Genomic DNA, 72,089 nt, shown 5'->3' with positions numbered 1-72,089 from the left:
AACCGCATTTTTGTTTTATTTATGAATTAAACAAAAAAAGAGAATCTGAGATATTTAAATAAGATTTAAATATCTTAATCAATTATGTGTCGAAATTGATTGGGATTGACATTTGAATTAATATTAAATATTAATTAAATAGTTTAATTAATCATTTAATGTTACTTTCATTTTGTTGAATTAAAATGAAGAAAGTCAAAATGTTGACTTCATTTAATGGAAAAATCCATGTTAGTGGAATTTTAAGGTGTCAAAATTGTGTTTAACCAAACTTGCATGAGTTTGAGTAGAATTTTGAGTGTCAAAATTTTGTTAACTCAAACATGCATGCTTGCCACATGATCCCAAACATTTCAGTGGAATTTTAAATGTCAAAATTTGGTGATCTCAAATTTGCATGAACATGGAAACATAACTCTTTAAATAAAGTGATCATGGTACATGGAAGGGCTTCTTCTTCACAAACACTCTCTTCACATATACAAAATCCTTCCCAAGTTTAGTCACTCACCGGATTCCACAATCCCGTTCTCAGGCCGGAGGATAGTGTTGAAATCACTAGTGGTGGTTCGAAACCGGTTCGTGAGGAAAAAGGAGTTTGAACTACAAAAAGTTAGTATCTAAACTCATTAAGTTTTAATACTTATGAACATGCTAGTTATTTACTATAATTGATGTTCTAAAAGTGCCTAAAGTCCAAATTGCTTCCGCATGTGTTATATTAATAACACATCAACAGATTCGAACCTATGGCTCTCTGAAACTACGGATAGACTACGGGGCTTTGCACTTGGGCCCCTGAGAATAACACATCAAGGTGACAGGATTCGAACCTATGGCTCTCTGAAACTACGGATAGACTACGGGGCTTTGCACTTGGGCCCCTGAGAATAACACATCAAGGTGACAGGATTCGAACCTATGGCTCTCTGAAACTTCTTCATCGGTTATTTCGGCGCATCTTTCTTAAAAGAATTGTGACGACAGATGACCTATTTGACGACAGTGGACAACTTGCCTGCCTTTGTTGGGTTATATGTCCTAAAACTCATAGTTTGTAAACAAAAACATGTTCTATTTTCAATGAAGTTATTATTATTGTTTATTCAGTAAAGATTGTTATTGAATAAAGTGAACTTTACGATCATTAATCTAAATCCAATAAAATAAGAACACTCTGGCTATAGTATGATTACTTGAACTATATGTAGAGACATAAGAGTGGATCAAGTTCAAGTATATATAGTCAAAATGATCTATAGTATAAGGATAAGGCTGAGTACTTTATTCTGGGGACACTATGGATGCGGCCCACTTTTGTATATGATATAAACAATGTCATCACTAAATTGTACATGTGGAGACATGTGAGTGGGGGTGTCCTATGCAATGAGTATTGCATAAGATCGGACCATGAAGAAAACCACTCTCACTTTATAATGTCGTTCACTGTTGAGACTGATTTTCTTTTCATTTGATAACCTAGGTAACTCGGTTTTAATCCTAAGCTAACCATGAACTCCTGTTTATTCAGAATTATCCTTAGATTTTCATGGGTGAGAGTGGCTCTAGTTCGCCGACTCAATAGGCCTCCCATTTCAGGGGTAAGACTGGGTGAATGGCTGGGGACGTGGGGTGCAAGATGGAATTCACTCCTACCCACTTTTAGGGATAGAAGAGAGGTAGTTCCCTTAAGCACGGACTCCAGGTCTTGAACAAGGGGCCCCACCCTCTCATTGGCCTGAGAGGGATTCGGTTTACTGGTTGGACCACAAACCAATTGTTCATTAGAGAATCAGTGAGACATAAGGAACAAGAAGTAACTTTAGGGGTAGAACGGTAAATTGACCCAGGTCTAATTACGAACAACCTGTGAAGGATCGACTTACTAATCATGGTTATATCAAATGGACAGAAATATATCTATAGTGGAGGAGTGCAACTACTAGGCTATAGTGGAGTGTCCTAGTAGTTAACGAATGTTGGTTAACAAGGTTAATGAGTTTAACCGATTAATCTTAGATCATTGAAGCCCATGATCTATAGGTCCATTAGATCCCTATGCTAGCTCATATCGGACTAAACCATAGAACAGTGTGACGAGTGAGTTCGAAGTGTTTGAATTCAAATTAGGGAATTGTGCTACATATATATGATATATTTAACCGCATTTTTGTTTTATTTACGAATTAAACAAAAAAATAGAATTTGAGATATTTAAATAAGATTTAAATATCTTAATCAATTATGTGTCGGAATTGATTGGGATTGACATTTGAATTAATATTAAATATTAATTAAATAGTTTAATTAATCATTTAATGTTACTTTAATTTGAAATTCATTATTCAAATGAATTGTTGAATTAAAATGAAGAAAGTCAAAATGTTGACTTCATTTAATGGAAAAATCCATGTTAGTGGAATTTTGAGGTGTCAAAATTTGGTTTACCAAACTTGCATGCTTTCCAAATAAATCCCACAAGTTTGAGTAGAATTTTGAGTGTTAAAATTTTGTTAACTCAAACATGCATGCTTGCCACATGATCCCAAACATTTGAGTGGAATTTTAAATGTCAAAATTTGGTGATCTCAAATTTGCATGAATATGGAAACATAACTCTTTAAATAAAGTGATCATGGTACATGGAAGGGCTTCTTCTTCACAAACACTCTCTTCACATATACAAAATCCTTCCCAAGTTTAGTCACTCACCGGATTCCACAATCCTGTTCTAAGGCCAGAGGATAGTGTTGAAATCACTAGTGGTGGTTCGAAACCGGTTCGTGAGGAAAAAGGAGTTTGAACTAAAAAAAGTTAGTATCTAAACTCATTAAGTTTTAATACTTATGAACATGCTAGTTATTTACTATAATTGATGTTCTAAAAGTGCCTAAAGTCCAAATTGCTTCCGCATGTGTTATATTAATAACACATCAACAGATTCGAACCTATGGCTCTCTGAAACTACGGATAGACTACGGGGCTTTGCACTTGGGCCCCTGAGAATAACACATCAAGGTGACAGGATTCGAACCTATGGCTCTCTAAAACTTCTTCATCGGTTATTTCGGCGCATCTTCCTTAAAAGAATTGTGACAACAGATGACCTATTTGACTGAAAAGTTCCTAGAAAGAATACAATAGAACAATTTGTGTAATGCTCTTTTTGAAGAGCGGCTCGAGACGATCTTTATTCTTCCTAGAATATGTTTCATTCTCTATTCTCATATTCTTGGTTCAATGTTTAAAAACCACATTTTAAATCATATTATCTGGCATAATTATGAGTGTCAAAATTTGGTGACTCAAATTTGCATTAACATGCAAACATGACTCTTTAAATAGAGTGATCATGGTACATGGAAGGTCTTCTTCTTCTTCTTGGTGAAAAACCTTGAGAAAAAACCTCTCACAAACACTCTCTTCATATATACAAAATCCCTTCCAAGTTTAGTCACTCACCGGATTCCACAATCCCGTTCTAAGGCCGGAGGATAGTGGAGAAGACACTAGTGGTGGTTTGAAACCGGTTCGTGAGGAAAAAGGAGTTTGAACTACAAAAGGTTAGTATCTAAACTCATTAAGTTTTAATACTTATGAACATGCTAGTTATTTACTATAATTGATGTTCTAAAAGTGCCTAAGATCCAAATTGCTTCCGCATGTGTTATATTAACACCATCAATTGGTATCAGAGCAAGTTTTAGGCACTTTATTTACACTAATTTGATCATGGTGGGTACATTTCATGAATGAAATTTGTGGTTGCTAAAGTGGATGGTTTTGGTTTTGGTTTTAGAATTTTTTTTATGCTTCCATTTGATACAATTATTGTAATAAGCCTAATGTGTATGGGCTTTAATGAATGAAGAAAGGTCTGTAATTTTTATGGAGTCATTAGAGTCCATTTTAGGTTGTAATTGATCAAAAATGGAAGAGATAGCAAGCTGAACCGAAGAAGATGGAAGAGGCGGTTCGGGTGTTTTTTCTGCCGTTGGGGTCCAATTCAACGTTTTTAAGGGTTGGTTTGCCCAGTTCGTGATCCTCGGGAGTGGCTCAAGTTATTTTTAATTATTAATGAAATAATTTAGTTAACTTTAAAGTGCCAAAACCAACCCACTTTAATGTGTTTAATTAATTATGCATTATGAATGTATGTTTTAATTAAATAGAAAATTTATATGCATAAAGTATGTCATATAGATTTAAAATCCCACCATAGGCTAAGCATGTTTCATGCATTCCAAGTATGTTTTAAGTGTTATAATGTATAGTATGCATGTTTAGGGTTCGATGAGTGATAGATATAAATTGTTATATTATTGCATGGAATGGATGATTATATAATTGTTATATAAAGCATGTTAGATGCATGTTATAGGTTATTTTCAACGTCATAAAACGAGATAGACATTAAAATCTATAATAAAGATAAGTGCATGCTCACTTAGGGTTAAGAACCGAGCACGATCAATTTTAATAGTTAAAATAGGTCGATGTCTTACAAAATTGCGGTTACGAGAAAGCTCACCTTGCACGATCTTGTCTAAGGCTGGAGGTACTTAAGTTGACGGTTTACGGAACACCTACTACCTGGAGATCGGACCAGTACTTGAGCTTAGTTAGCCCAGTTTTATGAGCATGCTTAAGTGATGTAAAATTTAGAAAAATCACCTAGACTTAAGTTATATTTAATTAGCCAGAATATACTTAAGTAATGAGTATACCCAACCATCTAAAATACTTAGTGGGAGGAAAAAGGTGTATAAGATACATCGTTTTCTTTTTACGCTCTCTGTAAAATTCACACAGTGAGATTCATGCTCGGCCTCGTGTCGCCCTGGGAGCGTCCTCCATTCCGAAGGTATTTGCATGAGTCAATAACAAGGTGAATAGAGAAAGTATTTATAGTAAGTGGGAGAAGGAAGTATATCAAATACGTCCTATGGTCTCCACCACTAGGTTGCACCGTGAGATTCCCATGTTCCATCTGCATGTTGCCCTAGAGCAACTACCCATTCGGAGGGTCGTAACATGGGAGTCGAAACAACGCAAACTCCAGAAATGGATAGGATTTCTTAGGTCCGTTCCCAACTTTGGCTTTTTCATTCGATAGCATTGTTGGGACCGATCTATGAGGTCTGAAAATGGCGGGTCACACTTACGAAGAAATACTAAGAGTTGGTATATTCTTGACCAAAACAGCGATAACTAAGAACGCTATAGGAACAAGAGTTATTCTGGGATTAGTGTTTAAGTCAAGAATGTCTTGGTTTAATGAATGAGTGATTGACTGCCCCTCGATAGCAGCTCTAACTCACTAAAGTATCGTTGCAAATTAATAATGATTTGGGTACATTATTACATTTGCTAAAACTAATTGGATTAAACAGGATTAAGTCAAATCACTAATAGAATTTTCTTTATATCACAGCATGACAAACTCAATAGTATGATTACTCGCTTCTGAGAAATTAAACGGCGACAATTACACAACTTGATGATTTAAAGTTTGATTAAACTGAGGAGTGTCCTCCAAACCCCAGCTCAAATGCAAACCGAACAGTTCGGGATGCATATGGCAGATGGATATAGGCAAATGACAAAAGCCCGAGTGTACATTCTAGCCAGCATATCTGATGTTTTGGCTAAGAAACACGATGTTATGGGTACTGCTAAAGAGATTATGGAATCTCTAAAAGGGATGTTTGGACAACCGTCCTTCTCCCTTAGACATGAAGCCATAAAATACATTTACAACTGTCGTACGAAAGAAGGGACCTCTTCCAAAGAGCTTCTTCCAGTTCCGCACCAATGTGGTAATGAATAAAATAGAATATAACTTGACTGCTCTTCTCAATGAGCTACAGACTTATCAGTCCCTCTTAACGAACAAGGGACAAACAGGAGAAGCAAATGTTGCTATCTCCAAGAAATTACTACGAGGATCGTCCCCCAAAAATAAGTCTGGACCTTCAACTTCTAAAAGTGTTTTGATGAAGAAGAAGGGTAAAGGGAAAAATAAGATTCCTACTGACCGCAAACACAAGGTTCAAAAAGCAGATAAAGGAAAATGTTTCCATTGCAACGAAAACGGGCACTGGAAAAGAAACTGCCCAAAATACCTTGCAGAGAAGAAAGCCAAAAAGACACAACAAGGTAAATATGATTTACTCGTTGTAGACATATGTTTAGTAGAGTATGACAACTCAACTTGGATACTAGATTCAGGGGCGACTAATCATATTTGTTCTTTTTACCAGGAAACTAGCTCCTGGAGAATGCTTGCGGACGGCGAGATAACACTCCGGGTTGGAACAGGAGAGGTTGTCTCAGCAAGATCAGTAGGAAATTTAAAGTTGTTTTTTGTGGATAGATTCATTATATTAGATAATGTACTTTTTGTTCCTGAAATGAAAAGAAATCTAATATCTATCTCTTGTTTATTAGAACAATTGTATAAAGTATCTTTTGAAATCAATGAATTGTTCATTTGCAACAGAGGTATTCATATTTGTTCTGCAAAACTAGAAAACAACTTATATATGTTAAAACCGAGCGAAACAAAAGCTATTTTCAATACCGAGATGTTTAAAACAGCTGAAACTCAAAATAAACGACAAAAGATTTCTCATAATACCTATCTTTGGCACTTAAGACTAGGCCACATTAATCTCAATAGGAGTGAGAGATTGGTTAAAAGAGGACTTCTAAATGAGTTAGAAGACAACTCTTTACCTCCATGTGAGTCTTGTCTTGAGGGTAAAATGACTAAACGATCATTTTCCGAAAAAGGTTATAGAGCCAAAAAAACCTTAGAACTCGTGCATACAGATCTCTGTGGTCCAATGAATGTCAAAGCACGAGGAGGGTATGAATATTTCATCAGTTTTATTGATGATTATTCAAGGTATGAGACTATCTTTACCTAATGCATCACAAGTTCGAAACTCTTGAAAAATTTAGAGAGTATAAGACTGAGTTGAGAATCTATTAGGTAAAACTATTAAAACACTTCGATCAGATCGAGAAGGAGAGTACATGGACTTAAGATTTCAGGACTATATGATAGAACATGGAATAAGATCTCAACTCTCAACCCCTGGTATGCCTCAACAAAATGGTGTATCAGAAAGGAGAAATAGAACTCTATTAGACATGGTTCGGTCTATGATGAGTTTCGCTCAATTACCCGATCCGTTTTGGGGATATGCAGTGGAGACTGCTACATACATTTTGAACATGGTTCCTACTAAGAGTTTTTCAGAAACACCTTATGAGTTATGGAAAGGGCGTAAAGGTAGTTTACTTCACCTCAGAATTTGGGGATGTCCAGCACATGTGTTGTTGCAAAACCCCAAGAAATTAGAACATCGTTCAAAATTATGTCTATTCGTAGGATACCCCAAAGAGACGAAAAGTGGTTTGTTTTATGACCCTCAAGAAAATAGAGTGTTTGTATCAACAAACGCTACATTCTTAGAGGAAGACCACGTAAGAAATCATCAACCTCGTAGCAAACTAGTATTAAGTGAGATTTCTAAAGAAGCTACTGATAAAAGAACAAGAGTTGTTGATCAAGCTGGTCCTTCAACTAGAGTTGTTGATGGAGCTGACACTTCTGGTCAATCACATCCTTCTCAAGAGTGGAGAATGCCTCGACGTAGTGGGAGGGTTATAACTCAACCCGATCGTTACTTGGGTTTAGTAGAAACTCAAGTCATCATACCTGATGATGGCGTTGAGGATCCATTGACCTATAAACAGGCAATGAATGATGAAGATAGAGATCAGTGGATTAAAGCCATGAATCTTGAAATGGAGTCAATGTACTTCAATTCAGTCTGGGAACTTGTAGATCAACCAGATGGGGTAAAATCTATTGGTTGCAAATGGATCTATAAGAAGAAACGAGACCAAACCGGTAAGGTACAGACCTTTAAAGCTCGACTAGTAGCAAAGGGTTATACCCAAAGAGAGGGGGTGGACTATGAAGAAACCTTCTCTCCTGTTGCTAGGCTTAAATCGATTAGAATACTCTTGTCTATTGCCACATTTTATGATTATGAAATTTGGCAAATGGATGTTAAGACAGCCTTTCTAAACGGAAATCTTGAAGAGAGTATCTATATGGCTCAACCAGAGGGGTTCATTGAACAGGATCACAAGCAAAGATTTTGCAAGCTTAAAAGATCCATTTATGAGTTGAAGCAAGCATCTCGATCCTTGAATATAAAGTTTGATACTGCGATCAAATCTTATGGCTTTAAATAGAATGTTGACGAACCTCGTGTTTATAAAAGGATAGTCAACTCTACAGTAGCTTTCCTGGTGTTGTACGTGTTGGTGTTAATATAACACATGCGGAAGCAATTTGGATCTTAGGCACTTTTAGAACATCAATCATTGTAAATAACTAGCATGGTCATAAGTATTAAAACTTAATGAGTTTAAATACTAACCTTTTGTAGTTCAAACTCCTTTTGCCTCACGAACCGGTTTCGAACCACCACTAGTGTCTTCTCCACTATCCTCCGGCCTTAGAACGGGATTGTGGAATCCGGTGAGCGACTAAACTTGGGAGGGATTTTGTATATGTGAAAGAGAGTGTTTGTTTCAAGGTTTTTTCATCAAGATGAAGAAGAATTACTTCCAAGTATCATGATCACTCTATTTAAAGAGTCAAGTTTGCATGTTCATGCAAACTTGAGATCACCAAATTTTGACACTTAAAATTCCACTCAAATGTTTGGAATTATGTGGCAAGCATGCATGTTTGAGTTAACCAAATTTTGACACTCAAAATTCCACTCAAACGTGTGGGGTTTATTTGGCAAACATGCAAGTTTGGTTAAACCAAATTTTGACACCTCAAAATTCCACTAACATGGATTTTTCCATTAGTTGAAAGTCAACATTTTGACTTTCTTCATTTTAATTCAACAATTAATTTGAATAATGAATTTCAAATTAAAGTAACATTAAATGATTAATTAAACTATTTAATTAATATTTAATATTAATTCAAATGCCAATCCCAATCAATTCCGACACATAATTGATTTAAGATATTTAAATCTTATTTAAATATCTCAGATTCTCTCTTTTCGTTTAATTCGTAAATAAAACAAAATTGCGGTTAAATATATCGTATATATGTAACGCATATTCCCTAATTTGAATTCGAACACTTCGAACTCACTCGTCACACTGTTCTATGGTTTAGTCCGATATGAGCTAGCAGAGGGACCTAATGGACCTATAGATCATGGGCTCCAACGATCCAAGATTAACCGATTAAACTCATTAACCTGGTTAACCAACATTCGTTAACTACTAGGACACTCCACTATAGCCTAGTAGTTGCACTCCCCTCACTATAGATATATTTCTGTCCATCTGATATAACCATGATTAGTAAGTCGATCATTCACAGGTTGTTCGTAACTAGAGCTGGGTCAATTTACCGTTTTACCCCTGAAGTTATTTCTTGTTCCTTATGTCTCACTGATCCTCTAATGAACAATTGGTTTGTGGTCCAACCAGTAAACCGAATCCCTCTCAGGCCAATGAGAGGGTGGGGCCCCTTGTTCAAGACCTGGAGTCAGTGCTTAAGGGAACTACCTTTCTTCTATCCCTAAAAGTGGGTAGGAGTGAATTCCATCTTGCACCCCACGTCCCCAGCCATTCACCCAGTCTTACCCCTGAAATGGGAGGCCTGTTGAGTCGGCGAACTAGAGCCACTCTCACCCATGCAAATCTAAGGATAATTCCGAATAAACAGGAGTTCATGGTTAGCTCAGGATTAAAACCGAGTTACCTAGGTTATCGAATGAAAAGAAAATCAGTCTCAACAGTAAACGACTTTATAAAGTGAGAGTGGTTTTCTTCATGGTCCGATCTTATGCAATACTCATTGCATAGGACGCCTCCACTCACATGTCTCCACATGCACAATTTAGTGATCACATTGTTTATATCATATACAAAAGTGGGCCACATCCATAGTGTCCCCAGAATAAGGTACTCAGCCTTATCCTTATACTATAGATCATTTTGACTATATACTTGAACTTGATCCACTCTTATGTCTCTACATATAGTTCAAGTAATCATACTATAGCCAGAGTGTTCTTAGTTTATTGGATTTAGATTAATGATCGTAAAGTTCACTTTATTCAATAACAATTTTTACTGAATAAACATCAATAATAACTTTATTGAAAATAGAATATATCTTTGTTTACAAACTATGAGTTTTAGGACATAAAACCCAACAAAACTCCCACTTGGACTAAAACTCTAGTGGGGTTTTATAACGTTGAGTAGAGAGAAATACAATAAAATAGGGCATCACATACTCATGCCTTTTCTCCCACTTGCCCTAGATTACATAACTCGTAGTCCTAGACTCACTAGGTGCCCTTCAAACACTTTAGCCGTGAGGGGCTTTGTAAATGGATCAGCAATGTTGTGTTCTGAAGCTATCTGTGTGACGATCACATCTCCTCGTTGCACAATCTCCCTTATGAGATGATATTTGCGCTCAGTATGTTTTCCTCGCTTATGGCTTCTTGGTTCTTTTGAATTTGCAACTGCTCCACTGTTATCACAATAAAGAGTGACGGGAAGATGCATATTTGGAACGACTTCCAAATCAGTTAAGAACTTCCTAAGCCATACAGATTCTTTCGCTGCTTCACAAGCAGCAACATACTCAGCTTCCATGGTGGAATCAGCAATGCAACCTTGCTTTATGCTTCTCCATATTATTGCTCCTCCGTTCAGAGTGAAGACAGATCCTGATGTCGATTTCCTCGAATCTACATCGGTCTGAAAATCTGAGTCAGTGTACCCTGTAAGGATCAGATCCTTAGCACCGTACATTAGCATATAGTCCCTCGTTCTCCTAAGATACTTGAGGATATTCTTAAAGGCAGTCCAATGAGAACGTCCCGGATTGGACTGATATCTGCTGACAATTCCCACAGCATAGCATATGTCGGGTCGGGTACATAGCATGGCATACATCAAACTACCGACTGCTGATGCATAGGGAATGTGTTTCATATCCTCAACTTCTTGAGGTGTCTTAGGACTTTGTTCCTTCGACAAATGAACTCCATGCCTGAAAGGTAATAATCCTTTGTTGGAGTCCTGCATCTTATATCGAATCAACATTTTGTCGATGTACGATGCTTGAGACAATGCTAGTGTTTTGTTCTTGCGATTCCGAACAATTTGGATTCCAAGAACAAACTGAGCCTCTCCCAAATCTTTCATTTGGAATTGTGTTGCCAGCCAATGCTTAATGTCAGTCAGAATTCCCACATCATTTCCAATGAGTAGGATATCGTCAACGTACAACACCAGGAAAGCTACTGTAGAGTTGACTATCCTTTTATAAACACAAGGTTCGTCAACATTCTGTTTAAAGCCATAAGATTTGATCGCAGTATCAAACTTTATGTTCCAGGATCGAGATGCTTGCTTCAACCCATAAATGGATCTTTTAAGCTTGCAAACCCTTTGCTCGTGAACCTGTTCAATGAACCCCTCTGGTTGAGCCATATAGATACTCTCTTCAAGATGGCCGTTTAGAAAAGCTGTCTTAACATCCATTTGCCAAATTTCATAATCATAAAATGTGGCAATAGACAAGAGTATTCTAATTGATTTAAGCATAGCAACAGGTGAGAAGGTTTCTTCATAGTCCACCCCCTCTCTTTGGGTATAACCCTTTGCTACTAGTCGTGCTTTAAAGGTCTGTACCTTACCGAATATTTTAGGAGAAGGTTTCTTCTAGGGGTATTTTGGTAATTTTTCACTTTCCGAATATTTTATTATTATTTTTCTCGAAAAATCCATAATTTTTCTACAAATTCCTCATCGCTTTTTGATCATTTTTCGCTTATTTTGAATCTTGAGATTCCTTCTAGATAAGGAATTACAAATCCGGAAAGATTCTTGATAATTGATAAAATGACTTTTTTGCCCTTTTCATTTACTTTTTCCTCTCCAATCCTTTTCAAAAGGCCTTTAACTCCTTGAAATCACTTGATAGGGTACACGAATGACTTGACTAAGTCCTTTGTAATTACTTAATCAAGTTTTTTTCCTTTCTATCCTTTGGGTCTTTCATGAGTGACTTATTCTTATGGGAGCTAATTTCCTTCATTTTTGGGGTGTTACATATACATATTCGTTCCAAACACAAAATAAGAAGCAGACTCAAAAGAAGAACAAAAAATACTAGATTAAAAATAGAAGTTAGTCCATAGCCCACACTCCAAAGTCCACTCATCCACGACCAACTCTTAGTTACTTGAAAAAAAATGATAAACATGGAGTGAGTAAAACTTAGTAAGTAGCCTACTAGAAGGTTTTTAATCGCGACCTTAAGCTAGGATATTACTTCTTGTTATGTTTTCAGGATCTTAGAACTTAGAGGTCATCGTGTTATGTATCATATACTGATCCTGAAAACCTTCCCCTAAAATAACCTTCAATTTTCTCCCCATGAACACATGAGTGGTGTCGTCATAATCATGTAATCCTACTGGTAAATCGTTGTGCAGGACATCTTGTTTAGCTGATGGGAAAGGTAGGTCTATCATAACATCCAGCTCATGATACATATTGCCGGACATCCTACCTAAAGAGGAATAGGGGTCTTTTAGTACACATCGTAATGCAGATAATGGTTACTTATGGGTATGGATCCTAGCAACTTATTTAGCATGTTATTCACATAGTTCTCGGTACTTGGTACATGGATTATTGATGAACCTAAGTTTATACATAATGTCATCGGTTAGGCTTTAGGAGTTGAGGTTTTTGCTTAGGAAAACATTAGAGGGTAACCTACCGTGGACTAATTCGTGTGAAAACCTACTAGCACTTTGAGGACCTCTTTCCTTCACCAAACTTATGGGTAAACTTATTTAGAAGGTCAGGAACAAGTTTGGAAATGAATAGTGGACTATAGTTCTCAAATTGGAGGTAAACCCATGAACACGATACCCCAAAACAAAAAACTTGTATCTCTCGATTGGGTACTCGATTAAGCTTGCTTCTTGCCCCTAATAGTCTACTCTAATTCATAATTTATAGATGGATTTTCCACTACCATTGAAAGGTCTAGAATTTCTATAATTTCATTCTTTATTTTTCTGAATCTTCTGCCAGAAAAGTCTTCTCCGATCAGAGCCTTCCTTTTTTAAGCACCTTGTAGTTCTTATTCTATAAAAAATTTAATGATTCGGGAAGTTTATAAAAATTAGAAAAAGTACCATTTTCTTAATGTTTTTTCAATTTTACTTGTTCTTTGCTTCTAGATACAACCTAGTAGGGATTATACACTGTCTCTTATTGGAGACCTTGAGTGTTGCAAATTCTCCTCTCCTTTGAAAACTTTCGGTCATCGAAAGTGCTTATTCTAAAATAGGTCAGGGGACAAGGTTCTTATTTTCCTTTTGTTTCCCAAGTGGATTCTTCTACTCTATGATTCTTCCATAGGACCTTAACGAGAGAGATTTCCTTGTTTCTCAATCATTTGACTTTCTTGTCTATTATTTGAATCGGGTCTTCTTTATAGTTAGGTCATCTCTCAAGAAGAGAGTTTCATGAGCCAGTACGTGCGAACGATCTAGGGTATACTTCCGTAGTATGGATACATGAAAGATATTATGTACTGCAGACAAGTTTGGGCATTGCCCGATTCTATAGGCCACAGATCCAATCCTTTCTAATATCTCAAAGGGACGGATAAACCTAGGGCTTAGCTTCCCCTTTTCACCCTACCTGAGCACCCCTCTCATGGGGTGCTACCTTTAGGAATATATGATCCCCTACCTACAATTCCATGTCCTTGCACCTTAGGTCTGCATAGCTTTTCTCTCGGCTTTGTGCGGTCTGTATCCTAGCTTTAATCTTCTGGACTGCGGCGTTGGTAATTTGCACCAGCTCTGGCCCAATAGTTGTCGTTTGCCCCCCTTCTTCCGAAAAGATAGGGGATCAAAATCTTCGTCCATAAAGAACCTCGTATGTGGCCATTTTTATGGTGGCTTGGCAAGTATTATTATAAGCGAATTTCATAAGGGGTAGGTACTTATCCCAGCTTCCTGCAAAATCCATCACATATACCCTCAACATGTCTTCCAATATTTGCTTGAGCATTTCTGTTTGACCATCTATTTATGGGTGGAATGTCATACTATAACTGCATACCCAATGCCTTTTGTTGAATTTTCCAGAAGCGAGATTTAAATCTGGCATCTCGGTCTAATACTATTGCCTTTTGTTGAATTTCCAGAAGTGTACCCAATACCTTTACTGATGAATATTCATTTTTAATGTTAGCAAGAGTAGCTTAGTTGGGAGATTGTTAGACTGAAGATTTGAAGGTCACACGTGTTTTATCAACGTTCAACGCACCTAATACAAGTTTATTACCTGACTATACAATCTAAAAACATAACTTGCTTATTCAATCTAAAATTAGTGATTATTTCTTTTTTAAACATAATGAATTAGCGGAAATACCTTTACTTATGAATTTTCATTTTTAATATTAGCGGGGATAGCTCTGTTGGGAGAGCGTCAGACTGAAGATTTGAAGGTCGTGTTTGATCTCCACGTTCACCGCAACTGATTCTAGTTGCATAACCCGACTATTCAATCTAAAATTAGTCATTGTTCCTTTCTGAAATCTCAATGAATTATCGGAAATACCTAACGTGTTCTAGTTCACCGCACCTTATACAAGTTGGATAACTTGAATATCTTATTAAAAATTAGTGATTATTTCTATTTAAAATTTCAATGAAGTAGCGAAAATACCTTTACTGATGAATTTTCATTTTTAACAGTAGTGTGGATAGTTCAGTTGAGAGAGCGTTAGATTGAAGATTTGAAGATCTCGTGTTCGATCCACGTTCACCACACATGGTTCACGTTGCACAATTTGACTATTCAATCTAAAATTAGTGATCATTTCTTTCTAAAATTTAAATTAATTAGCGGAAATATCTTTACTTAAAAACTTTCATTTTTAATGTTCGACTATAAGTGATCATTTCTTTCTAAAATTTCAATTAATTAGCGGAAATACCTTTACTTAAAAACTTTCATTTTTAATGTTAGCAGGGATAGCTCAGTTTGGAGAGCGTCAGATTTAAGATTTGAAGGTCACGTGTTCGATCTCCACGTTCACTGCACCTGTTTCTATTTGCATAACCTAACTATTCAATAAAAAAATTAGTCATTATTTCTTTTGAAATCTCAATGAATCAGCGAAAATATCTTTACTGATGAATTTTCATATCTAATGATTGTGGGGATAGCTCAGTTGGGAGAGCGTCAGACTGAAGATCTGAAGGTCACGTGTTCGATCCACGTTCTTCACCGCACTTGGTTCACATTGCATGACTATTCAATCTAAAACTTGTGATTATTAATTTAGGTTGACTAAGTTGCATAACTTGCCTATTCAATCTAAAACTTGTGATTATTAATTTTTTATGTTATCTGGGTGGCTTAGTTGGGAGAGCATTAGATTGAATATTGGAAGGTCTTGGTTCGATTGCATTCATTGCACCTTATAGTTTAGTTGATTATTATTTCTTTTTAAAATATAATGAATTATTGGAAATAGCTTTACTTATGAATTTTTATTTTTAATGTTAGCAGGGATAGCTAAGTTGGGAGAGTGTCAAACTAAAGATTTGAAGGTCACGTGTTTAATCTCCACGTTCACCGCACCTGTAACTATTCAACTGGATTATCACATTAACAATTTGAATCAAATAAAGTGACATTAACCATTTGAATCACCTCAACCCCACTTGTTGAACTTGACCAAATGTCTATAACATAACACTAACAAAGTCTTTTTAATCTAAAATACCATCGAACTTACCATTATAGTGCCTCTCAAACGTAGGTAAAGTTTAAATTCGAGTCTCCTTGTCAAACTCACTCGGGTGCTCATCTCAACCATGATGGCGTTCAACAAGAGAGACCTCGAAAATAGCCGGATTATCACATTAACCATTTGAATCACCTCAACCCCACTTGTTGAAATTGAAACAAATATCTAGAGCATAACACTAACATAGGTACGATGTTCATAAAAGTCTTTAATCTAAGATACTATCGAACTTGACCATTAAAGTGCCTCTCAAAATGAGGTAAAGTTTAAATATAATTGGTGACAAAAGATGAAACTATAAAATAAAAAGAAATAAGAAAATAATATTCAATTTCAGAGAATCAAACCAGAATCTCCTAGGTGAAAGCCAAATATCCAAACCGTTGGACAACAATGAATTTTTGGTGTAGTTGTCCTAAAGTCTTTTGTCTAATCGCTCAAGAGTTTTACTATGATGTTTTGGGTAATTTCTAACTCTTCGACACGTCCTTTCATGTGTGTGATAGAGTTCTCAGAATTACCGCGACGTTTCTAGCTGTTCGATCGTGTGGCTCTTTCTTCAAAACGGTAAACATCAAACATCAAACATCAGGTCTTTGATTGGCAACCCATCCAAAGGATTGTCGATTGCATCGATTGGATTAATAGTCTTCCCATGAGTTTATGGTGCATGACCCATTTTTTATAGCATTCACCTTCGAGCGCCACCATAGTTTTGCATCGTCCATGAGATGCATTGCGACCAACGTAACTCTTAGGTCCTATGAGCAAGTAACAGTAACCTTCAAGTATTGTTCTACGTAAAGAATAAAGCTTTTTAATTCCTTAGCATCCCGGTTTACATTTAAGGGGTTGTGTTCTTGGATTTTATGTTTGTTAAGCCCACATGAACTTGGCTTGAGGTGTGGTTCTCTACAGCCCAACTTGTCAAACTCACTCGAGTGCTCATCTCAACCATGACGTCGTTCAACAAGAGAGACCTCGAAAACGACTGGATTATCGCATTAACCATTTGAATCACCTTCTCATCTCAACCATGACGTCGTTCAACAAGAGAGACTTTGAAAACGACTGGATTATCGCATTAACCATTTGAATCACCTGCTCATCTCAACCATGATGTCGTTCAACAAGAGAGACCTCGAAAACGACTGGATTATCGCATTAACCATTTGAAATTGAACAAAATATCTATAACATAACTCTGACAAAGGTACGAAGTTCATAAAAAGTCTTTTTAGTCTAAGATAGAAACGGTAAAATAAAATGAAATAAGAAAATAACATTCCATTGCCGAGAATCAAACCCGGGTCTTCTTGGTGAAAGCCAGATATCCTGACCGCTGGACGACAATGGATTTTTGGTGTAGATGTCCTGAAGTATTTTGTCAGATCGCTGAAGAGTTTTAGCATGATCTTTTGCTTAATGTCTAACTCTTCGACACGTCCTTCCCTATGTGTGTTAGAGTTCTCAGGGCTACCGCGACATTTCGAGCTGTTCGATTGTGTTGCTCTTTCTTCAAAAGAGTCAATATCAAATGTTAGGTCTTTGATTGGCAACCCATCCAGGGGAGCGTCGATTGCATCGATTCCATCAACGATCTTCCCATGAGTTTATGGTGCATGACCCATTTTTTATACCATTCACCTTCGAGCACTACCATAGTTTTGCATCGTCCATGAGATGCATTGTGGCTAATGTAACTCTCAGGTCGTATGAGAAAGTTCCTGTAGCCCTCCACTCTCAGGTCGTATAATAGAGTTCTTAGAGCTACCACGACATTTCGAGGTGTTCGATCGTGTGGCTTTTTCTTCAAAAGAGTCAACATCAAACGTCAGGTCTTTAATTGGCAACCCATCAAGGGGAGCATCGATTGCATCGATTCCATCAACGGTCTTCCCATGAGTTTATGGTGCATGACCCATTTTTTATATCATCCACCTTCGAGCGCTACCGTCCATCAGATGCATTGTGGCCAACGTAACTCTTAGGTCCTATGAGCAAGTTCCTGTAACCTTCAAGTAGTGTTCAACGTCAAAAATAAAGTTTTTTTAATTCCTTAGCATCCTGGTTCCCATTTAAGGGTTTGTGTTTTTGGATTTTCAGTTTGTTAAGCCCAACATGAGCTTGGCTTGGGGTGTGGTTCTCTACGACCCTCCTTGTCAAACTCACTCTGGTGCTCATCTCAGTCATCTCAGCCATGATGGCGTTCACTAAAAGAGACCTTGAAAATGACCGAATTATCACATTAACCATTTGAATGACCTCAACCTCACTTGTTGAAATTGAACCAAATATCTATGACATAACACTATTAAAGGTTCAAAGTTCATAAAAGTCTTTTTAATCTAAGGTACTATTGAACTTGACCATTATAGTGCCTCTCAAATCAAGTTCATAAAAGTCTTTTGAATTTAAGATACTATTGAACTCATCCATTATAGTGCTTCTCAAACCTAGGTAAAGTTTAAATATAATTGGTGACAAAAGATGAAACTATAAAATAAAAGAAATAAGAAAATAAAATTTCATTGTCGAGAATCAAACTCGGGTCTCCTCGATGAAAGTCAGATTTTCTGTGTAATGTCTTCGACACGTTTTTTTTATGTGTGTGATAGAGTTCTCAGAGATACCGCCACGTTTCTTGTTGTTCGATCACGTGACTCTTTCTTCAAAAGAGTCAACATCAAACATTAGGTCTTTGATTGGAAACCCATACAGGGGAGCGTCGATTGCTTCAATTCCATCAATGGTCTTCCCATAATTTTTTGGTGCATGACCAGTTTTTTATACAATTCACCTTCAAGCGCCACCATAGTTTTGCATCGTCCATGAGATGCATTGTGGGCCGATGTAACTCTTAGGTCCTCTGAGAAAGTTCCTATAGTCTTGAAGTATAATATCTATTAACGTATTTGATATGTTAAATATTAAAATAATTGATGTGTATCATAAACATTAAATAAAAATATATATTTGAAATTTGAATGATATTCATATTAATTAAACATATATTATGATATTCTACCACATTTTAATATTATTTAAATAAGATATTATATCTTAATGTATTAGGTATTCAAATATATAATTTGACAAAAATAATCACAAGTTCACCGTAAATAGAACCCTAGGGTTAAGTCAAAAAGTATCAAACACTAAATACTGTGACATTTTAGGTGATATTTTGAGGAAGCTGATAAGGTCTCCAAAGAGCAGGTGGTCATTTCTGACATTTTAGGTTAACAACATGGTGAAAAGAAACCAGAAATTCTGATACCAGCAATTAACTACAAATGAATAAGGTTTTAGAATAAATAAGATATCCAATCCAAAACAAAAATGATTTGATAAAAAGAATTTAGAGTCAAATGTTTTTATAAAATTCGACATGAAATTGGGATTACTGAAAATTCTAATTTCTTAAAAGGACAAATATAAAATAGCATTTAATGTCCAATTAGAAAATATGAGGGGAACGTCATGTCATTTAGGCTAAAAAACGCTCCATCCGAATTTCAGAAGATTATGAATGATATTTTCAATCCTTTCAAAAAAATTCGATAGTTTATATTGATGATGTGTTGATATTTTCTAAAACCATTAAGATCAACACTTTAAACATCTACATACATTCATTAATGTAATCAAAAGAAATCAGCTAGTTGTGTCCATACCCAAAATCAAATAATATCAAACTCAGATCGGTTTTCTTGGATTTTAAATTTATCTATAATCTTGTTTCAAACAAAAAATAATTTTGCTAGATAGAAGTAAATTTTGTTGTGGTTTGATTTTAAAATTCTACCTATAAAAGAAGTTGAAAACATCTTGGGAGATTACCTATGGGTGAGTTTCTAACAAAGTCTCTCTTCTCTCCTCAGTCTTCTTAAACTCATACTAATCCAACCAATCATTTGCATGGACTCAAAAGTTCAATTACCTATAAAAGAAGTTGAAAACACCTTGTGAAAGTCTGTAAGCATACTACGACCTCTAGCTTTGCAAAATCCAGCGTTGTTGACGTTTATCAAAATCGCTGCCAAAATAAAGTTTAACGAGTGGTTCTATGGTGTAGTGGTTAGCACTTTCGACTTTGAATCTAACGACCTGTGTTTAATTCCCGATAGGTAATCCACCAATTTATACAAAATTGGTCCATAGTCGATTCGGTAGGGTCACTTTTGGACCGATAATCTGTAGAAGGGGTCACTAAGGTTGAGATCATACAAAATGGGACCATAGCTCAATGTTAGAGCATTTAATTGCAGATCAAGAGGTGACCAATTCGAACCTAGTTGGGCCCTTCTATCTAGGATAGAAATTTGTTACACTTTTTGGACCGACACTATGTCTACGGGGTCACTAAGGTTAAAATCCTACAAAATGGATCCATGGCTCAGTGGTAGAGAATTTGACCGGTCACCCGTTTGAACTTGGTTGGGCCCTTTTATTTTGGACAGACACTTTTTATACTTTTGGATTGACACTCGGTAGAAGGAGTCACTAAAGTTGAAATCATGCAAAATGGGTCCATAGCTCAGTGGTAGAGTATTTGACTGCAGATCAAGAGGTCACCAGTTTAAATCTGGTTGGGCCCTTTTATTTTGGACAGACACTTTGTTCGATTTACTCCCGACCACCGAGTGTCTAAAGGGAAAAGAAATAAGAATAATTTTACCGATTTCATGTACATTAAGAAAAGAGTGTGGTATCCAAGCACCCGAACATGGTTAAAAACATACAATTAGTCAACTTTGTACTCACTCCATGTTTTCCTTTCATTTAACTAAGAGTAGTTGCCCAACTTACAATTAAACAACACCAACTATCTTTTATGTTTTAAAATTATTTTTTTCAACATTTCCCTTATTTTGTACTATGAACCTATAAACTCTATTTCGAATATAATGTAAATATATATGTTCATTATATTTTAATTCTTTTTTTATTTCGAGAAAACATTTTACTTTGTTTTCAACCTGTTTTAACTTGCAATCCGTGCCTCGAGAACCCACATTTTACTTTGTTTTCAACCTGTTTTAACTTGCAATCCGTGCCTCGAGAACCCACCGAAAATGGGTCATGACTCCCTTTTTGTTTTCACTTACTCCTCCTACATTGATATATTCGTAATTTCATGTAGTCTTCCTAAATTTGCCAGTGACATTGTTTGTTGTCGAGCTTGATAATGTGAGTTTGTAACCCATCCGTTAGGGTTCTTGGAATGATTCTCTAGATTATCCCTTCCATGTTGGGAGTTGGGCCATGGGTCTTGGGTGAAGGAACCGTTGGTTTACCGCCCCTAAGAGTTAAGGAAGCATCTTGAGGCTAGTTTCACATAGTATCATTGTCTTTGAGATAACAATTCTTTTCTATTTTATCTAAAATTTTTAAATATGGGTTCATTTCCAAATGCATGCTAACACCCTTATTGTTGAATAAATGACATGAAACTTTCACATAGTAACGTTGCCTTTGCTCCTATTGGTGGAAGGATAATGTTGGATCGATATGACAACCCTAGAGGGGTGAATAGGGTTTCAACAATCTAATTATTAAATTTTTTTTTAATAACAATCAAACTTGATACCATGCAATAAAACTTTACAATAATTTAGAACTTAAATAGGAAAAGGGTTAGAAATATAACACCATAGTTTTATAGTGGGAATTTGAATAAAACTTTCTGACTCTTTCCTCGGATCAGAGCCCAACCGCTACACCGCTCTTTTTACGACTGCAAGAGCAAACTCATTCCTTTCCACGACTCAGGATCAAACCGGTACACCGCTCTTTTTACGAGTTCAAGAGAAAACTCAATACTTGGGACTTTGATTCCTCTTAGTGTGAAGCTTGCATCTTGCAATTACTTGGGTAGAGAATGTGTTTCACTTAAAATTCACTCAAGAGAAAATAATCAAATAACGAACCATATTTTTAGATATAATTTAAGATTACCTATTTAATAAAACTCCATCCAAACTTCTACTCATAAATTTAATTATTATTTGTATACAATTGTTAATATGTAAGAAAATACACGTACAAAATGTTTATACTATTGGTAATACATTAGTCTTGGTTGTTTGACTAAAACAATGCAACCATTGGCCAAACTAAAGAATTTGATTCGAAGCTATCTCCTAATAGAGGGAGGCTCAATTAGACTTTGTTGTAAGATTCGACCATATCAATTTGAATAGCGTTCTCCAACTATAAATATTGAACTCCAAAGTATTCACGAGCAAAGTAAGTTTGTTGAAACTATCTATCAAAATGTTCCAAAGTGAGTCGTGGAGAAGATTTGCCTTAAAATCTAGTTCCAATTAAGGATGTCAATGATGAAGAAGTGCAAGCTGTTGGAAGGTTTGCCGTGGAAAATTTCAGAGGTGGTAGATATAATTTAATTTACAAGCGTGTGGTGAATGGTCTTTTCAGTCCCATATAGGTTTTGACCCCAAATTTTATATTATTGTGATAGAAGCTATAAATGACAATAACATTCATTGGTCAGATATTGCAATTGTGAAGAAGTTCCGTCATATGCATCGGACGCTACCGCCATCCTATAAGCTCTTATCTTTTGTGGAATTCTTCAAATTCCCTCTCCATAAGCAGTATAACTACTAGATTGCTTTCTTTACTTACAATAAGTCATCTCTCTATATGTGCTTCTCGGACATTACTCTCTTTTATCTATAAAATGGCATAGCCATAATGATATAAATCCTTATATAAGTATCTTTTCTTTTTCTCTCATACCCACCTTATACATAACATGTTAAATTAACTCATACTTAAAAAAATAATTTCTCTCTTTTGGAGATGCGGGGTATCGATCCCCATACCTCTCGCATGCTAAGCGAGCGCTCTACCATCTGAGCTACATCCCCACAATCATTGTATCACAAAACCCTAAATTTTCCGTCATCAATAATAGTGAAAATGAAGAAATATTGCTCTACCCAACATGTCATGAATAAGGAAAAAGAAATAATATATTTTTAATAATAGATAGTCTTATTTCTGAAGATGCGGGGTATCAATCCCCGTACCTCTCGCATGCAAAGCGAGCGCTATACCATCTGAGCTACACCCCCTTGATTTTTACATCATAAAACCTTAAATGTCACATCATCAATAATAGTGAAAATAAAAAAATATCAAAATATTAACAAATAGTTTGGTTTGGTGATGCGAGACATCGATAATTGTGAAAATGAAAAAAAATAATAACAAATTAAATACTTTCTTTTGGAGATGCGGGTTATCAATCCCCGTACAACTCGCATGCAAAGCGAGCTCTCTACCATCTAAGCTACATCTCCACAATTTTTACGTCACAAAACCCTAAACTTCTCATCATGAATAATAGTGAAAATGAAAAAATATCGCTACTCATTATGTCATAAATAAGGAAATATTGAATAGAAATAAAATAGTAATAACAAATAGTTTCTTTTGGAGATGCGAGGTATCGATCCCCGTATCTCTCGCATGCTACAGTCCCATGATTTTACATAAAAAAACTCTAAACTTCCCGTCATCAATGATATTGAAAATGAAAAACTATCCCCACTCATTATGTCGTAAGTAAGGAAAAATTTAAAAGAACTAATTTATTTAGTAATCGTTTCCTTTGTTGATGCATGGTTTCGATACCAGTACTTCTCACATTTGATGCAAACACTCTACCATCTAAGCTATATCCTCAAGATTCTTATGTCACAAAATCCTAAACATCTCGTCATCAATAATAAGGAAAATAAAAAAAAATAACGCTATTCATTATGTCATAAATAAGGAAAAATTGAATAGAAATAAAATAGTAATAACGAATAGTTTCTTTTGGAGATATGGGGTATTGATCCAATCCCCATACCTCTCGCATGCTAAGCAAGCAATCTACCATATAAGCTACATTCCCACAATACTTATATCAGAAAACCCTAAATGTCCCGTCATCAATTCTAGTGAAAATGAAAAAATATCTCCGCTAATTATGTCATAAATAAGGAAAGGTTGAATAGAAGTAAAATATTAATAACAAATAGTTTCTTTTGGAGATGGGGATATCCCTTTGCCTCTCGCATGCTAAATGAGCTCTACCATCTAAGCTACATCCCCACAATTCTTGCATCATAAAACCCTAAATTTCCCATCATAAGCTACATCCCCACAATTCTTGCATCATAAAACCCTAAATTTCTCATCATCAATAATAGTGAAAATGAAGAAAATCTAGAGATGCAGGATATCAATCCCCATAACTCTCACATGCAAAGCGAGTGCTCTACCATCTAAGCTATATCCCCACAATTCTTATGTCACAAAGTCCTAAACATCTCGTCATCAGTAATAGTGAAAATGAAAAACTATCCCGCCTCATTTTGTCCTAAATAAGAAAAAATTGAAAAGAAATAATATATTTAGTAATCAATTCAATTGGAGATGCAAGGTATTGATCCCCGTACTTTCCACGATAATTTCAAAGAAAATAGAGTGTTATGATAAGTTAAGGTTAGATCAACTTTGAGTTCAAAGCAACAAGAACCAAAGACTGGTGCGAAAATTCTATGGACTAGTCGAAGTTATCCACAAGATAAGGAAGACATCATATAGGATCCAATTGCTCCTATGGATACAGACTAACCCTGTTGTCCACGTAAGTAACTTGAAATGTTATTATTCCGACCAAGAAAACATCAAGTAAAAGCAGGTGGTATGACGTCATGCAAAGAAGAAATTGTTTCAAGCGAAGAAACTAGGAAAGACACCAACAGAGAAGACTTGAAGAGTTAACAAACCGTCAAGTGATTTTCAATAGCTCCTAGTAGGTTGGAAAAGACTTCTCAATACTGAGATCAGCTAGAAGCGCATCGCGAGACTTAAAGTCAGCCTCATCCTACAACGTTGAGTTTATGAAGAGTCGGTTGATAGAGATATTGACAAATTGTGTAAGGGCAGATGTCGCGGTCATGATTGGCCAAGGCATGTTGCCTGTGGCTGCATGTTAGATGTCTCAACTATTCCTGTAAACGATTTGTGGTTCATGGTGGCATGCTCATTCCAAACACGTTTTACTTGCTTTCATCTTAGATAGACCTTTACTATTATTGTTGTGCCAATAAGGGGTGTATGATTAGTCCTCAAAATCATATCTACACCCATCAGGACTAAAATGTCCCAAAATGTACTATAGGAGAACGTGACCAGTTGTTGTTTCTTCACTTTTAGCTTATAACATTGCTTTAATTGAAATTGTTTCGAATGTATTTCCTCGCTCACGTTTTCTAAAATATTTCTTCTAAACGTGATTCGAGCATACACTGCTATTGTTCGTTCAGTCTAAATTTTGCATGGTTGACTTGTTCATTGGATTAGAACAAATGTCACATAATCATTGTCTCACTACTGCAAGAGTGCGATTGTGACACTTGTCTTCCGTTCAGTTGTGGGCCGCATCTTCTGACTAGTTACGTGAGTTTGGCCTGGAGCATACGTGTAGGTTGAAAAAGAAATTGTTGGATGCGGACTGCGAATAAGGGTTGGGCCACGAAAGGTTTTTTTTTTTACCACATATGGACTTTGGCCTAGTGAGTCTTAAATTTGGGTTCGTTTGAAAAATTTTGGTTCATTTTTTAGTTCAAACGAACACAAATTAAACCTACTAGTTCTTTCTTCCTTGCACGACTCACTCCTATTCTCTGTTCTGCCTCTTCTTGCTTTGTTAAACTTCTTTAAAGGCTAATTTTCACCAATTATTTGGGAGCATCTTCCTTAAAAGGATTGTGACCACAGATGACCTATGTAGAAAATTTGTACCCTCTTTCCTACAACCTTTAGCGGACAACATACCCAAAACAGATGCGCTGACTAGACTGCGCTACACCTTGTCTCACCCCCCCCCCCCCCCCGGAGAATATGGATCCACCCAATCGATGAACATTCAAACCAAACTCGCCCATTCTTTTTGGCACAGGGACGCGAGAACTAATCCGAGTAATCTACAGTGGGGAGACCCCTTAAAGCAACAAGCGAGAATGGCTAGGTTGATAGTAGGGTTAAAGAAAAGGCGAGTATGAAAAGACGTATCGCATAACTGTCCCTGTAAGCTGCTTCATTCTTTCTTGATCTATGAACCGACTTTATGAAAAAAAATCAGTCTTTCGGCTGAAAGTGTGACTTTTGGGTATGGATAAGTAGGACCTCTTGGTTCGGGAGAAACCAGAGATGTTGGCTAAGAAAGCTAAGCAGGCAAGTACAGGACGGACAAAATGCACATACAAATTGATTGACATGATCTCTCTCCCTCTATCTTTGGCTAGTTGGCTAGTTGCACAATAAGCGGGAAAGCATACCAGGTAGGGAAAGAAAGGCTGCTCGATCTCCTGTAAGGCCAACCCTCAACGGCGAGCTCACCAGGCAATGCTATAAGTCCTATAGAAGTCTAAGGTTTCGTCTACTACGTGCTTTTTCCTTTCGTTTAGCGAGATAGCTTACCAGCTCTTTCGGCTCATAGCAGCAGTATGAAACGCAGAATCCTCATCATGAGTCGAGTACGCATTGCCATACGAATCGACATCGGCCAAACCAAGAGCTCTATTTTTTTCTTTAACGAAAGCGGATCTAACAGTTTCGATAAAACCAACATCTTTTAAAGATGGAGTCGCTCTGCCTTGATCACAGTGGACATATGCAGCTCCCGCTTTACCTTTGTCTACCGTGAAAAGGGAAGTTCCCTCACGATAGGCCCTCCCAGCTCCCGAACATCTTTCTATCAATCGAGAGAGGTATAGAATAGTACAACAAACCAACAAGACAAGAATGGACTCATAAGATGGACGGTCAGGGAAGCGATTTCATTTGTGTTATCCGCCAAGGAAATGATCAAGGAATTCTCTATACACGGCTGAGAGATGACCGTATTGTTGCACATCCTGAATAAAGTACCGCAGGCAAGCGAAGCTTTTGAAAATGAAAGCGTGTAGAACTCAGATCCACTTTTTCTTCGATTCGTAAACTTCGGATCTGATCTTCCTTTCGTCTCCGGGAGACTGAGAGAGAATTTAGGCCTGGCGTGCATCCGATTCGGTCAACAATAAAGTACAAAGCGGATTGATTAAATGGGCTTGAAGTTCCATTATCGTTAGGTCGAAGATCTCTACTAGGTTTAGTGCACTTTGGTAATTGCGAATGTTGCCGTAATCGAATGTCTTTTTCATTCGACATTCTCTCTTACCAAGCACTCATACTTGCCAGGGTTGAGGAGACAGTCCTTGAGCTAATTGGGTTTCGAGATTGTGTATACGCGAAAAGAGCTCGCTTTCGACTTTCTCCTCGGCATTTTGTGCCCGATTCTAGTTCAGGAAAGGGTCTGATCTCTTTCATTGCAGCACATTGATGCCGAAGGAGTCTTGAATAGCCTGACCGATAACACAAAGAAAGGGTATCTAAGTCACACTAGTGGAATAGCTTTTTCATAATAATTATCTCGATATATGATACCAAAAACCTGCCTGATGACTGATAAGGTAAGGGGTTTCAAAAGACAAAAGAATGACAATTCTACGTGTGATAGAAAAGGAGATCTTTTTTTTTTTTTTGTTCAGTGTGTGCGGTTCGCCTGCCTTCCTGACCATGGATAGGCTATGGGGCTTTGCACTTCGGCCCCTGAGAATACCACATCAAGGTGACAGGATTCGAACCTATGGCTCTCTGAAACTTCTTCATCGGTTATTTGGGTGCATCTTTCTTAAAAGGATTGTGACGACAGATGACCTATGTGACGACAGTGGACAACATGCTTGCCTTCCTGACCACGGATAGACTACGGGGCTTTGCACTTCGGCTCCTGAGAATAACACATCAAGGTGACAGGATTCGAACCTATGTCTCTCTGAAACTTCTTCATCGGTTATTTCGGCACATCTTCCTTAAAAGGATTGTGACAACAGATGACCTATTTGATTGAAAAGTTCCTAAAAAGAATACAATAATAGAACAATTTGTGTAATGCTCTTTTCGAAGTCCGGCTCGAGACCATCTTCTTGGTTCAATGTTTAAAAACCACATTTTAAATCATATTATCTTACATAATTCATTTTGATATAATATTGTTGGGGGCATTTTAAGAATCGAACTTGAGACCTCTCACACCCAAAAGGATAATCATACCACTTAGACCACATGCCTTTATAGCAGATCTATAATTCTTAGTTGCTAGTCTATATATTTTCCGTGCCTAAATATATGAAATTTATATAAGTTGAAGTTGTGCATTGCCACGCATTCCTTTGGGTTAGGCCCCATTGATGAGTAAACTATTTTTATTTCATTTTGTTTTTTTTTTTTTGGGTTTCAAAATTGTCATTTTTATATTTTGGAGGGGCATTCCGAGAATCGAACTCAAGACCTCTTGCACCCAAAGCAAGAATCATACCACTAGACCAAATGCCCTTATTATGCACTATAGACATATATCGTGGAGTACACAAGTACATGATATTAATAAGAGCATTATCTTTCCCTAAGGCTCATCTTTTGAGAAATGAACATAGGGGCATTCCGACAATTGAACTCGAGACCTCTCGCACCCTAAGCGAGAATCATACCACTAGACCAAATGCCCTTTCTAAAAAAAAATGCAACATTTTAAACTCCTACTCAATATATTTTTTCTCTCAAGTTTGAAATCTATTTTCTTGAGCGGTTGTTGGACTATAAAACAAAAAGTTGATGGTCTAGTATTTTACTTGTAAGTAAGGCATGTAATGTTGAATTGTTCTAATATGCAAGTGTTATCGAATAAACTACAACCCACAAATGAATCAAACTAATCAGTTTGGGTTGGGTTGGATTTATTCGGCTCAGTTCGTCAGTTTGTTTGATTTAATTCTTCTATTTTGCTTCGTATGACAAGAAAATGAAGTTGTATTGAATGTACCATAGTTTGATTTATGACAAACTCATATGAAATATAATTGCATTAATAGTACTAAGAGTTGGAGTCTATAAATATTTCATGAACTTAAGTGCAACTCATGCTTCATTAAAGACGAGATAAACTTTAGTTAAGTAACTGGAACTTTAAATTTAAATTACTTCATGTGGAGCTTCAATTACTCTATGTTAGCTACTATCTTTAGGGTTTACTAATTAGACACGAGTTCTTTGATTTAGGGGATTGTTTTATGTAATTTTCAACTACAACTTATGTTTTCAAATTTTTAGGTCATAATTTAGGTAGTGGTTGTATGGATGAACACTAGAGTTTCTATCCCATTCACCACAACTACTCTAGTTTTGGTTTGAAGGCTATAATTGTCATCTATGTTGTATTGCAATAAAATTTGTTTAGATGAAATTTTAGTTAAAGTTGCATATTTTACTTATTGCGAGTAAAAAATTTGTTTCTTTGCATAATATGAATTTCATTGTAGAGTTATTAGGAATAAGATGGAGAAAGAAATTTTCTTTAAAATAATAAACAGACCAAAGTTCATCTTTGTTGTTGTCTAATTGTGATTTTGCAAAAAGCTTAACTAATATGAAATATCAAGGTAAATCAAGAATATATATTCACACGTCATTCAAGATGACAATAAAATGGAGTTAAATTGAACGCAGTTGTAGTTTCATGTCTAGCATAATTGTATTAATGATATTAAAGAGAACTTCGTGTTTTATTAGAAGAGACCAACTTCCTTTAAGGTACTAGGAGTTTAAACTACTTCCATTGTAATTTCAATCACTCCACAATGATTACAAATTTAGGGTTGGCTAATTGGACATCAATTATCAAGTTTAGGTTATAATTTAGGTAGTAGCCCTTATAATATTAATGAGCATAAGAGTTACAATTCTTTCATGGACCATATGTGTTATAGTTAAATGAATATATATATATATATTATGTATGTCGAGGTTTGGGTAAAGCACAAAGTAGTAAGGAACACCATTGTCAACTCTAGAGCCACCCACAACTCATGATGGAGACAGATGCAAAATATTTTAACATCCTTTGGCATCAAGATACAGGAAAGATGAACGCCGTCAAATTGGAAGCTTTACCTGTCTTAGGAGTCACAATGAGAACTCTAATCAAGCTAGAGCCTTGGACTAGGCAAATTGTTTAGTGATAGTTGAAATGGATGACTTCGACGTCGTGTCAGGAATGAACGTCCTGCTGAAACACAAAGTCATTTACATGCCTCTAGCAAAATGTCTAGTAGTAATGGAGTCTAACCCGATGATCATCAGAAAAACATCCATCAACCAAGAGGGTTGAAAATGATGTCGATACTACAGTTGAGAAAGAATCATAGCCATGATGAATCTAGGCTTGCTGCTACTGTTGTAATTAAAAAGGGGAGCTCGAGTGAGCCAACCTCAATAGAAACCTTGTTGCCACTACATGAACACCACAATGCAAAACAAGGTCAGATAATGGATTTATCCCCACCAGAAGAGACAAAAACAAGGTTAGATACTGAAGAAGGGAGACAGAAACAAACCACTGAAGCAACACCTGTTCACACAGAAATATCATCTAGACGGATGAAGAGAAGGGTCAGTCGGAAGCGTCAACCACAATAATTTCAAGAAACATAAAGAGTTCATATAAGTTAAGTTCAGATAAACTTCGAGTTCAAAGAAACAAGAACCAAAAACTGGTGTGAAAATACTATGGACTAGTTAAAGTTATCCATAAGATTATGAAGACATCATATAGAATCCAATTGCTCTTATGGATGCGGACTAACCTTGTTGTCCACGTTAGTAACTTGAAACGTTATTATTTCGACCCAAAAGACATCAAGCAGAAGCAGGTGGTATGACATCATACAAATAAGAAAAAAGTTTCAAGCGAAGAAAGTAGGAAAGACACGAACAGAGAAGACATGAAGACTCAACAAACCGAGAAGTGATTTCAACAGCACCTAGTAGGTTGGAAGAGACTCCTCATTATGAGATCAGCTGGAAGCGCATCGAGAGACCTAAAGTCAGCCTCATCCAATAAATTGTGTGGGGGCAGATGTCATAGTCATGATTGCCCAAGGCATGTTGCCTGTGGTTGCATGTGCATGTCTCAGCCATTCTTGTAAACGATTTGTTGTCCAAGGCGGTTATTTGTGCAATGTTATTGTTTACCGATTATTTGGGCGACACGCCTTGAGCAATCATGACCGTCACAATTGGCTAAGACATTTGTTGTCCATATGTTATTGTTGTCCAAGAGACTCCTCATTATGAGGTCATGGTTGGCTAAGACATTTAAAGAAGTTTTACCTAGGGCAACTTTTATCACAATCCTCTTCTCGCTCTCTGAAACTTCTTTAAATGTTATTGTTCACTGGTTATTTGGGCGCATCTTCCTTAAAAGGGTTGTGACGATAGATGACCTAGGTAAAACTTCTATTGGGAGATCTGTGCAATAGAGAATCTGTGTCCCTTTTTTGAAACCTTCAGCGGACAACATAACAAAGAGTTCCTAGAAAAAATATCATAGAACAATTTGTGTAATGCCTTTGAAGTTAGGCTCGAGGCTCTATCTTGTCTCCCAAGAATATGGTTCATTCTCTATTCACATAGAAATTCTGCAATAGAAAGTGGTACCCTCATCTTCTTTTACAAAACTTTCTCAAGTCCTCATGGAATGATTTGAAAGTGGTAGCCTCATCTTCTTTTATAAGACTACCTCGGCCTTCATGGAATGATTATGCTATGTTGATTCTTAGAGAAGGGAGTAGGAGTAAGAGTAGATGACTGTTTATGGTCCAAGTTCCGAAAAAGTAAGTCATTATGTCAAGAAAGGAGAGGAATCCTCATAGTCTCCAAGATTTGAAGAGAATCATACATACACAAGTTTCCTTTGTGTGTTTATTCTTGTTGTTTGCTCTCTTCAATTAACATGTTATAAAGACACTTGTAAATTATAATTAAATATAGCTTCCTTTTTTTTTTCTTTCCAAATATCCATCTCAATTACTTCTTGGTTCAAGGTTTAAAAAAAACCTATTTCAAATCTTATTATATTGCATGCTTCAATTTTATATAATTGTTGGGAGCATTTTGAGAATCAAACTCGAGACCTCTCACACCCGAAGCGAGAATCATACCACTAGACCAAATGCCTTGTAGTGGATCTATCATTTTTAGTTGCTGGTCCATATCTTTTATGCACCACAATATTTGAAATTTATCCACATGTTTTTGTTTTAATTCTAGAAATAGAAATGATATCCATAGAAATACATAATTTTACAATGCAAATGAGAAAAATTCGTGATCAAGTTTTAGATAAAAGTAGCAAACATGTTGATAGATATAAAAATAAATTCAAGTTCTTTCTCTGGCCTAATTATCAATTGGAAGATTTAGCTAATATGAATTGTTATTGGTTTGATACCAATAATAACAGTCATTTTAGTATGCTAAGGATCCAAATGTGTCCATGAAAATTAGTTAATGCTATATTTTTCTTATATTGGCCATAATATCTCTCAACCAAATGCATTAGTTGAAAATGTATTTAATATTTTTCTTTTGTCCTTTTCTTTTTTCGAATGGTCTTATTCTCCATTCCATTTGAAAATTGATATTTTGTTTGGTAATTTTAAACTCATTATTTTTGTTTGTTCATTCCACCTAATTTGTAAAAAAAAAAATCATACCACTAGACCAAATGCCCTTATAGTGTATATGTTTTCCGCACCTCAATATATGAAATTTATCCAACCTCAATATATGAAATTTATCCACATATTTTTGTGCTTTAGAACCTACGATTATTGTCATGTTAACTTCACATGGGATTAACTTCCTTTAAGTTTATGTAGTTTCTTTTTATTACTATGTTTACTTCTGTCTCATGTTACTCCATTTGTATTTACTTCGTTTTATACAAAAGTTCACCGTAATTAATAAATCCATGTGCTTAATACATTCCCTACAAGAATAAACTTGTTTGTATCACGATAAATTACAATGAATACGGAGAAAAGAAATCCCAAAAATAAGTAGAAGGTTGAGAATTTCACTCAACCACACAATGTCAAAGCGTGACTGCATGGCTCACACGCGATGCTTGAATTTCGAAGGGGAACTTCTCAACTTGAGAGATCAATTTCATTCCTCATAAATCTGATTTTTAGATAATAATTTGTGAGTATTTATAGTCTCCCACAAAAGAAGTTTGTGGTTGAGATTTAATCTCGATCCCCTTAAGTCATTTTATATGCATTGTTATTAATTCTTTCAAGGACTTGATAAGGGTCATCCCTCTTGGATGTAACTTTGTCTTCCTTTGAGATTGGAATCACTCCTTGCGAAAATGTATCCAAACCCAGTTACTAGTTCGAAAAATGATTTCATTCCGTCCTTTGTTAATTCTTGTAGCAACATTGAAATTTTGTTTCTCAATTGTCTCCTTCCCCTCTTTATGCAATGTTTTGATCCCATTTGCCTTACTTGTGGCTGCTTTACTCACAAAAATATTAGAATGAATAGAAAGCAAATCAAGACGCGTATGTGGATTAAATCCGTAAGCAACTTCAAAAAGAGAACAATGAGTGGCAAACATTCGTCCCAAGACTTAATATTCTTACAAATAATAGCCCTAAGCAATGCTCCTAGTGTTCTATTAACCACCTCAGTTTGCTCATTAATCTGAAGATGACATGTAGTTGAAAAACAATAATTTGTTACCCAATTTATGACTTAATATTCTTATAAATAATAGTCCTAAGCAATGCTGCTCATATTTTATTAACTACCTCAGTTTGCTCATGAGTCTGAGAATGACATGCAGTTGAAAACAATAATTTGGTACCCAATTTATCCACCATACTTTCCAAAACTGACTTAAAAATTTAACATCCCTATCATTTTTTGTGTGCAGCAAACATTGGCAACATTGACTACAGAACTTATAAACATCGTGCTTCATGGAAAAGGTCATATGGATCGTGATGAGCATTTTCTCCCATATCTTGGTTTTGCTAACTAAAGTTTTCCAATTACTCCCAAACTTCGTTACCTTATATAACCTCTTGGGATAAGAATTCATATAACATTTCATAAAATAAGATCTACTGATGAATTTCATAGCATTTGAAGGTCATCTAGGTCATGAACCGAAGGTAAATTACCTTAGGGGCATTATGGTCATTTTGCACCGTTTCTTGGTTTACCTACTTATCCTTATCCAATGACCACCAAATTTCATATCTAACCTCAACAGAATATAATATGCTCAGTATTAAAATTTGATATGCAGCGGAGCTCATATAGTGGGTTATTTTAACGTTACTTAAATCTCAAGCTATTTGATCGGTTCAGGGTCTTAACTCACGGTTCTTTGGGTTTTTCTTTCATATATCCTTAATTCATACTTGGTTTAGGGTTCATATGAAAATCCAAGCAATTTCTACTTATTTCTTAACAAAAAGTCCAAGGTGGCTACTTGCCTCGTCGTCGACGTTTGGGACGTCCATTCTTGAGCTTCTAGTATCTGACTTACTTCAAATTTCCCTCCACATACTCCTTATTGTTTCTAGTTTCTGAAACCATAAGATTTTCTATGAGAATTGGTCTGGAATGGGGTTAAAATTGAGAAAACCCGAGAAAATGTCAAATTTTGAGTTGACTTGGACAGTTCAGTTGAACTGGCCATATCATCGTTTTCTTCCTCTGAACAGGAAGAAGATGCGCATTTTTCGCGTCGCCGCCATCTAATACTCGGCCTGTCCAGCCACATTTACAGCATTTCTCTCCTCGATTTCTTCGTGAAACTTAAAGATGGGTATTACAAGGAAGGGCTAGGGATTTGATTTGATACCTTCTCGTGGATAGTAGCCTAAGATATTCGGTTCTAAAGTTCATCCAAAATCTGATTTATCGCTGGAGATAAAACAAAGGATTTCTTATTGGGTAGCCGATTCTAGGGGTTTCAAGGCCCTATTTCTTCATTGAACCTCTTCCATATCCTTTCTTCAGGCTAAAGGAATTGGTTTGGAGGAACGTCTTTGAGTGTAAGACCTTAATTTCCAAAAATCGTTCTCGGTATGCAACTCACTCAAAACGCCAAATTTTCAATCTCTTTGGTAGTTTGTTCTACGATGTTTCATCTCTCGATTCCTTCCTCAAGTTTACTCAACATCTTCCTCTGAAGTTAGAGGAATCCTTAATTTGAAGGAAAAGAGATCGTAGATAGTTATTCGACTCTTATCCCCAATGTAATTTTGAAACCTATTTCCTTCAATTCGACACGCTCTCGAGGTTATTTTTCTTCGTGGTCTTCTATGGAAGCATTCCTTGTAGGTGCAGTTAAACTTATTGGAATCATTCTTGCTCGACGAATCATCATGTATCCTCGGATTGGATTTTCAAGTTTTTCTTGAAGTTCTTCAATGACTGATTGAATTGGAAAATGATTTCTAGGCACTTTCAGCACTCTATTCCTTCATAGAACTTGTGGGTAATCTTGTTGAGAAACGGTAGGAATAAGTTTAAAGAGAAATGGTGGAGGATTGCTCTCGAATTTGGAAGAAATCTGAGAGTAGGAGACCCATAATCTAAACATTTATTGTCTTCGATTAGGGGATCGACCTTTCTCGATTCTTATTCCGTATTGTTGCTCCTACTTCAGACTTTATAGGAGGAGCTTAAACCGACAGTGAGAGCTCCAGATTCTTCGCTATGTAGAAGTTTGAAGAGAAATGGTGGAGGATTGCTCTCGAATTTGGAAGAAACCTGAGAGTAGGAGACCCACAATCTAAACGCTTATTGCCTTCGATTGGGGGATCGACCTTTCTCGATTCTTATTCCATATTGTTGCCTTATTCCATATTGTTGCTCCTACTTAAGACTTTATAGGAGGAGCTTAAACCGACATTGAGAGCTCCAGAATCTTCGTTATTTAGAGATCAAACTTTCTAGATAATTTTTCGGAAATATCAACTCCGATCATATCCTTACCGACCATGGCTTTGAATACTAGTCGTTGGATGTGATGATCCGTGCGTGTTCGTTCTAGATCATATCAAAGTTTGGAGGAGATCCGACGGTTGAAATTTGAATTCGAAGGATTTTGCTCGGATGGTCATGGTAGATGCTCTGATTCTAATTATAGTGGCATTTCTGTAATTATCCATTCTTCTAGGGGTATTTTGGTAATTTGCCACTTTCCAAATATTTTATTATTATTTTTCTCGAAAAATTATAATTTTTCTACAAATTGCTCATCGCTTTTTGATCATTTTTAGCTTTTTTTTAATCTTGAGATTCCTTCTAGATAAGGAATTACAAATCCGGAAAGATTCTTGATAATTGATAAAATGACTTTTTTGCCCTTTTGATTTACTTTTTCCTTTCCCATCCTTTTCAAAAGGGTGGTACACGAGTGACTTAACTAAGTCCTTTGTTCTTGCTTAATCCTTTAATTTTTTCCCTTAAAATCCTTTGGGTCTTTCATGAGTGGCTTATTCTTATGGGAGCTAATTTTCTTCATTTTTTGGGTGTTACATATACATATTCGTTACAAACACAAAATAAGAAGCAGACTCAAAAGAAGAAGAAAAAATACTAGATTAAAAATAGAAGTTAGTACATGGCCCACACTCCAAAGTCCAGTCATCCACGACCAACTCTTAGTTACTTGAAAAAAAATGATAAACATGGAGTGTGTAAAACTTAGTAAGTAGCCTACCAGTAAGTTCTTAATCGCGACCTTAAGCTAGGATATTACTTCTTGTTATGTTTTCAGGATCTTAGAACTTAGAGGTCATCGTGTCATGTATCATATAATGATCCTGAAAACCTTCCCCTAAAATAATCTTCAATTTTCTCCCCAGGAACACATGAGTGGTGTCGTCATAATCATGTAATCCTACTGGTAAATCGTTGTGCAGGACATCTCGTTTAGCTGATGGGAAAGCTAGGCCTATCATAACCTCCAGCTCATGATACATATTGCAGGACATCCTACCTAAAGAAGAATAGGGGCCTTTTAGTACACATCGTAATGTAGATAATGGTTACTTCTGGGTATGGATCCTAGCAACTTATTCAGCATGTTATTCACATAGTTCTAGGTACTTGGTACATGGATTATTGATGAACCTAGGTTTATACACAATGTCATGGGTTAGGCTTTAGGAGTTGAGGTTTTAGCTTAGGAAAACATTAGAGGGTAACCTAACGTGGACTAATTCGTGTGAAAACCTACTAGCACTTTGAAGACCTCTTTCCTTCATCAAACTTATGGGTAAACTTATTTAGAAGGTGCAAGAACAAGTTTGGAAATGAATGGTGGACTATAGTTCTCAAATTCGAGGTAAACCCATGAACACGATGCCCCAAAACAAAAAACTTGTATCTCTCGATTGGGTACTCGATTAAGCTTGCTTCTTGCCCCTAATAGTCTACCCTAATTCATAATTTATAGACGGATTTTCCACTACCATTGAAACGTCTAGAATTTCTATAATTTCATTCTTGATTTTTCTGAATCTTCTGCTAGAAAAGTTTTCTCCGATTGGAGCCTTCCTTTTTTAAGCACCTTTTAATTCTTATTCTATAAAAAATTTAATGATTCGGGAAGTTTATAAAAATTAGAAAAAGTACCATTTTCTTAATGTTTTTTCATTTTTACTGGTTCTTTGCTTCTAGATACAACCTAGTACGGATTATACACTGTCTCTTATTGGAGACCTTGAGTGTTGCAAATTCTCCTCTCCTTTGAAAACTTTCGGTCATCGAAAGTGCTTATTCTAAAATAGGTCAGGGTACAAGGTTCTTATTTGCCTTCTGTTTCCCAAGTGGCTTCTTCTACTCTATGATTCTTCCATAGGACCTTAACGAGAGAGATTTCCTTGTTTCTCAATCATTTGACTTTCTTGTCTATTATTTGAATCGGTCATCTCTCAAGAAGAGAGTTTCATGAGCCAGTACATACGAACGATCTAGGGTATACTTCCGTAGTATGGATACATGAAAGATATTATGTACTGCAGACATGTTTGGGCATTGCTCGATTCTATAGGCCACAGATCCAATCCTTTCTAATATCTCAAAGGGAGGGATAAACCTAGGGCTTAGCTTCCCCTTTTTACCCTACCTGAGCACCCCTCTCATGGGGTGCTACCTTTAGATATATATGATCCCCTACCTACAATTCCATGTCCTTGTGCCTTAGGTCTGCATTGCTTTTCTCTCAGCTTTGTGCAATTTGTATCCTAGCTTTAATCTTCTGGACTGTGGCGTTGGTAATTTGCACCAGCTCTAGCCCAATAGTTGTCGTTTGCCCCCCTTCTTCCGAAAAGATAGGGGATCGAAATCTTCGTCCATAAAGAACCTCGTATGTGACCATTTGTATGGTGGCTTGGCAAGTATTATTATAAGCGAATTTCATAAGGGGTAGGTACTTATCCGAGCTTCCTACAAAATCCATCACATATACCCTCAACATGTCTTTCAATATTTGCTTGAGCATTTCTGTTTGACCATCTGTTTATGGGTGGAATGTCATACTATAACTGCGTACCCAATTCCTTTTGTTTAATTTTCTAGAAGCGAGATTTAAATCTGGCATCTCAGTCTAATACTATTGCCTTTTGTTGAATTTCCAGAAGTGTACCCAATACCTTTACTGATGAATATTCATTTTTAATGTTAGCAAGAGTAGCTAGGTTGGGAGATTGTTAGACCGAAGATTTGAAGGTCACACGTGTTTTATCCACATTCAACGCACCTAATACAAGTTTATTACCTGACAATACAATCTAAAAACATAACTTGCTTATTCAATCTAAAATTAGTGATATTTCTTTCTTAAACATAATGAATTAGCGAAAATACCTTATGAATTTTCATTTTTAATATTAGCGGGGATAGCTCTGTTTGGGAGAGCGTCAGACTGAAGATTTGAAGGTCACGTGTTTGATCTCCACGTTCACCGCACCTGATTCTAGTTGCATAACCCGACTATTCAATCTAAAATTAGTCATTGTTCCTTTATGAAATCTCAATGAATTATCGAAAATACCTAACGTGTTCTAGTTCACCGCACCTTATACAAGTTGGAAAACTTGAATATCTGATTAAAAATTAGTGATTATTTTTATTTAAAATTTCAATGAAGTAGCGAAAATACCTTTACTGATGAATTTTCATTTTTTATGTTAGTGTGGATAGTTCAGTTGAGAGAGCGTTAGATTGAAGATTTGAAGGTCTCGTGTTCGATCTCTACATTCCCCGCACTTGTTTTTATTTGCATAACCTGACTATTCAATAAAAAATTAGTCATTATTTCTTTTTAAAATCTCAATGAATCAGCAAAAATATCTTTACTCATGAATTTTTATTTCTAATGATTGCGGGTTTAGCTCAGTTGGGAGAGCGGTAGATTGAAGATCTAAAGGTCACGTATTCGATCCAACTAGCATAGGTTGACCATTATTCATTTTTTATGTTATCTGGGATGGCTTAGTTGGGAGAGCATTAGATTGAATATTGGAAGGTCTTGTGTTTGATCTGCATTATTCATTGCACCTTATAGTTTAGTTTATTATTATTTCTTTTTAAAATATAATGAATTAGTGGAAATAGCTTTACTTATGAATTTTTACTTTTAATGTTAGCAGGGATGTGCATTCATTGCACCTTATGGTTTAGTTTATTATTATTTCTTTTTAAAATATAATGAATTAGTGGAAATAGCTTTACTTATGAATTTTTACTTTTAATGTTAGCAGGGATAGCTCAGTTGGAAGAGTGTCAAACTAAAGATTTGAAGGTCACGTGTTTAATCTCCACGTTCACTGCACCTGTTTCCATTTGCATAAGCTGACTATTCAATAAAGAATTAGTTATTATTTATTTTTAAAATATATGAATTAGCAGAAATATACCTTTACTTATGATTTCTTTTTAAAATCTCAATAAATAGTGAAATCTAAATTTAGTGATTATTTCTTTTTAGAATTTCAGAATTTTCATTTTAATGTTAGGGTGAATAGCTGAATTGGGAGTGGGAGTGGGTCTGTAGTTTAAAATTTCAATGAATTAGCTTAAATAATTTTACTCATGAATTTTTATTTTAATGTTAGCCTGGATAGCTGAAGTGGGAGTGGGTCTGTAGATCTAAAGATAGCGTGGATTCCTAATTCTTTATTTCACTATAAATGCTCTATAAGAATTCTTTATTTGACTATAAATGCTCTGTAAGATATTTAGTAAAATGACTCATCTTATTGCATGGAACAATAAAATTGATGTTCCCGTAGGTGATGATTTTTCTGATTCGAGGACGAATCCTTTTGAAGAAGGGGATGATGATAAGACTCACGGTGTTCCAACTGGACCTATTACACAACCCAAGGCCAAGAAGATTCAACAAGCATTCATACTTCATCTACAAAATTGGATAGGTTAGGTTCAACCATCATTTCATGTGTTACAAGCTGATTTGTTTGAGTCAAGACCATTTGGAGATTCAAAAGTAAATATTTGCACGGCTGAAGTAGTGGATGAAGTTGCAATCATCATTTCATGAGTGGTTAGAAAAATTTATTTATTATTTTAATTTCATAAAGTTTGTAATGCTCAAATTGACTTCGTTTTTATGTGGAGATTTTAAGGGATCGAGATTAAATCACGAACACTAACTTCTTTGTTGGGAGACTATAAATACACACAAATTATTATGTAAAAGCATATTTGTGATCAATGAAATTGATCTCTCAAGTTGAGACGATCCCCCTCATAGAAATCTGAGCATATCTTTGTCATTTCTAAGTTTCATGCAATTCTTGTGGTAGATTGCATCTTAGTCATTCAATCAAGCCTTGATCAAGTTCGATTGTGAAATGACTCAATTTAGAATAAAGTTCCAAATCTTGTTTCTCAATATTCGATCTCATTATCTAATTTTAGCTTTGACTCAATTTAGAACAAGGGTTCTTGCTCCTACAAAAGCTTGGCTCGTTGGGCTGAAGATTACGATTGGTCTATCATCCTGGGATCTTCTATCCCCATGACTTGCTCTGATGCGGTCGTTCTTCTAACGCCGATGACACATCCAGTTATCGAGATTGGTAATGTGAGTTTGTAACCCATCCATTGAGGTTCTTGGAATGATTCTATAGCTTATCATATACATGTTGGGAGTTGGATCATGTGCCTTGGGCGAAGGAATCCTTGATTTACCGCCCTTCTAGTTGAAGGAAGTGTCATAAGGCTAGTTTTTTTTCAATTTTTTTCAATTTTATCGATTTTTTTAGTGATTTTATTTGATTTTCTTTCACTTTTGTCAAACTCAATCAGGTGCTCATCTCAATCATTTCAACCCTGTTGGCATTCAATAAGAGAGACCTTGGAAATAACCTGTAACTTTTCAACTGGATTATCACATTAACAATTTGAATCAAATAAAGTGACATTAACCATTTGAATCACCTCAACCCCACTTGTTGAACTTGACCAAATGTCTATAACATAACACTAACAAAGGTACAAAGTAACACAAACAAAGGTACAAAGTAACATTAACAAAGGTACAAAGTTCATAAAAGTCTTTTTAATCTAAAATACCATTGAACTTGACAATTATAGTGCCTCTCAAACGTAGGTAAAGTTTAAATTCGAGTCTCCTTGTCAAACTCACTCAGGTGCTCATCTCAACCATGATGGCGTTCAACAAGAGAGACCTCGAAAATAGCCGGATTATCGCATTAACCATTTGAATCACCTCAACCCACTTGTTGAAATTGAAACAAATATCTATAACATAAGACTAACATAGGTACGATGTTCATAAAAGTCTTTAATCTACGATACTATTGAACTTGACCATTAAAGTGCCTCTCAAAATGAGGTAAACATCAAACATCAAACATCAGGTCTTTGATTGGCAACCCATCCAAAGGATTGTCGATTGCATCGATTGGATCAATAGTCTTCCCATGAGTTTATGGTGCATGACCCATTTTTTAAACCATTCACCTTCAAGCGCCACCATAGTTTTGCATCGTCCATGAGATGCATTGCGACCAACGTAACTCTTAGGTCCTATGAGCAAGTAACAGTAACCTTCAAGTATTGATCTACGTAAAAAATAAAGCTTTTTAATTCCTTAGCATCTCGGTTTACATTTAAGGGGTTGGGTTCTTGGATTTTAAGTTTGTTAAGCCCACATGAACTTGGCTTGAGGTGTGGTTCTCTACAGCCCAATTTGTCAAACTCACTCGAGTGCTCATCTCAACCATGACGTCGTTCAACAAGAGAGACCTCGAAGACGACTGGATTATCGCATTAACCATTTGAATCACCTTCTCATCTCAACCATGACGTCGTTCAACAAGAGAGACCTCGAAAACGACTGGATTATCGCATTAACCATTTGAATCACCTGCTCATCTCAACCATGATGTCGTTCAACAAGAGAGACCTCGAAAACGACTGGATTATCGCATTAACCATTTGAAATTGAACAAAATATCTATAACATAACTATGACAAAGGTACGAAGTTCATAAAAAGTCTTTTTAGACTAAGATAGAAACTGTAAAATAAAATGAAATAAGAAAATAAGATTCCATTGCCGAGAATCAAACCCGGGTCTCCTGGGTGAAAACCAGATATCCTGACTGCTGGACGACAATGGATTTTTGGTGTAGATGTCTCGAAGTATTTTGTCAGATCGCTGAAGAGTTTTAGCATGATCTTTTGCTTAATGTCTAACTCTTTGACACGTCCTTCCCTATGTGTGTTAGAGTTCTCAGGGCTACCGCGACGTTTCGAGCTGTTCGATTGTGTGGCTCTTTCTTCAAAAGAGTCAATATCAAATGTTAGGTCTTTGATTGGCAGCCCATCCAAGGGAGCATCGATTGCATCGATTCCATTAACGATCTTCCCAAGAGTTTATGGTGTTGAGTTATGGAGTCTGCTCCCTGTATTTATAGCTTGGTCAATGGCTATATCCGGTAAAGCTATATTTGGTAAAGCCATATATGGTGAAGCTATATTCGGTAAAGCTATATATGGTACATAGCTATATATAGTAGATGGTTAAATCTGGTAAAGCTATATTTAGTAGACTGAACCATATATATATCCCGTCCAGTAAAGCTTTTAAATGTACTTTTCTATTCTCTGTACTTTCTTGTTGTACATGCCTGAAGTCATCAATAAAAAATTCTTTTAGCCAGAGTTCTCCTTGCAATTCTCTCTATCCTTCTCTTTGTGATCATCTAGATCGAGCGTGTGCGTTGTTGTGCGATCCTAACAACTGGTATCAGAGCTAGGCAAAATTCACCACGATCTGTGAAGATGGAAAGTTCAAAGATTGGAATTGAGAAGTTCGATGGATCCGATTTCGGTTTCTGGAAGATGCAGATTGAAGATTATCTGTACCAGAAAGATCTTCACGAACCTCTGTTGGGGGTGAAGCCGGATACCATGACCACGGAACAGTGGAAGCTCAAGGATCGACAAGCCTTAGGGATGATCCGGTTGACGCTATCCAGAAACGTGGCGTTTAACATCATCAAGGAGAAGACAACGTCAGATCTGATGAAGGTGCTGTCAAATATGTATGAAAAACCGTCGGCTATGAACAAGGTGTATTTGATGCGTAGATTGTTCAATCTACAGATGTCTGAAGGTGGACGTGTTGCGGATCATATAAATGAATTCAATATGATCATAAGTCAACTGGGTTCGGTGGAAATTAATTTCGAAGATGAAATTAAAGCGTTGATTTTGATGTCATCCTTACCCGAGTCATGGGATACTGTTGTTGCCGCAATCAGCAGTTCCCGAGGATCTGATAAACTGAAGTTTGATGAAATTCGAGATGTAGTTCTCAGCGAAAGTATTCGCAAACGGGAAACTGGAGATTCATCAGGCAATGCTCTCAGTGTTGATCGAAGGGGAAGAAGCAAATCAAAGAGCTCAAACAAACATGGGCGTTCAAAATCAAAGAACCGGGGAAAATCTCCAAACAAACCCAATGTAACGTGTTGGAGCTGTGGGGGAAAAGGACACTTTCGGACAGATTGTACAAAGCTAAAGAAGAAGCAGAATCATAAATCTGAAGATGATGATGATTCTATATACACAACAGAAGATGCTGAGGACGTTTTAATCCTTAGTGTGGATAGCCCAGCTGAATCCTGGATTTTGGATTCAGGTGCATCGTTCCATTCGTCTCCAAGTAAGGAATTGTTTCGAAATTTCAAATCAGGAAATTTCGGGAAGGTGTATCTTGCCGACAATAAAACCTTGGAGATTGAAGGAAAGGGAGATGTCTCCATACAAACTCCAGCAGGAAATCAATGGACATTACAAGATGTCAGATACATTCCTGGTCTCAAGAAGAACCTGATCTCTATTGGTCAGTTGGATAGCACAGGCTATGCAGCAGAGTTTGGAAAGAGTTCCTGGAAGATTGTGAAGGGCGCCATGGTTGTTGCGCGTGGCACAAAATCCGGAACCTTATACACTACTGCAGAGTGTATAAACATGACTGCTGCTGCTGAGAGTGCTTCCAATTCAAGTCTATGGCACAATAGACTTGGACATATGAGCGTCAAAGGAATGAAGATGCTCACTGCGAAAGGAACTTTAGAAGGCTTAAAATCTGTTGATATGGGTCTTTGTGAGAGCTGCGTTATGGGCAAACAGAAACGAGTTAGTTTCACAAAGGCTGCCAGAGAACCGAAGAAAGTGCGGTTGGAAATGGTCCATACAGACGTCTGGGGACCATCTCCAGTTTCATCACTTGGTGATCAAGGTACTACGTCACCTTCATCGATGACTTCAGCAGGAAGGTATGGGTTTACTTTCTGAAACACAAGTCAGATGTGTTTACCACCTTCAAGAAGTGGAAAGCTGAAGTTGAAAATCAGACCGGCTTGAAGATCAAATGCCTGAGGTCTGACAATGGAGGAGAGTACAACAAATCAGAGTTTATAACATTTTGTGCAGCTGAGGGAATTAGATTAATAAGAACAATTCCCGGTAAGGCAAGACAAAATGGTATTGCAGAAATGATGAACAGAACCTTGAATGAGCGAGCAAGAAGCATGAGGATTCATTCTGGATTGCCAAAGACATTCTGGGCTGATGCTGTGAACACAGCAGCATATTTGATTAATAGAGGGCCGTCAGTACCCTTGAAGTTCAAATTGCCCGAAGAAGTATGGACAGGAAAAGAACTCAAGTACTCTCACTTGAGAACCTTTGGCTGTACTGCATATGTTCATGTTGATCCAGAGAAGAGAGATAAGCTTGATGCTAAGGCTGTGAAATGCTACTTCATAGGCTATGGCTCTGACATGTTCGGGTATAGGTTTTGGGATGAGAAAAATATGAAGATCCTAAGACACTGTGATGTGACCTTTGATGAAAATGTCATGTACAAGGACAGAGAGAAGATAAACTCTGAGACTACGAAGCAAGTGGGAGTTGAATTTGAGTGGCAAGAAAATTCACACAGTGATGGTACAACAGAAGCTCAAGAAACTCCTGATCCTATTGCTGAAGAACCAGACGTGGCTGATCCTATTGCTGAAGAACCAGACGTGGAGCAAGTTGCACCTGAACAGGTGTTGAGAAGATCATCCAGAACTACCAGAGCACGAGACAGATATTCAACCTCATTACACTATCTGTTGCTGACTGACGAAGGAGAACCAGAGTTCTTTGATGAGGCCCTACAAGTGGAAGATTCAACTAAGTGGGAGCAAGCCATGGATGATGAGATGAGCTCACTTGAAAGGAATAATACGTGGGTGCTGACTGAGTTGCCTACAGGAAAGAGAGCTCTGTTGAACAAATGGGTGTTCAAAATCAAGGTTGAACCAGATGGCAGAAGGAGGTTTAAGGCTCGGTTAGTAGTTAAAGGATATTCACAAAGAAAAGGCATTGATTATGCTGAGATCTTTTCTCCAGTTGTGAAATTAACTACTATCCGAATTCTACTGAGTATTGTTGCATCGGAGAATTTGCACCTTGAGCAAATGGATGTAAAAACGGCATTTTTACATGGAGATCTAGATGAGGAGATCTATATGCAACAACCCGAAGGATTTGCAGCTCCAAGCAAGGAGCACATGGTGTGTAAGCTCAATAAGAGCTTGTATGGACTGAAACAAGCACCGAGACAATGGTACAAGAAGTTTGACTCCTTCATGAGCAAGAGTGGTTTCCACAGAAGTGAAAAGGATCAGTGTTGCTACCTCAAGAAATACACTGATTCTTATGTGTTTCTACTCCTTTATGTGGATGATATACTAATTGCTGGATCAAGTATGAGGGAGATAAACCACCTGAAGGCAAGCTTGTCTTCAGTATTTGAGATGAAAGATTTAGGTGCAGCGAAGCAGATCCTTGGGATGAGGATTTCTCGAGATAGATCTGCTGGCACATTAAATCTATCCCAAGAGCAGTACATTGAGAAGGTGTTGTCCAAATTCAAGATGAATAACGCTAAACCCAGGACTACCCCCTTGGCAAATCATATTAAATTGTCAAAGGGGCAATATCCCAAGACAGTTGAGGAACGTGAGCACATGGCATCAGTTCCGTACGCCTCTGCAGTTGGGAGTTTGATGTATGCTATGGTCTGTACTAGACCTGACATAACACATGCAGTGGGAGTTGTTAGCAAGTACATGGCAAATCCAGGGAAGGAATATTGGGAAGCTGTGAAGTGGCTTCTGAGATATCTGAGAGGTACATCCAATACTACACTTTGTTATGGCAATGGCAAAGTAGTTCTGCAAGGTTTTGTGGATGCTGATCTGAGTGGAGATGTAGACTCCAGCAAGAGCACATCTGGGTATATCTACACTATAGATGGAACAGCAGTGAGTTGGATGTCTAAGCTTCAGAAATGCGTTGCTCTTTCATCTACTGAAGCTGAGTACGTGGCCATAGCTGAAGCTGGAAAGGAGATGATATGGATGACAGACTATCTAGAAGAATTAGGCCGGAAGCAGTGCAAGAAGATCCTTTATACAGATAGTCAGAGTGCCATACAGTTGGTGAAAAACCCAGTCTATCATTCAAGGACAAAACACATTAGAAGACGGTACCATTTCACTCGCAGGTTAGTGGAAGAAGGCGATATGTGTTTGGAGAAGATAGAGGGTGCAAAGAATCCAGCAGACATGTTGACAAAATGTGTTGATGTTGGAAAATTAAAGCTATGCAAAGCCCTAATTGGTATGGTGTAGGATCAGTCTCCAAGTGGGAGAATTGTTGAGTTATGGAGTCTGCTCCCTGTATTTATAGCTTGGTCAATGGCTATATCCGGTAAAGCTATATTTGGTAAAGCCATATATGGTGAAGCTATATCCGGTAAAGCTATATATGGTACATAGCTATATATAGTAGATGGTTAAATCTGGTAAAGCTATATTTAGTAGACTGAACCATATATATATCCCGTCCAGTAAAGCTTTTAAATGTACTTTTCTATTCTCTGTACTTTCTTGTTGTACATGCCTGAAGTCATCAATAAAAAATTCTTTTAGCCAGAGTTCTCCTTGCAATTCTCTCTATCCTTCTCTTTGTGATCATCTAGATCGAGCGTGTGCGTTGTTGTGCGATCCTAACAGTATAACAGGACTATTCAATCTAAAATTAGTGACTATTTCTTTTTAAAATCTCAATAAATAGTGAAATCTAAATTTAGTGATTATTTCTTTTTAGAATTTCAGAATTTTCATTTTAATGTTAGCCTGAATAGCTGAATTGGGAGTGAAATATAAATAGGCTAGGTTCAACCATCATTTCATGTGTTACAAGCTGATTCGTTTGAGTCAAGACCATTTGGAGATTCAAAAGTAAATATTTGCACGGTTGAAGTAGTGGATGAAGTTGCAATCATCATTTCATGAGTGGTTAGAAAACTTTATTTATTATTTTAATTTCATAAAGTTTGTAATGCTCAAATTGACTTCGTTTTCTGTGGAGATTTAAAGGGATCGAGATTAAATCACGAACACTAACTTCTTTGTTGGGAGACTATAAATACCCACAAATTATTATGTAAAAGCATATTTGTGATCAATGAAATTGATCTCTCAAGTTGAGACGATCCCCCTCGGAGCATATCTTTGTCATTTCTAAGTTTCATGTAATTCTTGTGGTAGATTGCATTTTAGTCATTCAATCAAGTCTTGATCAAGTTCGATTGTGAAATGACTCATTTTTTATACCATTCACTTTCGTGCGCCACAATAGTTTTGCATCGTCCATGAGATGCATTGCGACCAACGTAACTCTTAGGTCCTATGAGCAAGTTCCTGTAACCTTGAAGCATTGTTCTACGTCAAAAATAAAGCTTTTTAATTCCTTAGCATCCCGAATTCCATTTAAGCGGTTGTGTTCTGTTAAGCCCACATGAACTTGGCTTGAGGTGTGGTTCTCTACAGCCCAACTTGTCAAACTCACTCGAGTGCTCATCTCAACCATGACGTTGTTCAACAAGAGAGACCTCGAAAACGACTGGATTATCGCATTAACCATTTGAATTGAACAAAATATCTATAACATAACTCTATTCCATTGCCCAGAATCGAACTTGAGTCTCCTGGGTGTAAGCCAGATATCCTGACCGCTAGACGACAATGGATTTTTGGTGTAGATGTCCTGAAGTCTTTTGTCAGATCGCTGAAGAGTTTTAGCACGATCTTTTGCTTATTGAGTAACTCTTCGACAAGTCCTTCCCTGTGTGTGTTAGAGTTCTCAGGGCTACTGCGACATTTCGAGCTGTTCGATTGTGTGGTTCTTTCTTCAAAAGAGTCAATATCAAATGTTAGGTCTTTGATTGGCAACCCATCCAGGGGAGCGTCAATTGCATCAATTCCATCAACGATCTTCCCATGAGTTTATGGTGCATGACCCATTTTTTATACCATTCACCTTCGAGCACTACCATAGTTTTGCATCGTCCATGAGATGCATTGCGGCTAACGTAACTCTTAGGTCGTATGAGAAAGTTCCTGTAGCACTCAACTCTCGGGTCGTATGATAGAGTTCTTAGAGCTGCCACGACATTTCGAGGTGTTCGATCGTGTGACTTTTTCTTCAAAAGAGTCAACATCAAACGTCAGGTCTTTAATTGGCAACCCATCAAGGGGAGAGTCGATTGCATCGATTCCATCAACGGTCTTCCCATGAGTTTATGGTGCATGACCCATTTTTTATATCATCCACCTTCGAGCGCCACCGTCCATGAGATGCATTGTGGCCAACGTAACTCTTAGGTCTTATGAGCAAGTTCCTGTAACCTTCAAGTATTGTTCAACGTCAAAAATAAAGTTTTTTTAATTCCTTACCATCCTGGTTCCCATTTAAGGGTTTGTGTTTTTGGATTTTCAGTTTGTTAAGCCCAACATGAGCTTGGCTTGGGGTGTGGTTCTCTACGACTCTCCTTGTCAAACTCACTCTGGTGCTCATCTCAGTCATCTCAGCCATGATGGCGTTCAACAAAAGAGACCTTGAAAATGACCTTGTCACATTAACCATTTGAATGACCTCAACCTCACTTGTTGAAATCGAACCAAATATCTATGACATAACACTATTAAAGGTTCAAAGTTAAGATATTATTGAACTCATCCATTATAGTGCTTCTCTAGATAAAGTTTAAATATAATTGGTGACAAAAGATGAAACTATAAACTAAAAGAAATAAGAAAATAAAATTTCATTGTCGAGAATCAAACTCGGGTCTCCTCGATGAAAGCCAGATCTTCTGTGTAATGTCTAACTCTTGGACACGTTTTTTTTATGTGTGTGATAGAGTTCTCAGAGATATCGCCACGTTTCTTGTTGTTCGATAAGTGGCTCTTTCTTCAAAAGAGTCAACATCAAACATTAGGTCTTTGATTGGAAACCCATACAGGGGAGCGTCGAGTGCTTCAATTCCATCGATGGTCTTCCCATAATCTTTTGGTGCATGACCAGTTTTTTATACAATTCACCTTCAAGCGCCACCATAGTTTTGCATCGTCCATGAGATGCATAGTCCATGAAACTAGTTTTACATAGTAACGTTGCTTTTTGCTCCTATTGGTGGAAGAATAATAGGTCGATTATACCTATAGGGTAGTTTTAAGCGTGACAACGAGACTAATTTTGTTTTTTAGTTAAAAATTTGAATTATAACAATCTGCCTAAAACCCTCGGACTAATTTTGCTTCATTTCTAAATGCAGGCAGACAAAGTAGAAAAATGAAAACATGTAAATTGTAAGCTACATCCTCAAGATTCTTATGTCACAAAATCCTAAACATCTCGTCATCAATAATAGTGAAAATAAAAAAATAAAGCTATTCATTATGTCATAAATAAGGAAAAATTGAATAGAAATAAAATAGTAATAACAAATAGTTTCTTTTGGAGATATGGGTATCGATTCGATCCCCGTACCTCTCGCATGCTAAGTAATGAATTCTAGTGAAAATGAAACCCTAAATTTCTCCGCTACATTCCCACAATACTTATATCAGAAACCCTAAATGTCCCGTCATCAATTCTAGTGAAAATGAAAAAATATCTCCGCTAATTATGTCATAAATAAGGAAAGGTTGAATAAAAGTAAAATATTAATAATAAATAGTTGAAAATGAAAAAATATCTCCGCTAATTATGTCATAAATAAGGAAAGGTTGAATAAAAGTAAAATATTAATAAAAATAGTTTCTTTTGGAGATGGGGATATCCCTTTGCCTCTCATGCTAAATGAGAGGCATCCCCACAATTCTTGCATCAACCCTAAATCCTAAATTTCCCATCATAAGCTACATCCCCACAATTCTTGCATCATAAAACCCTCAAAACCCTCAAATTCCCATCATCAATAATAGTGAAAATGAAGAAAATCTAGAGATGCAGGGTATCGATCCCCATACCTCTCACATTCAAAGCGAGTGCTTTACCATCTAAGCTATATCCCCACAATTCTTATGTCACAAAGTCCTAAACATCTCGTCATCAGTAATAGTGAAAATGAAAAACTATCCCGCCTCATTATGTCCTAAATAAGAAAAAATTGAAAAGAAATAATATATTTAGTAATTGATTCAATTGGAGATGCAAGGTATTGATCCCCGTACTTTTCACATGGGAAATGAACGCTCTACCATTTGAACTACATCCCCACGATTCTTATGTCACAAAATCCTAAACGTCTCGTCATCAATAATAGTGACATGAAAAACTATCCATGCTCATTATGTCTTAAATAAGAAAAAATTGAAAAGAAATAATATATGTAGTGATCGATTCATTTGGAGATGCAAGGTATCAACCCCATACTTTCCACATCAGAAGTGAGCGCTCTACTGTCTGAACTACATCCCCACGATTCTTACATCAGAAAACCCTAAACCTCCCGTCACAATAATTGTAAAAATGAAAAAATATCTATGCTCATTATTTCGTAAATAAGGAAAGATGGAATAATATATTTAGTGATAATGAAAAAATATCTCCGCTCATTATTTCATAACTTTAGTGATCGATTCATTTGGAGATGCAAGGTATCGATCTCCGTACTTTCCACATCGGAAGCGAGCGCTCTACCATCTGAGCTACATCCCCACGATTCTTACATTAAAAAATCCTAAACCTCCCGTCATCAGTAATTGTGAAAATGAAAAATATCTCCGCTCATTATTTCATAAATAAGGAAAGATGTAATAGAAATAAAATATTAATAACATAGTTTACATATGTGTCACTTGTGTTATTTTAATGAATCAAACTTTCATACCACTAGACCTATTTTGTCGTGAAGTCCTCGGATGTAGAATTTGTCTTGGAGAATAAAGCCTTGGGATGGGATGTTAAGAAAGACTATGAGTATTAAGAGCATGATGATAAGAAAAGACTTAGACATCGGGGCATTTCAAGAATTGAACTCAAAACCTCTTGCACCCCAAGTGAGAATCATACCACTAAACCAAATGACTTTTCGTGAACACCTAATATTTTTAGCTTCTACTCAAATATATTTTCCTCTTAGTAGTTGGAGGGCTATAAAACGAAAAGTTGAATTGTTATAATATACAAGGGTTATCAAATAAACCAACAACCCAACAAAAGAAACAAACTAATCAATTTTGGTTGGATTGAATTCGGTTCAGTTCATCAGTTTGTTTGATTTAATTTTTCTATTTTGCCTCGTATAACAAGAAAATAAAGTTGTATTGAATGCACCTTAGTTTCATTTATGACAAACTCATATGAAACATAATTGCATTAATAGTATTCAGAGTTGGAGTCTATAAGCATTTCATGAACTTCAGTGCAATTCATGCTTCATTAAAGATGAGATAAACTTTAGTTAGGTAAGGGGAACTTTAAATTACTTCATGTGGAGCTTCATTTACTATATGCTACTTACAATCTTTAGGATTGACTAATTGGACACGAATTCATGGATTTACGGAAATTTTTGTGTAATTATCAACTACAACTTAAGTTTTCAAATTTTTAGGACATATTTAGGTAGTTGTTTTTATGAGTCGTAAACTTGTTTTTTTGCATAATATGGATTTAGTTGAACTATTATTATCGATAAGATGGAGAAAGAAATTGTCTTTGAATTGACTAATAGACCTAGGTTCATCGTTGTTGTCTTTTAACTTGTGATTTTGAAAAAAGCTTAACTAATATGAACTGTCATGTAACAAGAACTTTAAGGTAAATCAAGAATATACCCTACACATCATTCAAGATGGCAATAAAATGGAGTTAAATTGAACGCACTTTAGTTTCATGTTTGGCGTGTTCAAGATAAAACATAATTGTATTAATGATATTGAGCCTGGAGTCTATAAGAATTTAATGATCTTAAGAGAAATTCCTTTTTTATTAGAGGATACCAACTTTATATATGGTACTAGGAGTTCTAGAATCTGGATTTGAATCTGGTTAAGGAACGGTAGGATTTGAAAGTTTTGAATTCTAGACAAAATTTATACCTAATTATTTCTTTTTATGACTAATTATAAATTAAGAGAAAAATATTTTTGTAAAGATAGATTTATCTCTAAAGCTTTCGTGACGAAACCATGTTTAAACTAGCAGTTTAAAGTCAGGAGATGCGGTCACAGGTGTGATTATTTTGGATGGGTTCGTAATAGAACTTACCGTTGAGATGAGGGAGCCTTCAAAGGTTCTGCACTCACAGATGGGGTTGTTATGTACCGTTAGTCTGTCTTTGCGTTTGAGTTTTTTTGTACTTCAATTTATTATATATAACTTCACTATATGTAACCACCTACTGTATATAATTATTTAGTATATATATCTCTATCAGATTTTTACTATAAATAGTCAGCCTTCATATCCAACATTATAGAGCCCAAATAGTCAGGGATTGACATCCTGCTAGAACACAAAGTCATTTACATGCCCCTAGCAAAATGCATAGTAGTAACGGAGTCTAACCCAACGATCATTCAGACAAACATCCATCAACCAAGAGGGGTGAAAATGATGACGATAGTACAATTGAGAAAGAATCTTAGGCATGATGAATCTACACTTGCTGCCATTGTTGTATTTGAAAAAGGGGGAGCTCAAGTGTGCCAACCTCAACAAAAACTTTTTTGCCATTACATGAATACCACGACCCAAAACAAGAAGGTCAGATATTGGGCTTAACCCCACCAAGAGAGATAAATCACAAGATTAGTTTTATGTCGCGTACCACAAATAGATGTCATGCGGCTCAGCCTGAGCTAGTTGAATTCTACAAACAGAAAAATGGCATGTTCACAGTCGGGTTTATTTGACCTCCAAAGGCTCTTGTCACTGATCACTCAAATGCTTGGCAAAGACACCAAGCCAACACCTCTACTGAAGAAGGGAGACAAAAACAAACCACTAAAGCAACACATGTTCACGGAAAAATACCATCCAAACGGATGAAGAGAAGGGTCGACCACGATAATTTCAAAGCAAATAGAGAGTTATGATAAGTTAAGGTTAGATCAACTTTGAGTTCAAAGCAACAAGAACCAAAGACTGGTGCGAAAATTCTATGGACTAGTCGAAGTTATCCACAAGATTAGGAAGACATAATATAGGATCCAATTGCTCCTATGGATACAGACTAACCCTATTGTCCACGGCAGTAACTTGAAATGTTATTATTCCGACCAAGAAAACATCAAGTAAAAGCAGGTGGTATGACGTCATGCAAAGAAGAAATTGTTACAAGCGAAAAAAGTAGGAAAGACACCAACAGAGAAGACTTGAAGAGTTAACAAACCGAGAAGTGATTTTCAATAGCTCCTAGTAGGTTGGAAAAGACTCCTCAATACTGAGATCAACTAGAAGCGCGTCGCGAGACCTAAAGTCAGCCTCATCCTACAACGTTGAGTTTATGAAGAGCCCGTTGATAGAGATATTCACAAATTGTGTAAGGGCAGATGTCGCGGTCATGATTGGCCGAGGCATGTTGCCTGTGGCTGCATGTTAGATGTCTCAGCTATTCTTGTAAACGATTTGTGGTTCATGGTGGCATGCTCATTCCAAAAACGTTTTACTTGCTTTCATCTTAGATAGGCCTTTACTATTATTGTTGTGCCAATACGGGGTGTATGATTAGTCCTCAAAATCATATCTACACCCATCAGGACTAAAATGTCCCAAAATGTACTATAGGAGAACGTGACCAGTTGTTGTTTCTTCACTTTTAGTTTATAACATTGCTTTATTTGAAATTGTTTTTAATGTATTTCCTCGCTCAAGTTTTCTAAAATATTTCTTCTAAACGTGATTCGAGCATACACTGTTATTGTTCGTTTAGTCTAAATTTTGCATGGTTGACTTGTTCATTGGATTAGAACAAATGTCACATAATCATTGTCTCACTACTGCAAGAGTGCGATTGTAACACTTATCTTCCGTTTAGTTGTGGGCCGCATCTTCTGACTAGTTACGTGAGTTTAGCCTGGAGCATACGTGTAGGTTGAAAAAGAAATGGTTGGATGCAGACTGCGAATAAGGGTTGGGCAACGGAAGGTTTTTTTTTTTTTTTACCACATATGGACTTTAGGCTAGTGAGTCTTAAATTTGAGTTCGTTTGAAAAACTTTTGTTCGTTTTTTAGTTCAAACGAACCCAAATTTAACCTGCTAGTTCCTTCTTCCTTGCACGACTCACTCCTATTCTCTTTTCTGCCTCTTCTTGCTCTCTGAAACTTCTTTAAAGGCTATTGTTCATCGATTATTTGGGAGCATCTTCCTTAAAAGGATTGTGACCACAGATGACCTATGTAGAAAATTTGTACCCCCTTTCCTAAAACCTTTAGCGGACAACATACCCAAAACAGATGCGCTGACTAGACTGCGCTACACCTCGTCTAACCCCCCCCCCCCCCAGAGCATATGGATCCACCCAATCGATGAACACTCAATCCAAACTTGCCCATCCTTTTTGGCACAGGGACGCGAGAACCAATCCGAGTAATCTACAGTGGGGAGACCCCTTAAAGCAACAAGCGAGAATGGCTAGGTTGATAGTAGGGTTAAAGAAAAGGCGAGTATGAAAAGACGTATCGCGTAACCATCCCTGTAAGCAGCTTCATTCTTTCTTGATCTATGAACCGACTTTATCAAAAAAATCAATCTTTCGGCTGAAAGTGTGACTTTTGGGTATGGATAAGTAGGACCTCTTGGTTCGGGAGAAATCGGAGATGTTGGCTAAGAAAGCTAAGCAGGCAAGTACAGGACAGACAAAATGCACATACAAATTGATTGACATGATCCCTCTCCCTCTCTCTTTGGCTAGTTGGCTAGTTGCACAATAAGCGGGAAAGCATACCAGGTAGGGAAAGAAAGGTTGCTCGATCTCCTGTAAGGCCAACCCTCAACGGCGAGCTCACCAGGCAATGCTATAAGTCCGATAGAAGTCCAAGGTTTCTTCTACTACGGACCAAGAAACTCTTGGAGGAGCTAACGTGAAATGAGAAATACATTCGATTACGACAACTAATAGATAGTGAACTTTTTGGTAGAAACTGAATGATCCCTTGGCTCGGGAAAGAAAAGGAAAAGGTAGTCGTACTCCTACCTTTTCCATCGGACGATAGGAAAGTTTGAGCTGAAAGATTGAATCACACCTAATAAGAAAGGCGGGCTTAGCAGGTTTCTCCAAACGTATAAACAAAAAGAGGAAGCAACTAGTCCTAAAGAGGATACCGATATGCATATATTCTTGCATGGAAGAACCCAGCTGAACCGGATCAAGGGTCCTAACCTAGTTCGACTGACCTTCTTTGGCTGGCCCCTGCCCCTTGTAACAAGGTCAACGTGTACTTTCTTTTTCCTTTTGTTTAGCGAGATAGCTTACCAGCTCTTTCGGCTCATAGTAGCAGTATGAAAAGCGAAATCCTCATCCTGAGTCGAGTCCACATTGCTATACGAATCGACATCGGCCAAACCAAGAGCTCCTATTTTTTCTTTAACGAAAGCTGATCTAACAGTTTCGATAAAACCAACATCTTTTAAAGAAGGAGTCGCTCTGCCTTGATCACCGTGGACATATGCAGCTCCCGCTTTACCTTTGCCTACCGTAAAAAGGAAAGTTCCCTCACGATAGGCCCTCCCAGCTCCCGAACGTATTTCTATCAATCGAGAGAGGTATAGAATAGTACAACAAACCAACAAGACAAGAATGGACTCATATGAATGGCGGTCAGGGAAGCGATTTCATTTGTGCTATCCGCCAAGGAAATGATCAAGGAATTCTCTACACACGGCTGAGAGATGACCGTATTGTTGCACATCCTGAATAAAGTACCGTAGGCAAGCGAAGCTTTTTAAAATGAAAGCATGTAGAACTCAGATCCACTTTCTCTTCGATTCGTAAACTTTGGATTTGATCTTTCTTTCGTCTCCGGTTGACTGATAGAGAATTTAAGCCTGGCGTGCATCCGATTCGGTCAACAATAAGGTACAAAGCGGATTGATTAAATGGGCTTGAAGTTCCATTATCGTTAGGTCGAAGATCTCTACTAGGTTTAGTGCACTTTGGTAGTTGCGAAGGTTGCCGTAATCGAATGTCTCTATCATTCGACATTCTCTCTTACCAAGCACTCATACTCGCCAGGGTTGAGGAGACAGTCCCTGAGCTAATTGGGTTTCGAGATTGCGTATACGCGAAAAGAGCTCTCTTTCGACTTTCTCCTCGGCGTTTTGTGCCCAGTTCTATTTCAGGAAAGGGTCTGATCTCTTTCATTGGAGCACATTGATGCCGAAGGAGTCTTTGGAACTGGTGGAGAGGCTATGATGACTTCAGCTATTCAAATAGCATGACCGATACCACAAAGAAAGGGTATCTAAGTCACACTAGTGGAATAGCTTTTTCATAATAATTATCTTGATATATGATACCAAAAACCTGCCTGATGACTGATAAGGTAAGGGGTTTCAAAAGAAAAAAGAATGACAACTCTACGTGTTTTAGAAAAGGAGATCTTCTTTTTTTTTTTTCAGTGTGCGCGGTTTTCCTGCCTTCCTGACCATGGATAGGCTATGGGGCTTTGCACTTCGGCCACTGAGAATACCACATCAAGGTGACAGGATTCGAACCTATGGTTCTCTGAATCTTCTTGCCTTCCTGACCAAGGATAGGCTATGGGGCTTTGCACTTCGGCCCCTGAGAATACCACGTCAAAGTGACAGGATTCGAACCTATGGCTCTCTGAAACTTCTTCATCGGTTATTTGGGCGCATCTTTCTTAAAAGAATTGTGACGACAGATGACCTATTTGACGACAGTGGACAACATGCCTGCCTTTGTTGGGTTATATGTCCTAAAACTCATAGTTTGTAAACAAAAACATGTTCTATTTTCAATGAAGTTATTATTGTTGTTTATTCAGTAAAGATTGCTATTGAATAAAGTGAACTTTACGATCATTAATCTAAATCCAATAAAATAAGAACACTCTGGCTATAGTATGATTACTTGAACTATATGTAGAGACATAAGAGTGGATCAAGTTCAAGAATATATAGTCAAAATGATCTATAGTATAAGGATAAGGCTGAGTACTTTATTCTGGGGACACTATGGATGCGGCCCACTTTTGTATATGATATAAACAATGTGATCACTAAATAGTACATGTGGAGACATGTGAGTGGGGGCGTCCTATGCAATGAGTATTGCATAAGATCGGACCATGAAGAAAACCACTCTCACTTTATAATGTCGTTTACTGTTGAGACTGATTTTCTTTTCATTCGGAATTATCCTTAGATTTGCATGGGTGAGAGTGGCTCTAATTCACCGACTCAATAGGCCTCCCATTTCAGGGGTAAGACTGGGTGAATGGCTGGGGACGTGGGGTGCAAGATGGAATTCACTCCTACCCACTTTTAGGGATAGAAGAGAGGTAGTTCCCTTAAGCACGGACTCCAGGTCTTGAACAAGGGGCCCCACCCTCTCATTGGCCTGAGAGGGATTCGGTTTACTGGTTGGACCACAAACCAATTGTTCATTAGAGAATCAGTGAGACATAAGGAACAAGAAGTAACTTTAGGGGTAGAACGGTAAATTGACCCAGCTCTAGTTACGAACAACCTGTGAAGGATCGACTTACTAATCATGGTTATATCAAATGGATAGAAATATATCTATAGTGAGAGGAGTGCAACTACTAGGCTATAGTGGAGTGGCCTAGTAGTTAACGAATGTTGGTTAACAAGGTTTATGAGTTTAACCGGTTAATCATAGATCATTGGAGCCCATGATCTATAGGTTCATTAGGTCCCTATGCTAGCTCATATCGGACTAAACCATAGAACAGTGTGACGAGTGAGTTCGAAGTGTTCGAATTCAAATTAGGGAATTGCGCTACATATATATGATATATTTAACCGCATTGTTGTGTTATTTACGAATTAAACAAAAAAAGAGAATCTGAGATATTTAAATAAGATTTAAATATCTTAAACAATTATGTGTGGAATTGATTGGGATTGACATTTGAATTAATATTAAATATTAATTAAATAGTTTAATTAATCATTTAATGTTACTTTCATTTGAAATTCATTATTCAAATGAATTGTTGAATTAAAATGAAGAAAGTCAAAATGTTGACTTCATTTAATGGAAAAATCCATGTTAGTGGAATTTTGAGGTGTCAAAATTTTGTTTAACCAAACTTGCATGCGTAAGGTCGAAATTGCTTCCGCATGTGTTATATTAACACCATCAGCCTTCCTGACCACGGATAGACTACGGGGCTTTACACTTCGGCCCCTGAGAATAACACATCAAGGTGACAGGATTCGAACCTATGGCTCTCTAAAACTTCTTCATCGGTTATTTCGGCGCATCTTCCTTAAAAGGATTGTGAAAACAGATGACCTATTTGACTGAAAAGTTCCTAGAAAGAATACAATAGAACAATTTGTATAATGCTCTTTTTGAAGAGCGGCTCGAGACGATCTTTATTATTCCTAGTATATGTTTCATTCTCTATTCTCATATTCTTGGTTCAATGTTTAAAAACCACATTTTAAATCATATTATCTGGCATAATTTATTTTGATATAATATTGTTGGGGGCATTTTGAGAATCGAACTTGAGACGTCTCACACCCAAAACGATAATCATACCACTTAGACATGCATGCTTGCCACATAATCCCAAACATTTGAGTGGAATTATGAATGTCAAAATTTGGTGAACTCAAATTTGCATTAACATGCAAACATGACTCTTTAAATAGAGTGATCATGGTACATGGAAGGTCTTCTTCTTCTTGGTGAAAAACCTTGAGAAAAAACCTCTCACAAAGACTCTCTTCATACATACAAAATCCCTTCCAAGTTTAGTGGTGGTTCGAAACCGGTTCGTGAGGAAAAAGGAGTTTAAACTACAAAAGGTTAGTATCTAAACTCATTAAGTTTTAATACTTATGAACATGCTAGTTATTTACTATAATTGATGTTCTAAAAGTGCCTAAGATCCAAATTGCTTCCGCATGTGTTATATTAACACCATCAATTGGTATCAGAGCAAGTTTTAGGCACTTTATTTACATTAATTTGATCATGGTGGGTACCATTTCATGAATGAAATTTAGGGTTGCTAAAGTGGATGGTTTTGGTTTTGGCATTTTTTTTATGCTTCCATTTGATACAATTATTGTAATAAGCCTAATGTGTATGGGCTTTAATGAATGAAGAAAGGTCTGTAATTTTTATGGAGTCATTAGAGTCCATTTCAGGTTGTAATTGATCAAAAATGGAAGAGATAACAAGCTGAACCGAAGAAGATGGAAGAGGAAGTTCGGGTGTTTTTTCTGCCGTTGGGGTCCGATTCAACATTTTTAAGGGTTGGTTCGCCCAGTTCGTGATCCTCGAGAGTGGCTCAAGTTATTTTTAATTATTAATGAAATAATTTAGTTAATTGCTTGCTTAAAATGCCAAAACCAACCCACTTTAGTGTGTTTAATTAATTATGCATTATGAATGTATGTTTTAATTAAATAGAAAATTTATATGCATAAAGTATGTCATATAGATTTAAAATCCCACCATAGGCTAAGCATGTTTCATGCATTCCAAGTATGTTATAAGTGTTATAATGTATAGTATGCATGTTTAGGGTTCCATGAGTGATAGATATAAATTGTTATATTATTACATGGAATGGATGATTATATAACTGTTATATAAAGCATGTTAGATGCATGTTATAGGTTATTTTCAACGTCATAAAACGAGATAGACATTAAAATCTATAATAAAGATAAGTGCATGCTCACTTAGGGTTAAGAACCGAGCACGATCAATTTTAATAGTTAAAATAGGTCGATGTCTTACAAAATTGCGGTTACGAGAAAGCTCACCTAGCACGATCTTGTCTAAGGCTGGAGGTACTTAAGTTGACGGTTTACGGAACACCTACTACCTGGAGATCGGACCAGTACTTGAGCTTAGTTAGCCCAGTTTTATGAGCATGCTTAAGTGATGTAAAATTTAGAAAAATCACCTAGACTTAAGTTATATTTAATTAGCCAGAATATACTTAAGTAATGAGTATACCCAACCATCTAAAATACTTAGTGGGAGGAAAAAGGTGTATAAGATACATCGTTTTCTTTTTACGCTCTCTGTAAAATTCACATAGTGAGATTCATGCTTGGCCTCGTGTCGCCCTGGGAGCGTCCTCCATTCGGATGGTATTTGCATGAGTCAATAACAAGGTGAATAGAGAAAGTATTTATAGTAAGTGGGAGAAGGAAGTATATCAAATACGTCCTATGGTCTCCACCACTAGGTTGCATCGTGAGATTTCCATGTTCCACCTGCATGTTGCCCTAGAGCAACTATCCATTCCGAGGGTCGTAACATGGGAGTCGAAACAACGCAAACTCCAGAAATGGATAGGATTTCTTAGGTTCGTTCCCAACTTTGGCTTTTTCATTCGATAGCATTGTTGGGACCGATCTATGAGGTCTGAAAATGGCGGGTCACACTTACGAAGAAATACTAAGAGTTGGTATATTCTTGACCAAAAGAGCGATAACTAAGAACGCTATAGGAACAAGAGTTATTCTGGGATTAGTGTTTAAGTCAAGAATGTCTTGGTTTAATGAATGAGTGATTGACTGCCCCTCGGTAGCAGTTGCTCTAACTCACTAAAGTATCGTTGCAAATTAATAATGATTTGGGTACATTATTACATTTGCTAAAACTAATTGGATTAAATAGGATTAAGTAAAATCACTAATAGAATATTCTTTATATCACAGCATGACAAACTCAATAGTATGATTACTCGCTTCTGAGAAATTAAACGGCGACAATTACACAACTTGGAAATCAAACCTAAACACAATAGTGGTCATTGATGATTTAAAGTTTGTTTTAACTGAGGAGTGTCTTCCAAACCCCAGCTCAAATGCAAACCGAACAGTTTGGGATGCATATGGCAGATGGATATAGGCAAATGACAAAAGCCCGAGTGTACATTCTTGCCAGCATATCTGATGTTTTTGCTAAGAAACACGATGTTATGGGTACTGCTAAAGCAATTATGGAATCTCTAAAAGGGATGTTTGGACAACCGTCCTTCTCCCTTAGACATGAAGCCATAAAATACATTTACAACTGTCATATGAAAGAAGGGACCTCAATTAGAGAACATGTCCTGGACATGATGGTCCATTTCAATGTGGCAGAAGAAAATGAAGCTGTCATTGATGAGAAGAGTCAAGTCAGTTTTATCATGATGTCTCTTCCGAAGAGCTTCTTCCAGTTCCGCACCAATGTGGTAATGAATAAAATAGAATATAACTTGACTGCTCTTCTCAATGAGCTACAGACTTATCAGTCCCTCTTAACGAACAAGGGACAAACAGGAGAAGCAAATGTTGCTATCTCCAAGAAATTACTACGAGGATCGTCCTCCAAAAATAAGTCTGGACCTTCAATTTCTAAAAGTGTTTTGATGAAGAAGATGGGTAAAGGGAAAAATAAGATTCCTACTGACCGCAAACACAAGGTTCAAAAAGCAGATAAAGGAAAATGTTTCCATTGCAACGAAAACGGGCACTGGAAAAGAAACTACCCAAAATACCTTGCAGAGAAGAAAGCCGAAAAGACACAACAAGGTAAATATGATTTACTCGTTGTAGAAATATGTTTAGTAGAGTATGACAACTCAACTTGGATACTAGATTCAGGGGCGACTAATCATATTTTTTCTTTTTACCAGGAAACTAGCTCCTGGAGAATGTTTGCGGACGGCGAGATAACACTCCAGGTTGGAACAGGAGAGGTTGTCTCAGCAAGATCAGTAGGAAATTTAAAGTTGTTTTTTGGAGATAGATTCATTATATTAGATAATGTACTTTTTGTTCCTGAAATGAAAAGAAATCTAATATCTATCTCTTGTTTAGGGCGGTGGATAGTGGAGAAGACACTAGTGGTGGTACGAAACCGGTTCGTGAGGAAAAAGGAGTTTGAACTACAAAAGGTTAGTATCTAAACTCATTAAGTTTTAATACTTATGAACATGCTAGTTATTTACTATAATTGATGTTCTAAAAGTGCCTAAGATCCAAATTGCTTCCGCATGTGTTATATTAACACCATCAATTTTAACGTTACTTAAATCTCGAGCTATTTGATCGGTTCAGGGTCTTAACTCACGGTTCTTTGGGTTTTTCTTTATATATCCTTAATTCATACTTGGTTTAGGGTTCATATGAAAATCTAAGCAATTTCTACAAGTATTTCTTAACAAAAAGTCCAAGGTGGCTACTTGCCTCGTCATCGACGTTTGGGACGTCAATTCTTGAGCTTCCAGTATCTGAATTACTTCAAATTTCCTTCCACATACTCCTTATTGTGTCTAGTTTCTAAAACCATAAGATTTTCTATGAGAATCGGTCTGGAATGGGGTTAAAATTGAGAAAACCCGAGAAAATGTCAAATTTTAAGAAATGGTGGAGGATTGCTCTCGAATTTGGAAAAAATTTGAGAGTAGGAGACCCAGAATCTAAACGCTTATTGCCTTTGATTGGGGGATCGACCTTTCTCGATTCTTATTCCGTATTGTTGCTCCTACTTCAGATTTTATCGGAGGAGATTAAACCGACATTGGGAGCTCCAGAATCTTCGTTATTTAGAGATCGAACTTTCTGGATAATTTTTCAGAGATATCAACTCCAATCATATCCTTACCGATCTTGACTTTGAATACTAGTCGTTGGATGTGATGATCCGTGCGTGTTCGTTCTAGATCATATCAAATTTTGGAGGAGATCCGATGGTTGAAATTTGAGTTTGAAGGATTTTGCTCGGATGGTCACGGTAGATTCTTTGATTCTAATTAGAGTGGCATTTCTGTAGTTATCCATTCTTCTAGGGGTATTTTGGTAATTTTCCACTTTCCGAATATTTTATTATTATTTTTCTCGAAAAATCCATAATTTTTCTACAAATTCCTCATCGCTTTTTGATCATTTTTCGCTTATTTTGAATCTTGAGATTCCTTCTAGATAAGGAATTACAAATCCGGAAAGATTCTTGATAATTGATAAAATGACTTTTTTGCCCTTTTCATTTACTTTTTCCTCTCCATTTCAAAAGGCCTTTAACTCCTTGAAATCACTTGTTAAGGTACACGAGTGACTTGACTAAGTCCTTTGTTCTTACTTAATTCTTTAAGTTTTTTTCCTTTCTATCCTTTGAGTCTTTCATGAGTGACTTATTCTTATGGGAGCTAATTTCCTTCATTTTTGGGGTGTTACATATACATATTCGTTACAAACACAAAATAAGAAGCAGACTCAAAAGAAGAACAAAAAATACTAGATTAAAAATAGAAGTTAGTCCATAGCCCACACTCCAAAGTCCACTCATCCACGACCAACTCTTAGTTACTTGAAAAAAATGATAAACATGGAGTGAGTAAAACTTAGTAAGTAGCCTACTAGAAGGTTTTTAATCGCGACCTTAAGCTAGGATATTACTTCTTGTTATGTTTTCAGGATCTTAGAATTAGAGGTCATCAGGTTATGTATCATATACTGATCCTGAAAACCTTCCCCTAAAATAACCTTCAATTTTCTCCCCATGAACACATGAGTGGTGTCGTCATAATCATGTAATCCTACTGGTAAATCGTTGTGCAGGACATCTCGTTTAGCTTATGGGAAAGGTAGGCCTATCATAACATCCAGCTCATGATACATATTGTCGGACATCCTACCTAAAGAGGAATAGGGGCCTTTTAGTACACATCATAATGCAGATAATGGTTACTTATGGGTATGGATCCTAGCAACTTATTTAGCATGTTATTCACATAGTTCTCGGTACTTGGTACATGGATTATTGATGAACCTAGGTTTATACATAATGTCATGGGTTAGGCTTTAGGAGTTGAGGTTTTTGCTTAGGAAAACATTAGAGGGTAACCTAACGTGGACTAATTCGTGTGAAAACCTACTAGCACTTTGAGGACCTCTTTCCTTCACCAAACTTATGGGTAAACTTATTTAAAAGGTGCAGGAACAAGTTTGGAAATGAATAGTGGACTATAGTTCTCGAATTCGAGGTAAACCCATGAACACGATACCCCAAAACAAAAAACTTGTATCTCTCGATTGGGTACTCGATTAAGCTTGCTTCTTGCCCCTAATAGTCTACCCTAATTCATAATTTATAGACGGATTTTCCACTACCATTGAAACGTCTAGAATTTCTATAATTTCATTCTTTATTTTTCTGAATCTTCTGCCAGAAAAGTCTTCTCCGATTAGAGCCTTCCTTTTTTAAGCACCTTGTAATTCTTATTCTATAAAAAATTTAATGATTCGGGAAGTTTATAAAAATTAGAAAAAATACCATTTTCTTAATGTTTTTTCAATTTTACTTGTTCTTTGCTTCTAGATACAACCTAGTAGGGATTATACACTGTCTCTTATTGGAGACCTTGAGTGTTGCAAATTCTCCTTTCCTTTGAAAACTTTCGGTCATCGAAAGTGCTTATTCTAAAATAGGTCAGGGTACAAGGTTCTTATTTGCCTTCTGTTTTCCAAGTGGGTTCTTCTAGTCTATGATTCTTCCATAGAACCTTAACGAGAGAGATTTCCTTGTTTCTCAATCATTTGACTTTCTTGTCTATTATTTGAATCGGGTCTTCTTTATATGTTAGGTCATCTCTCAAGAAGAGAGTTTCATGAGCCAGTCCATGAGATGCATTGTGGGCCGATGTAACTCTCAGGTCCTCTGAGAAAGTTCCTATAGTCTTGAAGTATAATATCAAAACATATTAACGTATTTGATATGTTAAATATTAAAATAATTGATGTGTATCATAAACATTAAATAAAAATATATATTTGAAATTTGAATGATATTCATATTAATTAAACATATATTATGATATTCTACCACATTTTAATATTATTTAAATAAGATATTATATCTTAATGTATTAGGTAATCAAATATATAATTTGACAAAAATAATCACAAGTTCACCGTAAATAGAACCCTAGGGTTAAGTCAAAAAGTATCAAACACTAAATACTGTGACATTTTAGGTGATATTTTGTAGAGGAAACTGATAAGGTCTCCAAAGAGCAGGTGGTCATTTCTGACATTTTAGGTTAACAACATGGTGAAAAAAAACTAGAAATTTTGATACCAGTAATTAACTACAAACCTTTGAATAAGGTTTTAGAATAAATAAGATATCCAATCCAAAACAAAAATGATTTGATAAAAAGAATTTAGAGTCAAATGTTTTTATAAAATTCGACATGAAATTGGGATTTCGGAAAATTCTAATTTCTTAAAAGGACAAATATAAAATTTCTATAGTTTATATTGATGATGTGTTGATATTTTCTAAAACCATTAAGATCAACACTTTAAACATCTACATACATTCATTAATGTAATCAAAAGAAATCAACTAGTTGTGTCCATACCCAAAATCAAATAATATCAAACTCAGATCCGTTTTCTTGGATTTTAAATTTATCTATAATCTTGTTTCAAACAAAAAATAATTTTGCTAGATAGAAGTAAATTTTGTTGTGGTTTGATTTTAAAATTCTACCTATAAAAGAAGTTGAAAACATCTTGGGAGATTACCTATGGGTGAGTTTCTAACAAAGTCTCTCTTCTCTCCTCTCCTCTGTCTTCTTAAACTCATACTAATCCAACCAATCATTTGCATGGACTCAAAAGTTCAATTACCTATAAAAGAAGTTGAAAACACCTTGTGAAAGTCTGTAAGCATACTACGACCTCTAGCTTTGCAAAATCCAGCGTTGTTGACGCTTATCAAAATCGCTGTCAAAATAAAGTTTAACGAGTGGTTCTATGGTGTAGTGGTTAGCACTTTCGACTTTGAATCTAACGACCTGTGTTTAATTCTCGATAGGTAATCCACCAATTTATACAAAATTGGTCCATAGTCGATTCGGTAGGGTCACTTTTGGACCGATAATCTGTAGAAGGGGTCACTAAGATTGAGATCATACAAAATTGGACCATAGCTCAATGTTAGAGCATTTAATTGCAGATCAAGAGGTGACCAATTCGAACCTAGTTGGGCCCTTCTATCTAGGATAGAAATTTGTTACACTTTTTGGACCGACACTATGTCTACGGGGTCACTAAGGTTAAAATCCTACAAAATTGATCCATGGCTCAGTGGTAGAGAATTTGACCGGTCACCCGTTTGAACTTGGTTGGGCCCTTTTATTTTGGACAGACACTTTTTACACTTTTGGATTGACACTCTGTAGAAGGAGTCACTAAAGTTAAAATCATGCAAAATGGGTCCATAGCTCAGTGGTAGAGCATTTGACTGCAGATCAAGAGGTCAACCAGTTCAAATCTGGTTGGGCCCTTTTATTTTGGACAGATACTTTGTTCGATTTACTCCCGACCACCGAGTGTCTAAAGGGAAATAAGAATAATTACCGATTCCATGTACATTAAGAAAAGAGTGTGGTATCCAAGCAACCAACATAGTTAAAAACTTACAATTAGTCAACTTTGTACTCACTCCATGTTTTTTATTTCGAGAAAACATTTTACTTTGTTTTCAACCTGTTTTAACTTGCAATCCGTGCCTCGAGAACCCACCGAAAATGGGTCATGACTCCCTTTTTGTTTTCACTTACTCCTCCTAAATCTATAAAATGTCTCCTATTTTTATTCATTTTCTCTTTTCTTAAATATCAAAATCTTAAATAAAAAGGAATAGCTCTCGAAAATATTCTTCTTTGCTAGTAATTTCACATAATTTAACATTTTAAAAATCGGTAAATTAAAAAATCCTACATTGATATATTCGTAATTTCATGTAGTCTTCCTAAATTTGCCGGCGACATTGTTTGTTGTCGAGCTTGATAATGTGAGTTTGTAACCCATCCGTTAGGGTTCTTGGAATGATTCTCTAGATTATCCCTTCCATGTTGGGAGTTGGGCCATGGGTCTTGGGTGAAGGAACCGTTGGTTTACCGCCCCTAAGAGTTAAGGAAGAATCTTGAGGCTAGTTTCACATAGTATCATTGTCTTTGGGATAACAATTCTTTTCTATTTTATCTAAATTTTTTAAATATGGGTTCATTTCCAAATGCATGCTAACACCCTTATTGTTGAATAAATGACATGAAACTTTCACATAGTAACGTTGCCTTTGCTCCTATTGGTGGAAGGATAATGTTCGATCGATATGACAACCCTAGAGGGGGTGAATAGGGTTTCAACAATCTAATTATTAAATTTTTTTTTAATAACAATCAAACTTGATACCATGCAATAAAACTTAACAATAATTTAGAACTTAAATAGGAAAAGGGTTAGAAAATATAACACCATCGTTTTGTAGTGGGAATTTGAATAAAACTTTGAATAAAACTTTCTAACTCTTTCCTCGGATCAGAGCCTAACCGCTACACCACTCTTTTTACGACTGCAAGAGCAAACTCAATCCTTTCCACGGCTCAGGATCAAACCGGTACACCGCTCTTTTCAAGTTTTTCTTGAAGTTCTTCAATGGCTGATCGAATTGCGGGAATGGTTTCTAGGCACTTTCAGCACTCTATTCCTTCATAGAACTTGTGGGTAATCTTGTTGAGAAACGGTAGGAATAAGTTAGAAGAGAAATGGTGGAGGATTGCTCTCGAATTTGGAAGAAATCTGAGAGTAGGAGACCCATAATCTAAACGTTTATTGTCTTCGATTGGGGGATCGACCTTTCTCGATTCTTATTTCGTATTGTTGCTCCTACTTAAGACTTTATAGGAGGAGCTTAAACCGACATTGAGAGCTCCAGAATTTCGTTATTTAGAGATCGAACTTTCTAGATAATTTTTTGGAGATATCAACTCCGATCATAGCCTTACCGACCTTGGCTTTGAACACTAGTCGTTGGATGTGATGATCCGTGCGTGATCGTTCTAGATCATTCAAATTTTTTAGGAGATCCGACGATTGAGATTTGAGTTCAAAAGATTTTGCTCGGATGGTCACGGTAGATGCTCTTATTCTAATTAGAGTGGCATTTCTGTAATTATCCATTCTTCCAGGAGTATTTTGGTAATTTTCCACTTTCCAAATATTTTATTATTATTTTTCTCGAAAAATCCTTAATTTTTCTACAAATTTCTCATCACTTTTTTATCATTTTTCCCTTTTTTTTGGATCTTGAGATTCCTTCTAGATAACGAATTACAAATCCGGAAAGATTCTTGATAATTGAGAAAATGACTTTTTTGCCCTTTTGATTTAGTTTTTCCTTTCCAATCCTTTTCAAAAGGCCTTTAACTCCTTGAAATCACTTGTTAGGGTACACGAGTGACTTGACTAAGTCCTTTGTTCTTGCTTAATCCTTTAATTTTTTTTCCTTAAAATCCTTTGGGTCTTTCATGAGTGGCTTATTCTTATGGGAGATAATTTCCTTCATTTTTGGGGTGTTACATATACATACTCGTTACAAACACAAAATAAGAAGCAGACTCAAAAGAAGAACAAAAAAAACTAGATTAAAAACATAGCTTAGTCCATGGCCCACACTCCAAAGTCCGCTCTCATCCACGACCAACTCTTAGTTACTTGAAAAAAAATGATAAACATGGAGTGAGTAAAACTTAGTAAGTAGCCTACTAGTAGGTTCTTAATCACGACCTTAAGCTAGGATATTACTTCTTGTTATGTTTTCAGGATCTTATACTGATTTTGAAAACCTTCCCCTAAAATAACCTTCAATTTTCTCCCATCTATCTTTTTTTAAACACTTATAAAAGTTAAAGAGTAGTTTTGAAGTTTTTTTTTTTTTTTTTTTTTTTGAAAATTCAATGGTATTTTTTTTTAAATAATTATGATTATATTTTTTATAGAGAAATTGCAAAGATCAATGGTATTTTTTTTATTAATTTGGATTATAATTTTTAAAAAAAAAAACAAATTTTTGTTGATTAAGTTAATATTAATTTCGTATTCTTTTTAATTAATGTATCATTGTCATATCGGTGTCCTAGTTTTTTAAGAATGACATGTTACCATATCTATTTGGTATCATATTTATGTCTAGTATCTATATCTCTTTTTTTTTTTTTTTTTTTTTGTGACCCTGAGATATTTTGCTTTTATAAATAGATATCTTCACGAAAATAAGTTTAATTTATGTTGAGATGGAGAATAAAAATTGATGTTGATACTTGGGACTTTGATTCCTCTTAGTGTGAAGCTTGCATCTTGCAATTACTTGGGTAGAGAATGTGTTTCACTTAAATTTCACTCAAGAGAAAATAATCAAATAACGAACCATATTTTTAGATATAATTTAAGATTACCTATTTAATAAAACTTCATCCAAACTTCTACTCATAAATTTAATTATTATTTGTATACAATTGTTAATATGTAAGAAAATACACGTACAAAATGTTTATACTATTGGTAATACATTAGTCTTGGTTGTTTGACTAAAACAATGCAACCATTGTCCAAACTAAAGAATTTGATTCGAAGCTATCTCCTAATAGAGGGAGGCTCAATTAGACTTTGTTGTAAGATTCGACCATATCAATTTGAATAGCGTTCTCCAACTATAAATATTGAACTCCAAAGTATTCACGAGCAAAGTAAGTTTGTTGAAACTATCTATAAACGTGTTCCAAAGTGAGTCGTGGAGAAGATTTGCCTTAAAATCTAGTTCCAATTAAGGATGTCAATGATGAAGAAGTGCAAGCTGTTGGAAGGTAGGTGGTAGATATAATTTAATTTACAAGCGTGTGGTGAATGGTCTTTTCAGTCCCATATAGGCTTTGACCCCAAATTTTATATTATTGTGATAGAAGCTATAAATGACAATAACATTCATTGGTCAGATATTGCAATTGTGAAGAAGTTCCATCATATGCATCGGACGCTACCGCCATCCTATAAGCTCTTATCTTTTGTGGAATTCTTCAAATTCCCTCTCCATAAGTAGCAGGTGCTTCTCGGACATTACTCTCTTTTATCTATAAAAATGGCATAGCCATAATGATATAAGTATCTTTTCTTTTTCTCTCGTACCCACCTTATACATAACATGTTAAATTAACTCATACTTAAAAAAATAATTTCTCTCTTTTGGAGATGCGGGGTATCGATCCCCATACCTCTCGCATGCTAAGTGAGCGCTCTACCATCTGAGCTACATCCCCACAATCATTACATCACAAAACCCTAAATTTCCCGTCATCAATAATAGTGAAAATGAAGAAATATTGCTACCCAACATGTCATGAATAAGGAAAAAGAAATAATATATTTTTAATAATAGATAGTCTTATTTCTGGAGGCAGATGCAGGGGTATCGATCCCCGTACCTCTCGCATGCAAAGCGAGCGCTCTACCATCTGAGCTACATCCCCTTGATTTTTACATCATAAAACCTTAAATGTCACATCATCAATAATAGTGAAAATAAAAAAATATCAAAATATTAACAAATAGTTTGGTTTGGTGATGCGAGGCATCGATAATTGTGAAAATGAAAAAATATAATAACAAATTAAATACTTTCTTTTAGAGATGCGGGTTATCAATCCCCGTACAACTCGCATGCAAAGCGAGCGCTCTACCATCTAAGCTACATCTCCAAAATTTTTACGTCACAAAACCCTAAACTTCTCATCATGAATAATAGTGAAAATGAAAAAATATCGCTACTCATTATGTCATAAATAAAGAAATATTGAATAGAAATAAAATAGTAATAACAAATAGTTTCTTTTGGAGATGCGAGGTATCGATCCCCATATCTCTCGCATGCTACATTCCCATGATTTTACATAAAAAAAACTCTAAACTTCCCGTCATCAATGATATTGAAAATGAAAACTATCCCCGCTCATTATGTCGTAAGTAAGGAAAAATTTAAAAGAACTAATTTATTTAGTAATCGTTTCCTTTGTTGATGCATGGTATCGATACCAGTACTTCTCACATTTGATGCAAACACTCTACCATCTAAGCTATATCCTCAAAATTCTTATGTCACAAAATCCTAAACATCTCGTCATCAATAATAAGGAAAATAAAAAAAAAATAACGTTATTCATTATGTCATAA

General features: G+C 36.4%; 5 non-coding genes across 5 annotated transcripts; 3 read left to right on the top strand and 2 right to left on the bottom strand.

Annotated features, from left to right (window-relative positions):
- Nucleotides 1-15,337: 15,337 nt before the first annotated feature.
- TRNAF-GAA (transfer RNA phenylalanine (anticodon GAA)) lies at nucleotides 15,338-15,410 on the top strand. Its single transcript has one exon. It is a non-coding gene; the product is annotated as a tRNA-Phe (tRNA).
- Nucleotides 15,411-20,463: 5,053 nt separating this feature from the next.
- Nucleotides 20,464-20,535, top strand: TRNAC-GCA (transfer RNA cysteine (anticodon GCA)). The gene has a single exon. It is a non-coding gene; the product is annotated as a tRNA-Cys (tRNA).
- Nucleotides 20,536-22,757: 2,222 nt separating this feature from the next.
- TRNAA-AGC (transfer RNA alanine (anticodon AGC)) lies at nucleotides 22,758-22,830 on the bottom strand. Its single transcript has one exon. It is a non-coding gene; the product is annotated as a tRNA-Ala (tRNA).
- A 5,494-nt stretch (nucleotides 22,831-28,324) lies between these two features.
- Nucleotides 28,325-28,396, bottom strand: TRNAP-UGG (transfer RNA proline (anticodon UGG)). The gene has a single exon. It is a non-coding gene; the product is annotated as a tRNA-Pro (tRNA).
- A 38,900-nt stretch (nucleotides 28,397-67,296) lies between these two features.
- TRNAC-GCA (transfer RNA cysteine (anticodon GCA)) lies at nucleotides 67,297-67,369 on the top strand. The gene has a single exon. It is a non-coding gene; the product is annotated as a tRNA-Cys (tRNA).
- The last annotated feature ends 4,720 nt before the right edge of the window (nucleotides 67,370-72,089 follow it).

The sequence above is a fragment of the Cucurbita pepo genome, chromosome 16 (assembly GCF_057944985.1).
Source record: "Cucurbita pepo subsp. pepo isolate OVF chromosome 16, ASM5794498v1, whole genome shotgun sequence".
Lineage (NCBI taxonomy): Eukaryota > Viridiplantae > Streptophyta > Magnoliopsida > Cucurbitales > Cucurbitaceae > Cucurbita > Cucurbita pepo.
The sequence above is the reverse complement of the archived record's forward strand: the minus strand, read 5'-3'. Positions and strand labels throughout refer to the sequence as shown.